The 64,273-nt window shown below is 39.6% G+C and overlaps 1 protein-coding gene and 1 non-coding gene across 4 annotated transcripts; both read right to left on the bottom strand.

Moving 5' to 3' along the window:
- Positions 1-12,359: 12,359 nt before the first annotated feature.
- On the bottom strand, positions 12,360-58,304 carry ZFR (zinc finger RNA binding protein). Of its 3 annotated transcripts, none has more exons than XM_061355665.1 (20): positions 58,142-58,304; positions 57,797-57,881; positions 40,648-40,930; positions 38,929-39,073; positions 38,402-38,620; positions 36,890-37,137; positions 35,732-35,923; positions 33,418-33,718; positions 32,238-32,431; positions 30,249-30,368; positions 29,194-29,339; positions 28,654-28,816; positions 26,864-27,069; positions 26,496-26,646; positions 24,887-25,028; positions 19,702-19,799; positions 18,791-18,886; positions 15,623-15,734; positions 15,420-15,517; positions 12,360-14,678 (listed from the first exon to the last, which is right to left on the bottom strand). In XM_061355665.1, the coding sequence occupies exons 1-20, from the start codon at positions 58,176-58,178 to the stop codon at positions 14,499-14,501; spliced, it is 3,216 nt and encodes a 1,071-aa protein (XP_061211649.1). In that variant the 5' UTR covers positions 58,179-58,304; the 3' UTR covers positions 12,360-14,498. The 3 variants fall into 3 exon arrangements, with proteins under 3 accessions (XP_061211649.1, XP_061211650.1, XP_061211651.1); XM_061355666.1 differs by having other exon boundaries at positions 33,430-33,718; XM_061355667.1 differs by lacking the exons at positions 12,360-14,678; positions 15,420-15,517; positions 15,623-15,734; positions 19,702-19,799.
- On the bottom strand, positions 44,049-44,185 carry LOC133213462 (small nucleolar RNA SNORA66). The gene has a single exon (XR_009725828.1). It is a non-coding gene; the product is annotated as a small nucleolar RNA SNORA66 (small nucleolar RNA).
- Positions 58,305-64,273: the final 5,969 nt, after the last annotated feature.

Below are 64,273 nucleotides of genomic sequence, written 5' to 3'. Positions count from 1 at the left end.
GTGTCAGGGGTTGGAACATGAGCTAGCAGTGCGCGCCCCCGTCACAGAAACCAACTGCGTGCTAGGCTGCACCAAAAGGAGTGAGCAGCAGGTCGAGGGAGGTGGTTCTACCCCTGTACTCTGCTCCGCTGAGACCCCACCTCGAGCATTGTGTGCAGTTCTGCAACACGCAGCGCAGGAAGGACATGGACCTTGGGTGAGTGCAGAGGAGGCCATGGAGATGCTGCGAGGGCTGGAGCAGCTCTGCTGTGTAGCCAGGCTGAGAGAGCTGGGCTGGTTCAGCCTGGAGAAGAGAAGGCTCCTGAAGGGGGGACCTGAGAGCAGCTCCAGTGCCTAAAGGGGCTACAGGAAACCTGGAGAGGGGCTTGGGACAAGGGCCTGTAGGAAAAGAGTAAAGGAGAATAGTTTTAAGGTGAAAGAAAGGAGATTTAATTTAAATGTTGGACATAAGTTCTTCCCTGTGAGGGTGCTGAGGCGCTGACACAGGCTGCCCAGAGAAGCTGTGGCTGCCCCATCCCCAGCAGTGTTTAAGTCCAGGTTGGACGGGGCTTGGAGGAACCTGGTCTTGTGGAAGGTGTCTGTATCCATGGCAGGAGGTTGGGACTGGATGAGCTTTAAGGTTCCTTCTAACCCAAACCACGCTATAATTCTATGATTCTTGCTTAGCTGCAAAACACCCACCTTGTACTCACACAGGTTCAGATGAAAACGCAGTGTTAAGTAAAATCCACATAAAGCACTGAGATGCTGAGTTTTACCTACATTAGGAGAGGTGTGAGAAAAACTACATATAGCGAGCTCTCCAGGGAATTATTCTCTAAAACCTGCCTGCTGATACACCCCAAGAAGTTCTCTACCTGATGTCTATTAAAGTGTTACAGACGTGACCTCCCTGGAATGTGGCTTTTGGACACTGTATAATCAGCGCTGTAAATAAACACCAGGTTTACCAGGTATCTAGGTTACTTTAGAAAGCTTAATTTTTATGTGGATACAGAACAATGCAAATATTGTAAGCTGCCTGCAGCACTGCAGCAGGACTGCCCAGCAGTTTGAATGATGAATGGTAGGCCAGGAGACAATTTGCTTACGGGGTAGACCTTACGTAAATACTTTTACAGAAATAAAACATACTTTACAAACGTCAGTAGACCACAGGAGGTGGAAATCAATGGCTCTTTCATATATTAATGATAAGCAGCACATTTCGTATTACCCTCCACCTCCGCTATTTTTTGGTGATACTTCATTTTATTAGCCTTATTCCAAACCCCAAACTGAGGAAAACTAAAGGACAAAGAAAAACGGGTACTTGGAGTCATAGGACAGCATTTATAAAAGTAGAATGGAGTGACTCCTTTGATTCAGGAATAAATCGATTTCGCTGTTTTCAGTCTCAAACTCAAGTAAAGAGATGTCCTTCGGCATGAGCCACCTTCAGCCTGAAGGAAAACTCAGAGGTTAGGTTTCATCAGTAGTTTTACAACAAAGGCAGCCCTGGTGTGGGATCCCACGCAGTAGAGCTCTCATGTTTCACCCCACAGCTGCTTCCACATCTTCCCCCTACACAGCATCTGGTCTCAGCTGCATAGGTCAAAAGTAAATCTAGGGTGAGGGGAAGATTTGGACGGCATCTCTGCGCCCTAGTGTAGTATAAATACACAAAGAAAGAGAATAGCTCTATTAAAAACCTCATCTTTCCAGGTGTCTGCATTTACAGTGACAATAGCAGGATTACCTCTAAGCGCACTCTGAAGTTTACAGCAGACTGTATTACTCACTGTATGTATTAAATATTACTTACTGGCATATATTATATTGTACTTGTTATAAGTTACTTACTGGCATAGCATGTGTCAAAGAAGAAGGGATGTTTTGACACCAAGCCAGAGTCTTGACTCCAATGGGAAGTGCAAAAGGAGCTTTCGTTCCCACATAGCACATGGGAATTCATTCCTCAACATCTCATCAAAAAAAGCTCTACATCCAAAAAAAAAAAAAGAAGGAATGAAAATGCTATTCTGCATCGGCAGAATGTCTACATAGTCCCTAATAATGAACAGGGAGTGCTCCTTCCTAGGGTTTGCTCCCCAGGCTGCCAAATGTGCCGGGCTGAACCCATTGCTGAAGGGATTTGAAGCCTTTTTCCTGGAATTTGGGGGCTGGGTTCAGATCCTCACTTTGTCAGGGTGTTCATCTTTCCTGGAAGGGACCAAATAAAGCTATCAGACATCTGAGTTACCTCAGAAAAGGACATTTGCATCTGAAAAGGGCAGCTGCAATCCAGAGGCTGTGCCCCAACACAGCACCGGGGGCTTTGGTGATATTCCCTTTCCCTGGAAGTACCCCTGTGCACCCCTTTCCCTTTCTCTTTTAACTGTGAGGAGTACTCACAAAAGCCAACTTCAGCCCAGCCACCCAACCCATATGTATCCCCCTGTGGAAATAGGGATACGATGAAGGTCAGAGGGGTACCCAAATAAACTTCTTGTTCAGAAACAGCCTCAAGAGACTGCCCAGTGCTCAGGGCACTCAGGAAACTGGCTTGGTGGGACTGGAGTTGGCCTTTCTGAGCAGCCTCCTTCCCTGCCTTGTCTTTACACTCCCCTGTAGCCATCTACTGTTAGTATATATCTATCTATATATTAACTTCTCTGTTAGTTTCACGTGCTCCCTCCCTCCAGCATATTTACTTTGTAGTGTTCTGTGAATCACCCCATCCCCATGAGAAAATAAGATGGTTCAATGCTGTATCATTCAGGATAGTTCTCTTCACTAATAAAGACTACCTAAAAAATTATTTCTGCAACAAACTGAAGTTCCTGGGATGGTGCAGTAACAGGGTTTATCTTTCCATGTTACTTCTACATGGGAAGTCTTGTTCCATGCTGCCAATGACTTTCTGTCCATTAAAAAGAAAAAAAAAAAAAAAGTGAACTTATAAAATTATGTAATTTTTTTTTTTTTTCAATTTTAGGTGTATGTCAATGACAGTCATGCAAATGTAGAAGAGTAAAGCCTTTTAAAAGTCAAGTTCTAGTTTGTCTGTGGTGGGTACAGAACATGGCGTTTCAGTGATATTTTGCCTTTTCTTCTAAAGCTGTGCTTACAGCATTTACCTTTAAAGCCATCTGCAGGAGGGGAACTCACAGAGCAGCTCTACTGTTCCCGTGAACAGGGATTGCTTTGTTTAAAAACCTACATGCCATTAATTTGAGTAATTCTTTGGGCTGAATTCTCAGCTGTGCCCAGGCTCTGTGGGAACCTGTGCAGGGGAGCCACAAAGGAGCTCCTCGCAGCTTTCCTATCAGTTGTCTTTCAGGGATCTTCTTCACTACAACAAGTTGTACCTCTTATTTTCACACTGTGGCAGTCCTATGCGCCAGGCTTGCTTTGGCTCTGGGAAGTGAGTAGCCTGGATAAGGCATTATCCCAGGCAGTATCTGCAGCACAGCTGGCAAAAATCACTAAACACAGCTTTATACCACATTTCAGCTTTTCTGACCCTGGGGCTGTGCAAACCTCAGTGCCTTGGAGAGTCCCAGGGGCGCTTGGGTGGGCACAGTTTGCAGGTCACTATGAATGCTTTGGTGTAGGTTGGGCAGGAGTAAAGAGTTAAAAGTATTAAAAGCCATTCCTGAGCAGTGAGCAAAGTTGCATGCCTACGTCTGAATTTCTCCTCCCTATTTCCTCTTTTTGAAGGAAATAAAAGGGAGTCTTTGACATGCTGAAGACCTGTGAAGGCACCAATGTGTGCAGAGCTTCCTTTCCACAGCGGTAAATCACTGGCAGGAATGTAGCTGTGCTCCCCCTTCAACCTCTCCTCATGGCTGGATCTAGGTCTGGGGGCTGCTTTTAGTAAATGCACTTCCAATGGTGAGACACGTAAAGATTTTGAAATAGCAGCTGGAAAGAGAATCCCACAAAATTACCATTTGTCAATGTTTCCTCTCTTTTTATCCAGAAAAAGCTACCTGGGTATATTCTGAAGATTACTCTTTTTGTTTAACACTTGTCTGGGCATTACCGTAACAATTGCCTTTAGGAGTAGAAATCTGAGTATTTCTGTAGCATGTGCATAATTAGTCTGGCACTTCCCAGAGCACCACAGTTGGCCATGCTTGCTCCAAAGATAGGAGGTGTCCCAAAAGTCTTGTATTTAGCCCAAATATACAGAAATTGGCCATTCCTGTGGGGTCTGATACTCCCTATTCCTATTGTTGACTTTAGGGCTTAGTATATTAAACAGTATGGGACCACCTTAAAGCAGCTGAAATCAGTATGCAAGAAATGGAGAAGATTTCAGATGAAGCTGGAAGTCAGGTTACTGAAATGTACTAAAGAACACTGGAAATTAGGAATGTACTGCAGTGTCCTTTGGGGAAGGTTTTGCAAATCAGCCTGCCTATAAACAGCCCGCAGCTATCTCTGCTTTACACAGGTTAAGGTAATTTCTTACTAAAAGTCATGTATTTGCTTTATGCAAATTAAGAGTATTCTATGAAGAAAAAAAAAAGAGAACATAAAAGAAGGGCTCTCAGATGATGCTTTTAGCACTGGATCCACATTGACATTTTCATCTGCCTGTACTTTCGGGTGTCCTTTGGGAGTCAATTTCCAAACTTGGTTTGGATTTCATCCTTTACAGTCTGGCACCTTCATAGTGAACAACAGGTAATATTTAGAGCTGTGGAACATAACCATTTGTTTTAATTCTCATTTACTAAGTATATGGTCAGAGATTGTGTAATGCCGTTCCATATGAATTCTTCCATTTTTTATCTTTGTTGCAGTATTCTTTCTTTACTGACTGTATTGTTTTCCATTTGTTTAAGCAGAGTTTTATATTCAGTATTGTGAGAACCTGGTTTCTCTGGGGAGGTTTTGTGTGAATCTACCCCAGTAAAGGAGAAGCAGCTCTATACTAGCTGTCCTCAGCTGAAACCTCCACCTTTGGCTTTTGCAGTATCCTGTTTATCAGTCCTGGACCACAATATGCCCAATTCCTCCCTGAAGGTGGATGAAGAGATGCATTTTATTTCTTAAGTAAAGCCATTTAGGAGGTCCAGTGTGGCCAGTTAGTAACTCAGATGGCAAACAGCAGTTCCTTCAGGGGTAGCAATACAGACCACTGCAATTGCATTTCTACCTTCTAACTACTAAGCGGTTTTGTTTCACAAGGGCCTCCTGAAGCTAAGGAGCAAATGGAAAGTTTAAATCTTGGTCAACTGATAATATACATAGTAAAAGGTTGTAGAAAGGTCATGGGGCACCCCACAACTTACCAAGAGGGTTGATCTGTCATTTGGGGCCTGAATGCAGAGGAGTGCAGGACTAAATTAGCAAGTACATAATGTTGAGTACGACAGAGGCATTAACTGCTGAGAACACACCCCAAAACAGGGTGTTTACTTTAGTCATAGAGATGCAGTTGGTAATTACATAGTTTAAACCTGAGGATGGGAAACAAAATATTGCTATGAGGGCTGTCAAAATTGAGGGAACAAGGCACCTCACATCTAATAGCAAATAATAGCACCTCCTTTTCTTAGCTACAAGTGGGAGAAGAGGAAGTGAGTAACTAACACTACTCACCCAAGGAAGCATAGGTGTCAGAAACAAGAACACAAGAGGTAGGGAAATTCCCCACCTTTTTTTAGCTCTCTTGAAAGCAAACACAATTACTTATTCGCAAGCACACAAAGATTTCTTTGTCGTGTGGTGAACCTCTTCCTTTTATTACCCAAAAGGCTGTGAATCCAAATTACTTCAGGCTGGAGAATTTTTTCCCTTAACAGTACCCAAAGGGTGAGCCACAGCCCATCCCTATCAGGATAAAGCTTGCACTATGGCTGGATGTGAGGCAAAATAAAACCAGGGTTTGCCTCTCAGCCCCAGTTCTTCTCAGCATGCAGCCCAAATGGAGGTGCTAAGGATCATGAGCTCTTAGGAAACAAAATAATGATGAATAGCTGTATGGTCCTCCTGATATTAAAGAGCTCAAATTGACTCCTCTGTCTTGGGATGAATCCCTGGGAAGAAAAGAGCAACATTCATCTCCCAGCTTGGATGCCAGACCCTAAGCTGATGGTGGAAAAAGCTGCTAAGGTGTCCTTGGTGGAGTTACTGGGTAGCACTGATTCTTTCTGCCCACGTAATGCCAACAAACATGGTGCAGATGGAAAGTCCATGGGCTATCCATCACCAAATGGGAATCTGGTCCATGTAGGTAAATAGCTGTTCTTTCCTACTGGGCATGAGGGCTCATGCGCTGGGAGACGTCAGGAGAACCATCCAGCATCCGAGTCACAGGGTACAGCAGGACAGGCAGCTCCCAGCATATCCACAGGGAGGAATATTCAGTATTAGGACTAAACAGTAGCCTGTTCTCTTTGTGAAGTACATATAGAGACTTGAAGGTTTTGTTAGTGTTGTGCTGTTGCTTTTATTCTTTCCTTTAGCAGTAAAAATTGTATCTAGCACATGACTGCAGTAAAAATGTGCTTGTTTTACTTTGCCTGCAAGGCCCGTGACATACTCTTGGCTTTGATTTTCTAATGAAAAATGAATGTGTGAGTCATGGATCATGGATGCTGGGTATTGAGAGAAGCCATTCAGCTTAATGCTTAAGCTGTTGTCCCCAGCTCCCATACAGCTGCTGTAACTAAAAAATCCAGCCCAGATAATTCAAGAAACAGGCACAAAGCTACCCCTTAAGGAAAGCTACGTGGTCTTTAGCAGAAATTAATAGTAAAACACAAACATGACTTCAAAAAGGCCTTTGTCTAAGCAAGGTAAACCTTCATTTGACTAAGACAAAGGAATCTTTGAAGCAGCAAACTTCATAAAAGCAGCAGATCTTGTAAAGGAAATCTCAGAAACCCACATATTCTTGCCTGTTAGCAACTGCCTTTGATTTGCTAGAACAGTTCTCTCCAGAATTGCTGTGGTTTTCAGCTCCAGGCCTTTGGAAAGTTTCTTGACCAAGCTCTCTAGAATTGAAACGTGTCCACGCTGATGTGTGCATGGGAATTTGGCATGCCTGGGTGTCGGGTGGGTATTTGGAAGCATTTGTTTCGGGGACTCCAGAACTCGCCTACACTTCCAGAACTCCAGGAGGCTTTTCCAAGGAAATAAGTTATTTTAAATCTTCTGTTCTTTTCTGGTGCGTGGGTGACATTCGTAGCAGGATTATTCCTCAGGGACAATATATAAACCAGCAGGGGGTCATGGATGTTTTTTGTGTGGACTCTTTTCCAAGCCTTTGGCTTTCAGGTCTGTTTTCTCTCATTCTACTTCACTGCTCCTTGGGAAACTCTTCAGCCCTAGCTACTCTTGTAATAGGAGCCCTGAACCAGTCACATTGTTTATAAATTGGCACATCTTATGCTTTTGGATGCACTGGAGAACATGCTGGGGACATTATTTCAAGCATCCAGCATCCTGGTTTATGATTTACCACTGCCATATGAGGAATGCTGATCCTGATTCTATTGTCCTGAAATCACCCTTGGCAGCAGCTGCGAGAAGATGCCTAAGAAATGGAAGCGAGGAAGCAAGAAAGCAAGAAGGCATATGATTTCCTCACACAAAAATCACATCTGAAATGTTCCTCTCCTCCTGTTCTCAAGAATTTCCCATATACCCTCTTTGACACACCTTATCAGGTTGCCTTCCTCAGAGGGAATCCTTACCTCAGAGAGCTTCAATAGCTCATTTCTTCTTTGCAGCACACCAGTGACTCGGGACAAATTGAATCTTCTCCCTTCTCCTGTGCCTACTCTGAACTGTTCCATTTCTTTACCCCCAGAAGTATTTACTTCTGATTTATTCATGAGATAGTCCTGATCATGTTTCTAACCACCACTCTCTTCTTATGCAGTAGCAGAGATTTTACACAGGATTTTGCTGCCATGGCAACTTTGCTGCATCTTCTGTATTTACTTGTCTCAAAATCATCTTAAAATGCATTCTTTGGCAATAGAAAGCTGAAGTGGCTGAAACATCACAATTTTCACTTCGTGCTTATCACAGCAAGGTGAAAGTGAACTCTGTCTTTCCAAATGGGAGTTGTTGCTGATGACACAGCACACTCTTCTGCTGTGAGCACACAGAGATGCAAGTATCAGCAGAGATGGGTCTGTTGATTTTCTGCATGAAACAGCATATTTTTATGGGCTGTGCAGCATTTATTTTGATTTCCAGGTGTTTGGAGAAGTGTCCTCGCACCCTGTCCAACACCCTCCTCTTCATTCACATAGAATCATAGATTAGTTAGGGTTAGAAAGGACCTTAAGATCACCCAGTGCTAACCCCATGCCATGGGCAGAGACACCTCACACTAGACCAGGCCGACCAAGACCCTGCCTTGAACACTGCTAGGCATGGAGCACATGCACGGGAGCAAGGCACAGACACTAAATGCACAGTTTTGTCTGTGAAGTAGGACAGAAGGTCAGTCTGTTCTCTTTCCCTTCACCTTTCATCCGAGCCCATTTGCAATGACATTTCACATATTTATTAACACCTTAGCCCATCTGCCTCTATAACCATTTTAGTCTCAACCCCGTCCATCAGCTGGTACTGCTTTATTTCTTGTGTTACTGTGGAGCAGTTTTGCTGCATGTGTGGCAAAGCATGTACTGGATGGGGTCTTCTCTCCACATCAAATAGAGCCTTTCTTTTAATTTTCTTGAACTATTCTTTATAGTTGACTGTATTACTTCATCATGTACCTTTTCTTCCATTATTAATTTAGCTTTAATTTTTAGATCTTTAATGCCCTTCCTCATTTATTTCTTCGGTTGGACCCATTTAATCAGTTCTGTTCTTCTGATATCATTATTCTTGGGTTTTGTAAATTATTTTTTTATTTCTTCTCCTTAAATCTTCACTCCAAATCTACTTCTTTTCCCTGGAAAAAGGCATCTGTTGAAGTGATTGACTGTCAAAGGGGGAAAGGCTGGGAAAAGCAGACGGTTTCCTGCTAAAACATGTGTGTCCTTGTTCTGCAGGAGACCACCAAAATTGTAATGGCCTTCAAACAAGATGCATTGGAAACTGCATTTGGGAATGAAAATGTTTGGTGACATTCTTGCTACCACGTAAACATAGTAGCTCAGTATGAGAAAGAAGAGGAAAGTCATGTACACATTGCTGTGTTCAATATATTCATCACCAATCTGTGTGCATGAGTTGAATGCACCATTAGCAGGTTTGCTGAAGATACCAAATGGAGAGGTGCTGTTGACTCTCTTGAGGGACAAGATGCCTTGCAGAGGGATCTAGATTGGAGCACTGGGAAATCATTAACGGGATGAAATTTAACAAGTTCAAATGCTGGGGTTTGCACCTAGGATGGAATAATGCCGGGCATAAGCAGAGATTAGAAGAGTGTCTGGAGAGCAGACCTGCAGAAAGGGATCCAGGGGCGCTGGTCAGCAGCAGGCTGTGAGTCAGCAGCGTGTGCCAAGAGAGCAAACCCCATCCTGGGGTACATCTGACACAGCATCACCAGCCGGTCAGCAGGGGTGATTCTCCCACTGTATTCAGAGTTGGTGCAGCCTCACCTGGAGCACTGTGGGCAGTGCTAGGACCCACCATTAAAAAGGATGTGAAGGTCTTGAACGTGTCCAGAGGAGGCAACAGAGCTGGTGACAGAAATGGAAGGAAATGTCCTGTAAGGAGTGGCTAAGGGCTCTGGGCTTGTCTAGTTTGGAGAGGAGGAGGCTGAGGGGTGACCTCCTTGATCTCCTACAGCTTCCTTAGGAGAAGAGAAAGGCCCTGAGCTCTGCTCCTTTGTACCCAGTGACAGGACACATGGGTATGGTTCAAAGCTGCATCAGGAGACGTTCAGACTGGACATCAGGAAGCATTTTCTTACCAAGATGGAGGTCAAACACTGGAACAGGTTTCCTGGAGAAATGGACGATGCCCTAAGCCTGTCAGTGTTTAAGAGGCATTTTAACAATGCCCTTAACAACAGGCTTTAACTTTTGGCTAGCCCTGAAGTATTTAGGCAGTTGGACTAGGTGACTGTTGTGGATCCCTTCCAATGGGAATGGTCTAGTCTATTCCCTCTCCACTTACAAAATACACTGAAGTTACCAACCCCTTTTGGAGCATTATGTACCACAGAAGCATGAAAAATAACAATAAACCCCTTCACCTCAGGCACCTTCATCTCTCCCACATTGTTCTGACTTGCGCTGTTAGCAATGCAGCTCAACTTAATGTCTCAGTAAAAAAACATGAACTTGTATAACCAGCAAATTACTGGCAAATTTAAATGTGTGCCAGAAGTTAAGTCTGTGATAAGGCTGTTTGATATATTCTGTACAGAACTTCCTAATTGTTTATGCATACAATTAATACAAACATGATGCAGCATGCAGAAAAAAGCTTCTGTAACATGCAACGTTTGTGATTCTCATGTAGAAACAAGCTTTTTGTCTCTTTAAATTCTAGAGTAACCTTTTACTGTAGAGAATGTGACCTCTGTCCGCTATTGCATTCTGCAATCTTACATTTTTAAATACAGGAAACTTCAAAAATCTGTTCTGTGTTTCTCTGGATTTAAGTTATCATCCTGAAATAGGATTGATGTAGAATATTATGTGCAAGTACTTAAGCTAGGCTGAGCCTCTAGAAGACAGGCTTTCAACTACTTTGGAATAAATGAATTGCTGGCTTCAGAATAAATACTAATGGCCATGGCTTTGCAAAATAGTTCATGAAAACACATGTAATAATTAAAGAAGACTGTTAGTGATGACTCTTGCTAACACAGATGTGTTAAGGCTATGTTAAACATTAAAATGTGCACTGTTCCCACCATGCACCCGTGACAGACAATGACCCTCACCCTACCAGGAGCTTTACACTTGCCCATTATTATTAGGGCAGCATTTCTTAAAATGCAAATAGTAAAACATCAGGAAGCAGTTCAATAAAGAATATCAAGCTTCTCTCAGTACTAGGAATATATATATGGCCCTTTTCATAATCTGTATGAGAAAGTGGAACGAAGTGTGAGAATTCAAATTAACGTATATTTACAGAATGAAACCTGATTTTCAATTGGACATAAATGAAAACCATTTTGACAACCCTGCAGATGACACTCCTGGGATTTTAATTCCCCCCAAAAAGACCAGGTATCTGTTTCATTTTAAGGAGGCTGAGAAATATCACAGTGAAGGGAAAAGGAGCTCTTGAGAAAATTTATAGGAGAATTTCTCAGGAGATATTTAAGCTGCTAGCCTTTGGGTAGAAAGCTCTTTGGCCTACAGCTGTCAAAGAAAAAAAAAACATCAAGCCACAACAAACAGAAGAAAAACATCTGTTTTTGCTGAATCTATCACTGTACTTTGTAAACCTACAATGTAAGTGGAAAAAAAACAGACTGCAAGTTGTGCCTGCTTCTTTATTTTCCCCTTCTGTTATTAATGCTATGCTATTAAAATCCATTTGGGTAGTCCAAACAAGTCTTAATTTTTTAATAAAGAAATGAACTTGGCTTAGTGTTGTTGTGGTTTAAGCTGAACTCAGGACGTGTGAATATTTAACAGACCAATGATCAGTGGATATTCAACCAGAATCAAAAATGTTGAACATGCATACAAATTGTTGCAGGAATATTTGAATTAGATTCCAGCTCTCAGAAATTTGCCAGGTATATCAATTTTAAGTACTATTAACTCACTTCTGAGTAGTGAAATTGGTCTAAAAATAGAAGCGTCAAATGAATCCCTCTCATTCTATAGCACTGTAAGATTAATAGTTCATTTAGAATTTCGTAACAGGGCAAGAAGTTGATGGACTGTGTCCAAAAACATCCAAGTTCTAGCAATGCCCCTATGCTGAAATCCATGTGAAACCAACACTGCTCACAGACAAGACATTAATAAAATAGGCAGACACGTTGATTGAAAAAGCTTCAGAACAGCTTATGTTTTCACAAACTGTGCCTCTAAGGAGAGCACTGAGAGGAAAATCCTTGATGTGCGTATTTCTCTTTTGTGTATGATAACTATGTTATCTGGGATTTTGAGATATAATAAAGAGTGTTGCTGAATGAAAAAGGCAAATACTGCTCTTACTTGTAAACTGTTAACATTACGAAGACACAGGATATTAAACTGATTATTTGTTCATAAATCAATTACTTGGTCTTGGTTTTGTCTTCCTACGTGCACAGCGTAATGTTTAAAGTCAAAACTAGCTTTTTACTTTTCAAAACCTTGTCTTTCAATTCTTGAATTAAGAAGAGGCAGAAGTTACCTAAAATATCCCATTAAAATGGGCAGGAAAACCAGAAACAAACTTTAAATACACTCTTCACCACACAGCATAAAAAATCATGGTCACAGCTTCATATTTAATGTGGAATCACTTTAAGTATACAGTATTTCAAAAGATCCACAAACTGGTTAAGAGTTAAAAGCCAGTAGAACAAAAATACAGGAAATCCAAAATACTTCTTTGACCTTTTTAATCCTAAATTTTATGGTCACTTGCCTGAATAGAAAGGTTTGATTTATAAGGAAAGAAACTTTGGTATGGAGCTGAACTAGCCACATGAATAGCACCTGTAGCTTTCGAAATAAATAGTAATAGCTAACTAGATACCACGGCAGCAAGATACCCTCTTAAGGACTAAGGAAAAGCACATGCTTTGGGCTATGCATGAAGGCTAGGCGACAGAAACTAGTAAGTTTAAAGTAACTTTAAGCATTTCTGCTTTCTAGATTTCTGATGCAGACATTATGAATATTTCCTGCAATGAGAAATCTTTCCTTTTATTTGCTAAAGACTAATAATCCCCTAAAAATTGCACTCTGATGCTTGAAGAACACTGTATTTTTTCTTTAAGTCCTTAGACTCCATTTTGCTGAAGTATTGTATTTTTATTCCACAGGCCCATGCTGTTAGCAGTTAAGTGTTGCTAACAGAAATATCCCCCCTACTCCATTTATTAAAAAGGTCAAAGATAAATTTGACCTCAAAACGGAACAAAAGAGTGTTTTTAGTAAATTGTACCAGAAATAACAAAGGATTTTGTAATGTGTGATATTTTCCTACAGCCATTGATAAAGTAGTTACCGGAATGTTAGTCTATATTAATCTGTGTTTTACGGGTTTACAACAAAGCATAATACACATTGAAGAGAATGAGTGAAACTTCAGTTTCCAGTGTATAATGAATTTTAGTAATTTAATAAATTTTAGTTTCTATTTGTGTATTCCACTATAGTGCTGTGACAACAAATCACACCTGTGTACCAGAGCATACATCAACAGTATGATGTAACTTTACTTACACCACTGCTATATTTAGCTTTTTGAAAGAGACATAAGCATACACTATGGCCACATCAAATAATTTTCTGGGGTTTTTTTTGGATAACCTTCACTTTTCAGTAATACTTCACTTTTAAAATTTGAATTATTAAAGAATCACAGAAAGGTCATACAGGAATAGCTATAAGGAATAACCTCACAGGCACTGATATGACAAACATTTATTTTAAGGGCTGAGAGGCATTAATATCAGATTGACAAAGTTGACTGAGAAGAACAACTAACTTTGTCTAAATGGGAAATGCCCACTTCTCCTTGTATGCTGAGAAAAGAAATTCATAAAGTTATTTTGGCCTTGCTATATCACAAAGTCAATCATACAAAGACCTACGCGTTTAACCTAAAATTATAGTTTGAAAAGCCCTTCTATGAGAAACATCATGCAAAACTTCGATCAATTATGCAGCTGCTTTAAAGCTGTTGAAAGACCATACTGTATATATTAGCTTTTATACTGCTAATGCACAACTAACAGCAAACTTGATTAGATTAACACAAATATGTCTTAATTACACCGTTATATCACACTAAGGAGACAAATGCCACAAGATGGGCAAAAACATTGAATTCTGAGCACTAAAATGGCAGGATAATTGTGTTGTAACCCCCTTCACATTAAAAAAAGCCATAATCCTGCAGTCTCACTTTACAAAAAAAGTTTTGTAAAATATTAACTGGGAAGGGAACAGTTTATACCATTCTAACACAAAGTAACTCATACAACTAGTGTCAAAGGCAAACAAAAAACTTCTAGAAAGTTAAAATACACATAGCAAGAAAAGCACAAATCCTGCATTAAATACAGTTGAGAAGACAATGCACTTGTTAATAAAAAAGAAAAAAAAAGAAAAATTACTAAAATTAGCAACACATTTAAAGAAAACACAGTGAGGGAAAACTATTTTTTCTATAATAATATAGTTTCCATTTGCAGTCTTTCCATCCATAATTTGTCTGGTACAGTACATCCATTAAAATATTTAGAATGTCACAGAAGAGCTAGGTTGTTCTCTTCCAGATTAACTCACAAGTTGGTTTTGGATGTTTTAAACAGACATTATTATGAATGAAGTAAAAGCAAGGCAACAAATGGACGTTTTATCACCTTCCATCCTAGCAGTGATAACAAGTTTTTCTTAAAAGTTATCATAATCTTTCTTGTCTTTTTTCCCCTCTGCTTCAAATCCATCAACCCCATCACTGTCCCTTCTCCTTTTACGATTATTATGAATGTTGAAGCGTTGATTCATCTGTGGTAATGGATCCATTCCTAAAACTTTGTGTATTTGACGGAATGCAAGGAGTCTCAGAGCAAACTACAAAAAAGGTAGAAAGAAGATATTTCTCTTAGAAACAAAGGTCAATCTTGAGAACTTTGTCAAACAATTAATGAAGAAAATTAGCGGTCTAGATATTATTCTTAGCTCTTATTATCCTCTCTTCCTTCCCACAACAAAATCAACACTATAAAATGTCTTATGTCACATTTGCTGCTTCTGTAAAAAGTACATCATCTTGGCATAAAAATACCGTGTTTTAGCTACTGGACTTGAACTGAAGCAGCCAAGGCTTGTCAAACATCCAATTACACATTAGTAATCTTTAGCAAAAGGATCAAATGTAGAAATAGGGGCAGTAACCCTGTAAGCTACAAGTGTGAGTCATCGGTACTGTAAGTAGATACAATAAATGAATATGTGTAAGTTTAATGAAAAATTAAAACTTTTATCTGTAAAATATAAAATGCCAATGTAACTTTAAATCTAATAACATACTGTTGTAGAGTGAGCATCTTTACAGATATATACATATGGGAGTGCTTCAAATTTTTCATGAAAATATGTTAATTATAGTGCAGAAATGAACATGATTATAGATCTTCTATTGTGACATGTTCATTGCCTAGCTTAACACTGGTAAGACCGAACTGTATTCCAAGAAAGTAGAATTTATGTCTACCAAATACCTCCATTTAGAAAACAAAACCGAACAACAAGTAAAAACCACCCCTAAAAACTGCCATCATATTTAGTTACTTCACACATATGTTTCCTTACCTGTGCACTTGAAGTAATATCCTCTCGTTGCTGATCTGTCATTATAGCAAGTGTGTCAAAAGGATCTTTTTCACAAGGGTCCAGAAGGCCAGGACCACCTACAATGGTTTGGCTAATTAGTAGCATATCTCTGCATTATTTCAACCATTACAGATTTTACATCAGTCAAGTGTAAGCAGAGACACTGATCAAATGCAACTTGCCTTTAAGGATGATTCCTGAAGATATACACTCAAACACTCTTCTCAGTGCATCCCCAGGACTCTGTGGCCCCGTAGCGCTGCTAATTGCTTTTTCCACAAGCAGTTCCATAGCCTAGACCAACAATAAGAAAATCCAGCCAATTCAGAAGACAGATTAAACAGAAAAAAAAGCTGCTATATTGTTCAGTAATTCTGAATCCATAATTTTGAAGAACATTACACTTCATAGAGCACTTTCAGTTAAATGGAAATAAACCCCAGACATTTTGTAAGTAGTTCACACATTTATACATAAATACGTATATAAATAATTATATAAATATTTTATAAAAATAAAGATGGTGCAATATTAACACTGAGTACTGATACTGATGCTTCTCTTCACAAGTTGTTCAAAAGTTTTACAGGAATGTATACAGCAGCAGCATACGCATGCCAGCAGACAACTTGTCTGACCATTTCTTGAGACCATAAAGCATTCTGAGTTACAGGAATCTGTCAATCACATGAATAAACAGCACACAGTGAATCTAATGAAAATCAGAAGACACTGTTCTACAACACTCTTCTGCAAGAGTACAGAAATTTAAAACATCAAAAATTCAGTGATAATTCCATGTTTAAGTGGTTACTTTCTCTTCAGTTTAGCAAAACTGAAGTTCACAGCAAGTTTTCTGCTGGATATTGGCTAACACTAACTCAAATGCTAAATAAGTGTGTGTAAAAAAAAACTTGATGATAAAAAGGTTTTCTGAAATGTATACATCGTTTGGTATTGGTTAAATGATTTAAATTATTAATTGTATTTTAAACATTTTCCCTGCCAATATTTCCATGGTTTGTTTTTATTAGACACCATTTTTTTTCCAGAAAAATCTATAGAAGATATTTGCAGAAGTAAAGAACAGCTTTCCTTGTTTCTTTTTCAGTATTAAATGGCTGTTTCAATACCACCCTTTTTGCAAGTGTAATTCTCAAACTGAGCGTCTCTCTTGTTTTTTGATAGGGTTTTATTGTTTGGAGTTGTTTGGTTGTTTTTTGGTTTTAGTCCTCCCCCTCTTCACCAAGTTACAATTGTTTAAATGTTGCCCTTTATTTTTACTTTCCAGGAGTAACTGTCTACTCTGATACATGTGAGTAAATATAGGCAGTGTTGATCATTCCCTAAAGCTGCCTCTTCCTTTTTGTTTTAGCTCCATTTAACTCACAAGTTTCAATCCTTGAGCCTGTTATTTCTATACTCCAACTGTATCACTCAGGATTTAGCAACAGTAATTTAGTTAATTTCAAGTTTGAGGCAAAATGCAGCAGGAAATTAAAAAGGCAGATCATGTTTTTGCATTTATTCAAGTCTAGCTCTTTTGGATCTTCGCAAAAGTCTATAACTTAATCCTTCGAAAATGTGAATTATGGTGCCCTGGTGTTTATGTGCATGAACAGGTGGCTGTCAAGTTCGAAAAATCAACCTTCTGACTTGTTCCTTCTAACTTGTAGGAGCTTGACAAAATTTTTCTAATTTAGTTTCTATTTTTAGGTACATAAAGAAGAGGTTACTAACATCCATATTCAGACTTGCTAACAACTTCTATTTGTACAACTACTTGGGCTCTTTTCAAACAGCTCTGGCATCTCTGGGTTGTAACAGGCTTCAAGCATACAGATGAGGAAAATTTCTGTATTCAGAAAAATCTATTTCATCAACCTATGAAATTCCACCTGTAACTGGCAGAAATTACATATATTTAAAATCACCATTTTCATTCTGCCATTGTCTTTATCAGTAAGAGTTTGCCAACGGGCGAAAAGAACAGCTGACTACACAGACTTCAATGCTCATTCCTGTCACTGACAGTACATCAGGTACCAGGAGCAAATCAGGAAACATTTTCAGAGAGAAATGAGCCTTAGCTAGACCCAGCATACTACTTCATAACTCTCTTCCCTTCTGGGCATGCCTTAGACAAGATAACGTGAGAAATAATATTGTTCTTTATCTATGTGCCTGCTATGTGCTGCAGTAGTTCTAAGGATGCTTTTCTAAAAGCATGCCAGGATTTATTCTTTGGCAACTCAGTACCACAGTGATATTAAGAGGGCACTTACATACTTCTTAGCTTCTTTTGCTATATTTGTACAGTGCACTTTTAATGAAACGCAGCACAGAAACTGGCTTTAACTTTAAATATTTAAAAAAAACCCATCAGTAACTGCTTGGCATTTTTTCCAAGTCATACATACTATCAGAAGTAATTTAATAAAACTGCCTGCAAGCTTAGTACAGTTGTAAAACATTTTTCACTGAAAAAATGCCAACTCTTCAAGTGGTCTTCACAATGTCAGCACTCTTCCTTTTGAAACTGAAAAGGAAGTAGCACAGTGCAACACAACTTGGCCTGTGAAGCACAACAGTTAGAGCTAAGTTTACTTCTACACAGTACACCCAAGTCTCAGATATTTTGGTTCACACTAACTCTGTCCGGTCCACACACTGAATATCTGTTAATGTTTGGAGCACAAGCTGCTCTCCTGAAAAGCATCATTTAAGATAGTCAATGCAAAAGGAATGCTCCAAGAATACTCAGCTGCAAGAATTAAAAGAGGTAATCCAGTACAACCTAGAGATTCAAGTGATACTGATTAAAATGCTAATGGTCACGCATCCACAGACTGTACTGAAATACTGTCGTATTTCATCTTGCAGAAGATACATATTAATGATCATAGGAATTATTATGATTTACTCTTTCAAGTAGCCTTTCTGTTATCCCACATTAAATGATTTTAAATGTTTTTCAGTAGACTCCTAGCAATTTAGAGTGGGTGGTTACAAAAAAACGGATTTCTTCATACACAGTAGAGGAAAAAATGCTGAAATCTAGAATAAGAATGCTACCCACAAAGAATACAAAAGAACTGAGAAAATTCCTTTTGGGAAAAACAACAACAACAACAAATCCAGCTCAAAATAACAAAACCTCAGAAAATTAATTTCTTAGAGGGAATATGGATTGTTTGTTGGGAAAAAACCTCCAACCAAACAAAATTCAAACAAAACCCTACGTTACTTTATGAAAAAGCCTACACTGAAAACCTGTAGTAATACTGCCCTGTCCTTTACTTGCAGTACTATGTGTAGTAAAAAGACTCATTCAAAAGAACATTACTCACCCAGCTTGGAAAATCAGACCAAGTTGGAACACGCTGACAGAGGTCACGAAGAATACGTATGATAATCACACAGGACTGCAGACCATTAGCTCTAGCCTTGAGAGCAATACAAAATCAAATTAATTAATCCCAGCACCTACAGCGAGTAGGACTTGTTGAAAGACTAAAACACCACTGTTCAATGGAAGCTCAGATACAAGATTGAAACAAATCACTCTACAACTTTATTCCATGAGCTGCCATTTACAGCAGTATTTTACACAGGGTTAGTAATTTAAGGTGGTAGCAGTCAAAGTGCACAGGTTATACAAGAATAACATTTCTTGATCCCCTGTACACTTTTGACCTATGTTCACTTGTAACAATAAATACAGTATCTTTCTATATTAGAAATAAAAAGGATAAAGTAAAGATCTAAGAAATAGGTATAGAGACTGAAAGGTCAAGGGAATCTGTTTGGTTTCTTTATTGTGCCTTTGCCAGAAGGCAAAGTCACTAAACCAAACAGTTGCTTCTCACCTTTCATTCCCTACACTTAATGCAATTAAAGAAATAGGAAAAAAAGTCTTAAGTCTGAACACAAAGCTTTAAACACATATTCCATTATTTAAAGCAAAGTTACTCTGCAGCCTTATGGAATATATAACGAATATACAACATATGATCACCCCAAGCGAGTCAAGCTTTCAACATCGCCTTCTCAATGACCAGAAAAAAAAAATCATGTCAAATGAGCAGTAACTGCATAAAGCAGTTCCTTCATACTCAACCTTCTACATTTAAATTTAGGGACCAGAAAAATATTATTAGCATGAACAACGCTGAGTGTTTTCACACAGATAAACATTTATATTGCAACTGAACTAATCTCTCATAAGGCTACAAGAAGAAAGTAAAATGATGTTCCGAACCTGGAACCACTTAGCGTGGCGTAGAGCAGCCAGAGCGTCAAGGCATTTTTGCCTGTCCAAGACGTCCGGTGGGTCTTTCACCATACCCGAGGTTACATCTAAAATGGATTGAATTGGCAAAATGCAGTGAGGAATGGGTGTTTGACCAGGTGAGCAAGACACTTCCTCAACGTAGCTTCAATGTCACACATGCCATTTAAAGTTTAAACCCTTGGACAACAAATGTAAATGCTCAACAAAAGCCATTCAATTAGGATTAGGGCATCTACCCAGTATAAAGATCAAGAGCATTATATACTTTAGCTCTGAGGTTATTTTCAAATGCACTGCAGATTATGCAATGCGTAGTACCTCTTTATTTAAGCTAACATTGGGAAAACACATATCCCCTAAAATTAAATACTGAAGGAAGGATGGTTGGACACAGTGCACCAGCACAGAGAACACAAGACAGAAGGAACACAAAAATCCACTTTAACTGAATAGAAACATTCAAACTTAGTTTCTTGTAAATTTTAATGGTCCTCTGTTATTTGGGACCTATTCTTAAAAGAAAAACTAAGAATAACAAATCTTAAAAGCACTAGATGATTAGTATCGATGCTATTTTTACCATACCTTAAACTTGAAATTATTTTGCTTTAAAAACCTGACTAAAAGAACATGAAATGTTCTTTGATATTACTGATTTCTAATACTTTGTAGGACCTTTTCCTTACTTATACAGATGAAATTCCTCAACCCATAATATATGCGCTCCAGTATCATTTAGGATGCAAGGAAAGTTCTGAAAAGGGACTGCTTTAAGATTCAGCAGAAAAAGAAAAGGATTAGTTAAAAAAATAAATAAAAAGCAGAATGTCTTAAAGAAAATACAGCAGATGTTGGATATTTAAGTATTCAGAAAAGAATTTAATTGCCAAAATTGACTGCTTTGTTACCAAAAAGGATGAGACTACAGGCCCTTTTGGAAGTGGTTTAATCAATGGAAGTGGAACCACTGAACAAAGTGAAATGGTATCCTCGGGCTACTTAAAAATTGTACAGATATAATGCAGTGATCAGCTTTCAATCTTTGATTTACTGACTGTGGAAATGGCTCATGTGACCAGTAACAAAGTATATCGGTAGTGTAACAGGTGATACACAAGATAATTTTTTTAATTTGAGGAGTTGGTTGTATTGAACAATGTAATTTACTCCAGCAAGATACAAATCTAGGCAAGTCAGAAAATAAAAAAAAAATTAAAAATACTGAATCTCATGAAACATGCCTACAATGAGATTAGGGTCGCTGCAGAAAGATAGCTCTGAAACCACCTATTTTTACACAAATGTAGACCAAGTAGTAGGACAGTTTACAGAGAGCTAAAAAGCCATGAATGAACATGGTACAACTTTGCAACACAATAATTAAACTTAATATGAAGTATTACATTCAGATTTGAGCATTTGTTTACAGATTAGTCCCACTGCTCTGCACAGGGCTAAAAGGCGGAGGATTTTAAAATATGAACAAAGCTGAGAAGAACATAGGTATCTTCTCACACAGATGTTCGAACTTATGGACTATATGTTAAAGTGGAGAGATGAAAATAGGCACTTAAGTCATTTACAGAGCAAATGAAGACATTTAAAGTGGTATTCCCTTTAAAACAAAACAAAAACTCAAACCTATACAAGGGAGGTGCCAGGTAAGATAACTGATGAAACAAGTACAATCTGGGTATAAGAGACAAGGAGTACATTTAGAGAAAACCCACAGCAGAAAAAAAGTGGCAGAGTAAGGCTGAGAAATGAAAACTAAAAATGGGCCTAGTAGCCTCATCATCATCATAATCTAATGGTTTGGGTTGGAAGGGACCTTAAAGATCATCTAGTTCCAATCCCCTGCCACGGGCAGCCAATTATTTATGTCATCATTCATAATTTTACATTCTCCTAAAACTAATATGCAAATAGGTGACACTGCAAACTTTCAGCGCAATAATTAATTACATCTTTTGAAAGTCCAATTACTTCTAGCTCTGAAAAACTTCAATTTGGAAAATAATTTTACTAAAAAGAACTAGTTTAAATGCACATAAAACAATCTTACTACATGCTGGAATTATCGATCTAAAATGTGCTACTAAATAGATACCATGAGAATACCTTTGAAACTTAAAACAGACTTTGAAAGTCAGAAGTTGCCAAGGCACCTATTGCACTGAGAATACATTGACTGAAAAAATTCATCAAGGAAACTCTTTAATATTTAATCTGTGGATTTTTGCATCTGTTTCACATTTCAGGATTAACCCCTTAAAGACTATTTAACTGAATTCAAATGCCTAACATACCACCCTGTTAAGCTAAGACAAAAAAATGAATTAAGTTTATAAAACACAAGTGTGAATTCTTACTCTGTAGAACTTAATTTATTACTAGCCTAAACATAAGGGGTTAATCTTCAGTTAGACATGCTGTGTCCACACTACCTCTTCATTAAAAGTTAACAGGTATTTCAATTTCAGTAAGTTTTATTATGTGAAATGCATTTTACCCAGTCAACTATTTCAAGACTAGTGTGAACACTGCTTAATTCTAGGAGAGAGACAAAGACAAAAAGGAGGAAAAACAAAAGAAAATAAAAACAAAACACAAAGTAACAGTAGATGCTAGGACTATGCATCCAAACCCCTCCTTTGTAAAGCATGGCAGGTGTGACACTGAGCTTTAGAAAACCTTGGTCAAAAATCCTTCCGATGTCTTGGCAGCAACCCCTGACAGGAATCAAGTCCCTCTGCTAGAAGGCTTTGGACCGGGGCTGTTAGCTAAGGATAAAAGAAGACACACGCGCACACATATATGTGTTTATAAATATGTACACTTTGCTGAAGGAAAGACTCCATCCACAGAAGGGGTTAGAGCACTTTGAAGATATCAGATTTGGCAAACTGTCAAACGCACAATACTGTAAGAAACAGCAGCTATGCGGTTAACAATTTTATTTCACTGTGTTGTTTTTAGCCTTTTCTCATGTAATGGGATTATTACACATCAAACATGATTCTACTCCATGTGCAAGTCTCAGTCTCATCTTTACTCAAACTTGTTCTTCCGGTAAAGCCTTCCTTATACCTGAACTAGCTCCCCAGGTGGGCTAAAAAAAATGAAAACTTTAAATCATTGTAAGACACAGAGCATGAGAAGCTGCAGAAAGAAAAAACACAAACACATACTGTTACTCTGCAGCAGATAAGCAGCAGTGTTCATAATAATGCCTTTCTTGCTGCAGTAATTTGCAGTTCAGTCTTCTGTTAGCTGTAGTTTCAAAGTTAACTTTTCTGTACATCCATTTTACACTGCTCAGTGTCTTGGAAGAGAAATCTAACTTGATTTTGCTTGCCTAGAGGCAGTACTGCATTCAGCAGTGAATAAACTCACAATAATCATTTTAACTCAAGTGTGGGTCAGACAAAAATAGAGATTTGTTTCCTTTAGGTGGCATAAATTGAGGGATTAATGGTAGTAATTTGAAATCTATTTTATTTTTAGTAGACATCACAGAATTTTAGGCCAGAAACTGCCTGAAATTGAGTACTGTGGCAGAAATCAGTATTGACTGCACTTTTGCACAGTACATTAGGAAATAAACATGGTGTTTAAGGTTAACTTAATTTAATGGATAATCTAATTTAATGATAAAATCCTTGAAGTTGAAGTAGTCTTTATAAACTTAAATGTGATGCTGGGTTCAGCACAGGCAAACCAAGAGTCTTGTTACACTTAAGATTGTCAAAAAAAAACAAATTCGGTTGAGCGTGACAGTACATGTACAAAGCCTTTATAGCTAGTAATAAAATGCACAGCTTAAAAATCACATACAAAACACTCTTTATGACTCTTCAGAAGTCATCCAAGTGACAGAATGTAGCTTGGAATTTTTCTGCCTCATTATGTAGGATGACTTTGTTAACACAGCTTGCTTACAATGCACTAGTCACAGCTACAGGACATTTACTAATGCAATATAAAAACCTCAAGTATTTTAGAGGACATGTAATGAGATGAAATAAAAAAACCCAACCTCTGTGACTTATAAATACGTATATACACAAGCACATGTATACATACACACATACAATTTTTTTTTAACTTGCATATAAGAAGTGTTAAGATAGTCTCAGATTTCCTATTTGTAGGTTCACTGTCAAACACCAGAACCCTGTTTGCCATGATCTCTTTCCACTATGAAAATACAGAATTAAAAGGAAACAAAAGTTAATTTTATCTGACCCGTAAACAAAAAGAACCAATGTACTGCAGACATTAATCATGCTTGTTGGCTTAAAAGCTTTTGGAGCTTTGAAAGTGTTACAGAACAGACCCTAAAGCAACACTGCTGGCACCAGAGAAACTGTGGATTTCAGAAATGTAAATTGATTTACAAGCTCCACCTTTCTGATTCAGCTCAACGACAAAGCCATTTCTTATTGTACTAGTCTGGGTTTGCCAGTTGGATAGAAGACTGATTGTAATACCAGGAGCCTAAATATACTCAAAAAGCACTCCAGACCAAAAAGCAACCTCAGAGAGCTGGAAAAAATCGCATTGTCTTTTAAAGTTAGAAGCACTGTTACGATCAAAAGTATTACAAAAGTGCATTTTAAGTGGTGCTCCTGTTTGGAACGTGTGATGGTAATACTGATCCAGTTTAAACCCCAAAACCTGTGATTTGATTTCTAAAACCGTACAATCTTTCTCTTTGGGCAAGACTGCTCTAGAAAGCCAGTTTATAGCCACTTGCTATAAAATACTTGGTTTTCCACATAATTTCAAAAGAAGGGAAAAAGCAGTTAAGTTTGTACCTTTTCCAGAAAGCTGAGGTTGGACATGAAGTTAGATATTTTAAAAATTAAATAAACTCATCATATAAGCATTTATTTTAACCAACTGTTCTCTACCAAGACTCATTGAAAAACAAGGTTTCGATCAAATACATGTGCCAGCATGTTGCCTTCCAGGACCTTAATGCCATTTTAAGCAGAATATATAAAACAAACAAAAAAAAAAAACCCAACCAAAAATGAAACAAAACAAAAAAAAAAAAAAAAACCCTCCACAAAACAAAACAAACCCCCAAAAAAACAAAGAAAAAAAAGGGGTGAGAAAGAAGTAACATCTTTAACAATTTCCCAACCTCCATCCCTCATGTTCTCTTCCCGAATGACTGGAGAGGTCAGTGTGATAGTAACTTGCATTTTGGGTTCCACACACGAATTTAAAATTATTGCTGCCTCTGGGACTGCACACTTGATATCGTATTTCTCAGGACTTATTACCTAAATATTGAGAAACAGAAATTTCTGTTAGCATGTGGCTAATAAAAACATGGGGAAGAAAATGGATTTCAACAGAGTCTTTTTAACAGAAAAACAGAAACGTAATTACATGAAGCAGATACTTCTCTATTCAAAGAAACCACAGTGTATGTAATTAGACATACATGTGGACTTCCATACTGTTTCCAAATCATTAATAAAAATACAGAGCAGTCATCAGCACACAAGAGGAAAAAAACCAAGAAACTACCCAGAAAGGAAATTCACAGACAAGTTAAGTTACACAACAAGAATCTTGATAGTTTTTGAGATGAAGAAAAACCTCAGTGCCACTTAAAATGTCAGCTGGGTATGTTTCTCATTGGAACATAGGAGCCTTTTAAAAGCACAAAGATGCAGTGGTTGTTCTTCAAGCTTGCAGTTACAGCATGGGTACTGCTAGGTACATTCTATATTTGGCTGTCACAACATGCTAAGAACAAAGGACAAGACAAACGTGAGGGAGAAATATGTAAGACTAACTAACAAGGTAGTGATCCTGAATTGCTCCTTGCAACTAGATTTAATCATTCTAAATACCCCCCAAAGGAAACTGTAGACACATTTGTCACATTCTTCCACAAACTAGAAGGACAAGTGGCTTCTCCGCAAAGCCAGACCAAAATGTGCATTTCTTAAATTTTCTTCTGTTCTTAACAAAAATTAAGCCAAGCTTATTTTCTAATTAACCTGATCCTGCTAAAGCTTCTACCACGCCACCGATACTGATGAACAATTTACCAGGAGATACTGAAATACTAATGCTATGACAAGCATTCTATAACAATGGTCAGCAGGTTTTGTTCAGCAGAGACAGAGACTTTATTCTGTACTTCCACACTGGCAGAAATTCAGCAGATGGTTTATATTACTTCCCATGAATTGTCTACGTACTTTAAGTACTTTCTTTTTTATTTTTTTTTCAAATAGCCAAATTAAAACAAAAACAAAAAACCAAACTACAAACAAACCACACAAGACTTAGGTAACTAATTGTGGACCCACAAGCCGCTGACATCAATTGGGAACAAGATGTGAGTACAAACAGACTGGCATTAATGGACAACTTTGACTTTCAGGCAACAAGCTTCCTGTAATGCTGCACATATTACCTTTATTGCTGCTTCTAAATAGGTAACAGTCTTTCTTCTGTTAATTTTTATTTCCCAATTACATGAAATCTATTAAATGACAACTGATACTACACCACTAGCATACACACCTAGATACTTGTATGAACACAATATACAGAAAGCCAAACATGCAGCTTAGTCCCTGAATTCATATAGAAACACCCAGAAAATGGAAAGAAACTAAACCTGAGCTATGAAATGTGGCACAGTGAGCCCTGAAGACTTTTGAATAGAGGATAGGTTTTTACAGTACCTTTACAAAAATTCCAAATCCAAAAATTTGAATTCTACTTACTGCAAGTTGTTTGGGAAGGCTTTCAGCAATACGACTGAGTAATGTCTTTGAAGGCTTCTCAGCACACAACAAAACAAGATTGACATTTCGGTCTCCACGGAGTAGCAAACCTTTAGCCAAAACGCCTACTCGTAAAACTCCTTTCAAAGCTCTGTGAATTACAGTTAAGTTTCATTTAAAATAATATGAAAACCTTAAAACTAATCCTGAAAGTAGAAAAGTGAAATAAAATCAGAGTATTCCACACACTTCTGAAGTCACAGTGACGTATTACCATATCAAAATGCAAACAGAAGCACTGGTAACAGTGTAAGGAAAAACTTTAGAAACAAATGATGGGTTTCTTAAGAAGTAAAACCCAAAAATACCTGTCTTTACTGCCATCCTTTTTGTCATCTCCCTCTTTGTTCTTGCTTTTTTCATGATCAGTCATGTTGTCAGAAACAAGTTTCAAAGCACGCTCAGTAATGGAAACAATTTTCTGGACTGCCTGAAGTTCCTCCTCTGTCGGATATATAGCAGCATGTTTGGTCATCACATAGCGGTCATCAGAGGAGTCAGGGCGGCGAAGAGGCTAAAGAGATGAAAAAGCTTGTTTCTGAAATCTGGGTATACTTCTAAGTTCACAACCAATAAATGACCAAAAAGCAATTGTGGCTAAACAACAGACTACTCAAACCTTAAATCACTGACATGTAACAAAACATGAACTGGTGTCCTTAGCATTTTTCACTGGTCACGATCAATCACTGCTGAAAAAACTTGAAATGTAATAGATTTAACAACCCCAGGATCAAAAGTATCTCCCCAACACAAATAACTATTACTTGCTTATCAACTGAATAAAGTATCCATGATAGCATAATTCAAACAGGAAGGGACCTCAGGAGGTCCTCACCTCCTCTGCAACCAGGGCTAGCTATAAAACCACATCATGTTGCTCAGGGCTTCATCAAGTTGGTTCTTGAAAACTGCCAGAGATAGAGGCTGCACAATGTTCATGTGGACAAAAAAATATGTGTTCAGTTTGAGCCTCTTTTGTGTCATCTTAAGCTAGTTGCATCTCACCCTCTCATGACTGTAAAGAGCCTGGCTCCACTGTCTTTGTAAGGCACAGATATTAGAAGGCTATTACATCCCTGCAAAACTCTCTTCTCCAGGCTGAAAAAGTAGAAGCCCAGATCCTTCAGTCTCTTCTGACAGGGCACACACTCCAGACCCTAACCATCCTGGTAGTCCCACACTTTTTTGTACTGGAAAGCCCCAAACTGAAGGTAGTGTTGCAGACTGGGTCTAACAAAAGCTGACTTCCCTTCATCTACTGATTATGCTCCTGTTAATAAATTCCAGGATGCTGTTGGCCTTCATTGCCGCCAGGGCACACTGTTGATCCACGTTCAGCTTGCTACCTGCCAAGATCCTCAGACCTCTTTCAGCATGGCTGTCACTCCCCAGCCTGTCATTCCCCAGCCTGTTGTAACTCCCAAGCCTGTTAATAGCACATGGGGTTATTCCTTCCCAAGTGCAGCATTAGACATTTGTCCTTTCAGAACTCTGCAAAGCTCCTGTTAGTCTATTCCTTCAGTCTGCCCCGGTCCTTCTGAGTTGGCAGCTCTTCCCTCAAAGGTACGAACTATTCTCTCCACCCAAAAATGATTCAGTTTCATGACAGCTCCAAACATTATAAGCATGCACTCCATCACCTTTCAATCACTGATAAAGTGCTAATGAGACAAAACCCAGGATAAAACCCATGTACTACTGCACTTGCTACTGACCTCCAGGTCAGTAGCACACCACTAGCCGTTATCCTCCGAGACTGAGAATCCAACTGCTTTTTACCCATACATTTGTCCACAATTAGATTAATATTGTATAATACAATTAAATAAAAGGAGTACACAAATTCAGAGTGACTTGTTATTTCAGAAGAAACAGTATTTGTCATGAAGGCATCCTTTTGTCATTTCAGTGGACTTATTTTGGAAGACAAGTCCACCTACACAATTTCATTAGCATGTAATTTTTTCTTCACTTTTCCAAATCCTCTATTAAGAAACAATGGAGACAACAGAAGTAGCACTGAATAATTTATAGCTCCTAACTATGCTTCCTGGTAAGTATGATTTTGGGTTTTTCTTCAAGTTAAGAAACTCACAGCTGGTCCTTGGGGCTGCGGAGGCATTCCTGGCCTAACTCCCAGCAGGCCTAGAGGTCCCGGAGGACCATGAGGGTATCCTCCATCTGGTATTCTGCGACGGTCATCCCAGTGGTGCTGCTCTTCCTCCATTCTCCTCCAGTACATGTCCTCTTCATATCTCCTGAAGTACATCAATCAAAGTATTCTCTTTACGCAGCAGTTATTACTTGCGGCCATTCTAAATAAATTCTTGTAGGTCCTCACTAACTCATTTCTAGTGGTCATAAGTACATACCACAGAAATCTAGAGGCTTAACTAAAATGAATGGTTATTTTGAAAGGGAGTCTGAATTTACAGCAAAATAATTCTCGTAAGTCTGCATTCCTCTTGAGAGGCTGAACGCTAAAACAAAAACACCAGAGGTATAATAGAAACTTAAGGCAGTACAGAGTTCCCAAAACAAGTATTTAAGAAAACATTAACTACAGAAGCAGGATTAGTTTTAGATAATCTGACTGCAGCTTTGTCTTATTCATTGATAAAAGAGAATGCATTACCTCATTTCCATCCTCCAGCGCTCCTCCTCTTCTCGTCTTCTCCAGTATTCTTCTTTCTGCATCTGTTTCCTCATTTTCTCTTCTTGAATTTTTCTTGCTCGAATACTGGGCTTTACTTCTACTTGCAAGTCTGGGTTTACTTTTTTCTAGTTCAGAAAAAAACAATGAATTAAATGTTGCTTTTTCTCTTTTCAAGGTTACAGACTTCTTCTGACATATTTAGCATGCACTACTGGTCTACAGTAAAATCAAGTGGAGTAAAATGCAGTTATGGAACTTGCTTCCAGTAATTTAAAGGAAGGAAATACCAACATATTACAAACAGCACAAATTACCTCTTCATTTATGTGAGAACAAAGCAATTTAAGACTTAAATGTTGTGAAATACTAAATAATTTGCTGTTCATTCTGTAGCAAGATGAAAAAGCATTTCATCTTAACTCAGGTATGTTTCCTGATGCCCTGTTCCTCAAGGGTTCCTCATACAGGGACATAACCATGAGTTACTGAGTAAAATTTTCTGGCAGTTCTTTTTCTTCTTTCATCTCTTTCACGATTATGCAGGTCCACCGGATCTCCTCTGATCACAGTAGAATCTTCCAATATAATCTTACAATAATCAGCATGCATACCACGTATCAGTACAGAGGTATCATTCATGACTAAAAAATCTGCAACACTTACGACTTCACAAAAGGTTTACATAGTTTATCCTGCCAAAAACACTGAGCACTACTATTTTACACTATTTGATATTCATGGTAAATAACAAAGGACCTACTGTTGCTTGCACAGGTTGTACTGTAGTTTAGTGTTGCAAAGGTTACCTTAAAGCAATGTTCAAAATATTAAAAAAAAAAAAATCCACAAAAATACAGCTTCAGAGTCTGCATTACTTCTTTAAAGGCTATATTTGCTAAGAAATATCTTTCTGAATCTTTTTTTTATATGCTGATTACTCAAGAGTACCTAATTTGGTCAATTCTTTACATGTAAAAAGTTGCAGTCAGTCAGCTGTGACAAACTGCAACAGAAGCATCAGCATTTCTACTAACCTTGTATTGAAGTCTGTGCCGCCGCCCTTTTAAGTGCATCTCCTTGGCATTAGGATCATTAAAACTGCACTCACAAAGTTTACAGTGAAAGCGTATTACCTTTCCTTCATCATTTCTTACCTGGAAAATAAAGTGATAACACATTTGGGATGTGTTATTTGGGATATTTGCTTAAAAAAACAAACAAAGCCACACCAAAAAAATCCACCAAAACAAAGCTGATGTAAAAATTAATCTAATTCACTTCACGAGATTCAGACTACGTGCTAAAAGTTCACACAGTAACTGAAAGAAGGCAAACTAGAACTTTCAATGTACAGACACACTATTTTGCTTGGTAATGAAGAACAAAGTTCTTCCATCCCAAAGAGTACATATCTTTAAGCTGAAGCCTGAACATGCTCAGTTGAATAATTACAAACCTGCAAATCATGAAAAATTTATATCAGACTTCACTTGCCTTCCTCATGTCACTCACGTGAACAATGTCCCACTGAGCATAAAAGAAGCACACACAAAACAAATATGCAAACATATGCACAAGCCTTTCCAGGTTCAATGCCTTGTCATTCTCATCCTCAAGGAGGACCCAGTGCATCACAGGTCAGTCAGCCTCACCTAGATCCCTGGGAAGGTGACGGAGCAGCTAATGCTGGAAACCATTTCCAGGCATAATAAGGGCAAAAAAAATCATCAGGAATAGTCTGCATGGCTTCACCACAGGGAAGTTATGCTTGACCAATCTGATAAACTTCTGTGATGAAATGACAGTCTGGTAGATAAGGGGAGAGCAGTTGATGTTGCCCACCTGAACTTAATTAAGGCCTTCAACACAGACTCATCATAATATTCTCATACAAAAACAGTTGACCTATGGGCTGGATAAGCATATAGAGAGGTGGACTGAAAACTGGCTCAATGGTGATCAGTAGAATGAAGCCTATTTGAAGGCTAAAAACTAGCAGTACACCCCAGGGATCACCATTACATCCAGTGCTGTTTAACATCTTGATTAGTGATCTGGATGATGGGGCAGTGTGTACCCCCTGCAAGTTTGCCCACGACACAAATCTGGGACGACTGGCCATATACCAAAGGGTTGCACTGTCATCCAGAAAACGGAGATCTTGATGGTCTGGAGCAATGAGCTGACAGGAATCTCATGAAGTTCAACAAGGGGGAGTGCAAAGTTCTGTACCCAGGGAAGAACAACTGCACCACTTTATGCTGGAGACCATCCTGCTGAAAAACAGCTTGGCTGAAAACCCTGGGGGTCCTGGTGGACACCCAAGTTAAATGTGAGCCAAGCTGAATGCATCCTTGCAGCAAAGAAGGTGAATGTCATCCTGGGCTGCAGCAGGCACGGTATTGCCAGCAGCTGGAAGGAGGTGATCCTTCCCCCCTAACTCAGTCCTGGTGAGGCCACTCCTGGAGCCCTGTGTCCAGCTCTGGGCTCCCAGTACAAGAGAGACATGGACATACTGGAGAGAGTCCAACAAAGGGCCCACAAAGATGATGGAAGGGACTGCAGCACCTCTGTTGTGAGGAAAGGCTGGGAGAGCTGGGACTGTCTAGCCTACAGAAGAGCATGTTGAGGCAGGATCTTAATGTTTAGAAATGGCTAAAGGAAAGGTGCAAAGAGGACAGAGCAAGGCTCTTTGTAGTGGCTCCCAGGACAGGACCAGAGGCTGTGAGCACAAACTGAAACACAGAGCATTTCCTCCAAAACACTTTTTTACTATGAGGGTAACTAACCCCTGGCACAGGTTGTCTGGGGAAGCTGTGGAATCTCCACCCATGGAGATACTCAAAAGCTGCCTGGACTTGGTTCTGGACAAATGGCTCAAGGTGGCCCCATTTGAGCAGAAAGACTGAGTAAGATGACATCCAGAGGTTCCTTCCAGCCTCAACCACTCTGTGATTCTGGCTAATGTTGAACAAATTTTCACTAATATAGTTAAAAAATAATATGCATTTTCATATCAATACCTCCTCCACATAGTCATGGCCAACTGGCTGGACATCACTTTGCAAAGCAGCAAGACTTGTGGGAGTCACTGGTTCAGCTGATGTCTCTGGTTTTGCTTCCTGTGTTTGTACTGTAGCAGGAGGAGTTGTTTTAACAGTTTCGGCTGATTTCATCTCTTCCAGTTTGCTTCCTGTTGTCTGAAGCTTATTGCCACCTACAAATAAAAAAAGTTAAATCGTTAACTTTCATAAAACGAGAATATAATTACACATAATGTGCAAACTGAAGACTTTATCTGCAAATATCAATGTAACGACCAAAGCATTATCAGTCATTTAAAATTAATTAAAACTTAAACATATTTCAAATACAATTAAACATTTAAAAAAATAAGTTTAACAACATTCAAGTTACTCAGACACTTCACTTTTCATTTTAGCAAGAAAAACTTCTGCTTTACATAATTGACATTTTCATTATATAATTATACATATTTTATATATTATATACATTATATATATATGTACTATACATAATAATTTCCATGCTGAATGGGCTAAATGGGAATAACTCAGCAAATATATTTTAATAATACCCCTTTTGTCATCATATTTTTTTATCCATTTCCAAAAAACCTAAAAGGCACTTTAAAATCTTAAAACGTCTGTACTAACAAATGTAATATACTCTCAGTGTTGCAGTTGCATAGGTCTTTCCTTGAAGAGCAGGATAGCTTACTGTGGAATTGCTGGTTCTCAACTCTTACTATCTGTCATGCTCATTTCAAAATGAAACTTCAAAAAAGTTTCCACTGTTAAGTTTCCACAGTTACAAGGATGTTTCAGTTGTCCAATTATCAACTGTCAGCCTCCCCCAGGGTGCCTTAACAGCCTAGGCTGTAAACTGAAACCAAGAGCAACTGGACTATGAACCAGCAGCAGCTACAATATAAGAAACCAAAGGTGGAAGGTTTCTTATGAAGGTGGGAAAAGCCTCTGAGAGATGTCCAGTGGAGACAACTGGGCATAAAACACCATAAATTTTAAAGCACACAATCTTTATATAAATTCTTATATTCACCAGTAATTCTCTTAAACACAGAGCTACTCAAGTATAAAGTTAACTAAATATGTTTGTATTTACTGCATTAAGTCTTATAAACAAATATAGAATAGGTTAGGTTTCAAAATAAAGACTGACTTCTGTACTTGCCAACAAAGTTTATTTTCGGTGTAGATATTTTCTTTACAGGTATATTAGCAGGAGTTGAAGATGTTTTGTTGCTGGATGCAGTATTAAGTGGTGTGTTTGTCGTGGGAGTAAGAATTTTCACTGCAGAGGATGCAACAGAGGAGTTCACAGTACTGCTGCTAGTTGCTATATTTGAAGCAGAGGCAGTTGGTTTAGAAGCAGATGTAGATGTTGAAGAAGTAGCTTGAGTAACCACATTTGGTTCAGTTGAAGGAATGGGCTTGCCAAGTTTTGTGTGCAACTTCACTACCTGTAAAAATGAAGAAAAAATCTTAATATGAGCCCCCTGGAATAACTATAAAAAGTTATGTAACACAAACATCAATGTAACTAAAAAAAATCAATTAACTAAAAGTTAGCTATTGCTTCTTTACAAAAAGTGATCTTGGCAATCATACAAACACAACAAAATCCCCATACATGTAAAAGCTCCTGTCATCTGTAACAAGAAAGCAGTTAACAGTTACCTCACATTGCTCATTTCCATTAGAAATTCAGACATTTACTCCTAAAGCTGTGCAGATGAGAACAGAATGCCAATAAACTCAGAAGCCAGTGCAACTCCAGGAAACATTTTGCTCCAACTGTTTCAATGTGATTGTTTTGTTGCCTGGTTGCTTTTACTCTCCCTTCAACAGTGTAGAGCCTAGAAATACCTCATTTTCAAGTAATATTTGTAAATAAAGAGATATTTAATACAGATTCAACAACACTGTCTCCCTTGATTGCTGTATTTCAAGACTATTCATATTCAAAGAATTTCCAGGTTGCCTAGCAAAACCAAACAGATTCTCTAGGCAATGGTTTTCTTTAAAAAAAAAAACACAACAAAAAAAGGCACATCTGCAGAGATAGTTAAGGAGTATGCAAGAAGTGTACTTCAAAGCTCTTTAGTATCTCATAGAAAGTAAAGAGGTATATACGCTTATTCTTAGAAGCAACAAGCAGAGGCCTTTCCACAACATCCTTGAAATAGAGTAATACTGTTTTTTGGTGACAGCTTATCACCTGAAAAAGCCAAGTATGTAGTCCATAAGAACAAACCATGCAAAATCAAAATTAAAGACCTGGGTTTGAAAATAGCAGTTAAAAAAAAAAAAAAAAGAACTCATTCAAACACGCCTTTAAAGCAAACACATGTACACAATCATGATACGCATATAACTGTATACATAAACTTTTGGGGGGGGTTTACCACAGAAATAAAGTCCTTTGAGATTTTATTTTTACACTGATGACCACCTAAATTAGCAGTACTTAGCAACTATCTATGAGGCAATGAAAGCCATATCCAAATATGTAATATATATAATATACTCCATATATCTATCGAGTTGTTGGGACACAACCCAAAAATATAATGGCTCAACTTACTAGGGAAAGAAACACTAAGCAAGTCTATTTAAATACAATCTTCGCTCTTGTGGGAAATGTGTTTTAAATCTACAGTGAGATTTATGTATTTTTATATGTATAATTAGTGATGCCACTTTGTACAGTGTTATAAGGTGCAAAACATTCAGCTACAAAACCTGAATATTAATACTGTATTTATTACTAACATTAATCTCTCCAAAGTTATGCTGACACTGCATTTACTATTGTATAGCTAAATTTAAAACACAGGTCACAGGGATGTGCAGAGCAGCCCACAGTCTTTATTCCACAATACCCACCCAACTGCACCCAAACAATAGGGAAAACATGATTATCAAAACTCTTCAAATTTCCTTATAAGATCTACTACAGGACATTGTTCTTCACTCCCAAATGCGAATTTTCTTTTAAAGAAAATACCACGAAGTGATACATAATATTCCTGTCCCTTAGCACTGACTCAGTTTACAGTGTTTCAAAGTGCACTGAAAGCTTCACAGCACCAGAGGATTAAGACAAATACCAAGAAAAGTCTTGAAAAGAATGAGACACAAATATGCAACTGCATGGCCTCATTGATCCTTTTCCCCATCTTAATCTACACTTTCTTCCTACAATTTACATACCCTAAGACACCCTCTTCTCATTGATGCCCCCAATACACCCTCTTGCCACTGATGATACATGGTAGCATTTGTCCCCCTTTCTTCTGACAAGGCCCTTCCAACAGTAAGCTTAAAGATCAGTTTGAAATAAAACGCAGAACTAAATGTCTTTATAAACAAAATTATTATATGGGTTTTGCATATTTTCCCTTCTCTGAGAAAAAATTATGTGAAGAAATACACAAATGACTTGTATAATAAGAACAAGAGAAATCTCTTACTTTCTGATGCTTGGCTCCACGGATATGGGCAGCATAAGCATCTGCCCCTGTACAAGACACATCACAAAGCTCGCAGCGCAACTGATTCTGAGTTCCACGAGCAGAAGTGCTGCTATTACTGGTGTTCTGGGAAGCTTTTAATGCTGCTTCTTTCTTTTTGTGTTTCTGGCCTTCCAAGTGTTCTTTGTAAGTCTGTTTAAACAATACACACACAATGAGCTGTCTTCATACTGCTTGTTCATCATTCATGTGAATACATGTAATACAGAACATGGCATAAAACACATGCTTTGTATAACAAATATTTCCCACACTGAGCATTTCTTCCATATGACATGCTCTAAGGCATTAGCAGGACACTTCTAAGACCAATATATTGTCTTCTTCACTGCCAGGATACCATTAGGTAATACAATATGGGCTTTTCTCCTCTGATGTCTCACTTCCTCAATCAAATACTGGTCAACACACACTACTGTTGAAAACCTGATATGATCAGAGAACTGCAGTTTCCTGCACTGCATTCAACTTCCTTGATTTGAATTTTCCTTGAACAAGAGAGCGCAGTGATCAAGAGAGGTAAAAAAATCAATTAAAAAAAAGGCAGTGCATAATAAAGCTGTGCTGAAAATGAAATGCAGAAGCTGGTATTCGTTCATACGTAACAGTTGTTCCGGACTGCTCTCTGGCAATGTAGAGAGCAGGCAGGGTGGGAAGTATTGACAAGTTTACTGAAAGACTAAGAACTGTTCAGCCAGGCACAAACATAAACATGCTGCATGAAGTGGTATCTACTTCCTACGCACCTGAATAAAATTGCAGGCTTACCATTCACAAAAATAGTTTAATTCCATAGTTTAAAAAAAGATATTCTCTAACAAGTTTGCTATGCTAAAAAAAGCAAATCAAATTTGACGTTTAGAATACTTCTGAAGTCCAAAGCACAGCTGAATCTTCTCTGTAGAAGCTCAGGGGACGTATCTTTATGTCTTCTCATAGGAACTCTTTCTACAGTAGCTCACATTTTCATTTAATTATTCCTTTGACAGAAGTATAGAATCAGGTCTTTAAAAGTTAACACATTCTTAAAAGGGTCAGTTTTTTAGCTGAAGAAATTATGACTAAACTTTATAGCAGAATATTACATAATAAATGTACCTGTGGTCCAGCACAGCTGATTTTACAAACATCACAGTAGTGGATCTGGGGTGGTTTGGGAGGTTGTTTTGGTTTCATTTGCTTATTTTGGAATGGTGTCTTTTTAGTAAAGGTGGTCCCTGTCCAAGCAGCTGTTGCAGCTGCAGCAGCAGCGGCTGCTGCTGCTTGTTTCTGTTGCTGCTGCTGTTGCTGGTAATACGACGATGCAGCTGAATACACTGCGGCTTCGTAGCCAGAATAAGAGGTACCTCAAAGATCAAAATAAAATAATGTTACATCACTGTACACCATGTATCAATTACATAATATACTAATATCAAAACATGTTGCCTAACAGAGTTGGAAGATAGGGGACAGGACACAGATGACTTTTTGAGATCTTCTTAGGCAGTCTGAATTTTTCTTGATGTTTCAAATTACACAAATATATAGCTAGCAGTTGTATCAGCAATGTACTTGATTCTAGACACATCTTTGCAGACACACAGTTATGTTGCATACGTCAAAGCATCCCTAAGGAATACGTGAAATTTCTGGTATGTCTGGTAAGACCAAGTACGCTGTAGAAGATTTATCAAAAGCCAACTGAAATAAGCAGTCTTCCAGAAACAGATTTGCTGTTCAAGTTTCCAAATGTCAAGGAGAAACACTATGTACAGGAAGGGTTAAAAAAAAAAAAAAAAGAAAAAATAAGATAAAAGACAGAATGGATAAGTGCTATTCCATTCTATTTCACTGATTTAAGCTGATTTTGTGCGGAAAAGCTGTTTGCCTGCTAAAACCTGGTTGTACAGTCCTTGATTTGTAGTACCAAAGTTGATTAAATCAAGGAAACTGGGCTTCCATACCTGTAAGCCAGTTTCCCCATAAACTTTCTACACCTACTGGTTGAACTATTTTAATCCTCTGATCAGGCTCTGCCTCAAGGAAGTCTTAAAATCCCTTTTTAAACAGAAAACATAGAAAGTTCGAGACAGCTGTTAAGATGCCAACTGATTTAACATCTGCTTTAAATTTAACATCTTTTAATCTTTAACTACTTTTTGGATTTCTCATGTTTGAAGCAAGTGGGTTTTTCAGCACTTATTCTCTTCCCATTTTGTGTCAAGACAACCCAAATTTACATTGGACTGCTCCTCCCGGTCTCTGTAACTGCTGTTTGATTCCAGTATGCTCCCTTCCAATTTCCTTGGGTAGTATTTGCGTGGCTGTGTTTCCTTATTTTTTCTACCCCCCAGCTTTTCTTCTAAAACCTTACAGTAAGTCACAGTACACCATGCACACAGCAATGCAAACACTTCATATATTCTCACTTTGTATATACATGTAACACAATAGGCACATAAAAACATCAAACTTCTTTTACAGCAAAATATTTTGCCATTCTAGTGATACAACTTGTTGACACTTCTCAGTAAATTATGATGCAATTGAACGTCAACTGATAACATCCTGAGTTCTCAAAAGTAGCAACTACAAAGATCACAGCAACAAAATAGGCAAAATTCTTACCAGAGTAAGTAACTGCTGTTGTACTGTATGTTGCACTTTGAGTATAGGATGGAACCACTGTAGCTGCAGCTGCTACTGGCTGCACAGTAGATGATACTGGATATATAGAAAACGTAGTTGTTGCTGGACTTGGGGTTGCAGGTTTTATAGCTGTCACTTGCCGTGTTTGCTGGGCTTGGGTATACTGAGTTGCCCCTTGGCTATATCCTGCTTTCGGAGCTAATTAGGATAGAAAATAAAAATGTACAAATATTGCCATGTTTTAATGGAATGAAATGCAAACCATAGTAAGTGATACTTAACTATATGCTAGGGAAGAAAAGTGTAACAAGTGGTTTTTGTTTTGGTGCTTTTGTTTGTCTAAGTGCACCAAATTTTTCTACTCATTGACAGCAATTACATGACAAAATAAAACAAAAATACCCCAACGTATCTGGATAATGTGAAATACTAAGAAAACTATTTTCAGCTATTTAAGTAGCACACAGACTGTGTGGAATGACAGCAGTCTGAATAATGACACCCACCTGTCTGGTAGTACGACTCAGCTACTGAAGGCTGTGGCTGGGCAGCAGCAGCCACAGCAGCCGCAGTCGCTGTTGGCTGCTGATAGTATTGCTTGCTGTCGTAAGCTACAGCTGGTGCAGTAGACCGAACGTAAGAATAGGAATCCTAAAAATTCAATAAAAGGAAAATCAGCAGATTTCACCTTGAAGTATATGCCTGGAGTACTAAAAGCCATTAGCAGAGTCAAAGAAACAACGTATTTTCTTCTTGTCCATTAGAGTTAAAAAAATGTGCAGATATAGTACATACAAATAAATACATTAAAGAAATAAGATTTATGTTTACAGATACTTCAACCCTGAAAACAACCCTGATGGTCTTTTTCAGACTTAGCACAGGAATTAATCTCATGCTATGAGGTCAATGGTTCCACTAAAAGAGTTGTGGTCTATCCCACATGGAGACAGGCAGAGACACCTAGGGTGTCTCTGCCTAGGGGAAGACTCCAGGGAGACTTTAGAGCAGCCTTCCAGTACCTAAAAGGGGCCTACAGGAAATAGGGAGAGAAACTTTTTACAAGGGCCTGTAAGGATAAAACAAGGGGGAATGACTTTAAACTCATTAGATATTAGGATGAAATTCTTCCCTGTGAGGGTGGTGAGACACTGACACAGGTTGTCCAAAGCAGCTGTGGCTGCCCTATTCCCAGCAGTGTTCAAGGTCAGGTTGGACAGAGCTTAGAGCAACCTGGTCTAGTGGAAAGTGTCCCTGTCTCTGGCACGAGGGGTTAGAACTACAGGATCTTTAAAGTCCCTTCCAACCCAAACCATTCTACAATTCTATTAAACCTCATTCCCTACCAAATTATTTGTAATTATGAGTATACATAACACTGGAAAGCCTCTTATGTTACAATTCATTGCCATATGTAACAAACCATGAAAGCTGTATGAAAGAACTGAGAACATGCAGCAACAGTATAGTCCTCTTAAACAAACCAAAATACTTATTAGAATCTAGGTAATGCCTTAAGTTTAGAACTAGAAAGCTAAGATTATTACAAGAGACATACTGTTTTAACATCCAAGATGAACACAGAAGAACAGCTCCCTTTTGCAGAAGCCTGTAGCCACAAGAGGTTAGGCAGTGGTATCACAAAAGGTACCCCAAAACTACCAAAAGTGTAGTTCCTCTTCCAGGGCAATCTTTTATTCTTGTATGTTTGGTACTAGAACTCATGTGGCACACCCAAATCTGGCAAGAGAATTACTTTTACCTGCACTAAAAATTTTTATTGGACCAGTTTTTTCATCTACATCAGCTCCATGGCATACTTTACTGCATGCCACTTGAACATTTAGAATATCTGAAACAAGACTATTGTTTCAGTTATATCGTTTTCCATAAGTGGTGGAAAACTACTCTTTTCAGCAGTAGTTTCAGAAAATCACTTGGAGGTAAACATCGGTTCATTGCTGAGTGTGTGAATGTCTAAATCTTAGCTCCTGGAGTACTATTGCTGATATTACTTTATATGAATCGTATGAGACCGCACTCATTTCACCTTCTATCAGTTTTTGCTACGAAGTAATTTGAGTCAAACTGTGATTCACAGAGTAAAAAACCCAGAAATATCATCCCATCATTACTTACATCATCATTACTTAGCCAAACAGGCCTCCTCCTTTTAATGTATCATTTAAAAATCACACAACAGAAGTAACTCTTTTGGAACCCACCTGGTAATTCTGCGTAGTGACAGGAGGTGGTGGTGGTGGAGCTTCTTGTTGCCTCTGCGTGTAACCATAATCTGTAGCTGTGTGCGCTGTAGGATAACCCCCATACGCAGCAGCTGTTGCAGCAGCTGCAACAGCTACAGGGGCAGGCCTGGCCACTGCAACTGTGGCTGCTGCTGGAGCATAGGCTGCAGTAACAGTGTGTGCAGCAACTGGTGCCTGGTGGACAGTGTAGCTAGCAACTGTAGTTGGATGAGAGTAGGCTACACCCGAAGCTGGCTGCTGGCTATATGGGAAAAAGACAGTAAGTAAATAATCAGATTAATCCAGCACACAAAACTGATGCCTACACATTTCAAGATCCAAGATTTTATTAATAGTTGTCTGTTCTAAAAACAGATCTGAGGTAGCTAGTACACATGCACTTGAATGGCTGTTACTACCTCTCTTTCACCCCCACTAAAAAGGCTGTTATCATTTGAAGTTTCTGTGGATGCATGTTATGTCATGGAGGTGAAGACTTTCTTAGCAAGGGGAGGGCATTTGTTTTTGTTTTTTTTTTCCAAGTGGTGGAATACAAGTCTCTAATTCAAAGTAACACAGAAGTCTTAAACTGGTATCTTTTCGTAACTGACAAGTTTTTAGATGTAGTTCTTCAATAAAACTGACTTGCCTGTCAAATTAAGAAAAACACTGCTTTTCTGTAAGCGCCATTACTGACCTGCACTTGCATGCTTTTCAATAAAGTAATGAGATTTTAAAGCTTCCACGAAAATTATCTCAGAACTCTTACATTAAGGCAAAGACACTATAAATACACACTTACGATAGGGAACTTCTCCTGCAAAACTTTAGCATTGTAACAGCTGGCCCCAGTTCCTCATACAGAAATCCACTGCCCCACAATACGTTGCATCAAAAGAACAGACAATGAGATGGAGCAAGACGACTGCTATCAGAGCTCTGGCAATCTTTCAGGCACATACTGAGACTAATCTGCCTCTCTAAAATTTGCAGGTAGGACATTAACATTTGGCTATTTACTAAGAATGAGTAACTATTAACAGTGGAAATAAAAAATTCTGGTCTCAAAGGTTTAGTTATTTAAACAGAAACTAGTATTATTGTCCAGTATTGAGGTGTTTTATGATTAGAAGCTTAGAATAGTTATTTTGATTTTTAAACAAGTGAAATAGGCAAAATACCACTATCTGGAACAATGATGTAAAAGTGGCAACTGTGTGATTTTCCTGAATTTTGTAGTACACTTCCTGCACTGCTCTTCACTAATACTTAAGAACCTCTATGGCTTTCACATCTCCATGGCACTATTAAAACAAGATAATTAAAAACCAGCTCCATGACTATCAAAGAGGTAGTATCCCAGGTTTTTCAGAAGAAAACAGAAGCATGAAATCTCACTTGAAGCAAACATACTAGGTGGCCCAATGGAGCTGCAGTATGGTGCCGTCGTAAAGTCAGAACCATGCAGCCGTTCACTCACTTTTCCCCTCATTTCCTTTCCCCCATTCCGTGCAGGATGGGGAGGAGAATCAAAAGAATGAAAGCCCCACTGATTGAGATAAAAACAGTCCAATAACTAATGCATAATATAAAACCACTGCTACTACTACTAAGGGAAATAACAGAGGGAGAGAATATAAAACTAAAAAGGGAAGAAAGGAAAAAAAAAACCCAGTAAACACAGGGGATACACAATACAATTGCTCACCAACTGATTCCTCATCAACCAATACTAAGTCTGACCTGAGCAGCGATCTGGGCAACCCTCCAGTTTAGATACTGCGCATGATGTGCTGTGGTATGGAATATCCCTTTGGCTAGCTTGGGTCTGGGGTCCTGTATCTGCTTCCCCCCAGCTTCTTGTGCCCCTCCTCACTGGCAGAGAATGAGAGACTGAAAAGTCCTTGATCAGGGTAAACATTACTGAGAGACAACTAAAATATCCATGTGCTATTAGCGCTGTTCTCAGACTAAAACCAAAACACATCCCTGCACCAGCTACTAGGAAGAAGAAAAATAACTGTTACAGCTGAAACCAGGACATATGGTTATGCTCAAATCCAAAAGAAACAAATTACAGTATTTTTAAGTAATGACTGCAATATTCTCTCTGACACAACTACCAGAAACAAAGTACCTTTTAACTACACATACTATTATTTTTTGCAAAAGACATTTCCATAATTCCTTATGTTTAGTAATACTATGTGTTTTTATAAAAAAGTATTTTGGCATTTTAATTAAAGAAGAACCCATTAACTTCAATATATTGAAAATAATTCTCACAGCAGAAACAGAGAAAATTTTATTGCTTCCATAGCTGGACTCCACATTCTTCCCATTACAGGCCCGTAACTGCTTAGAAGACCACTTGCATTCCACCCAAATTTAAGGCAGCTGTGAATTGTACTCACTACTCTATTTCATTTTAATTTCAATTTCTTAGCATAACAGTAGAACAAGAAGACCTAAACCACTTTTATGTAGCTCCCACTGTTTGAAACAATTCCTCCTACCTGATGTACATAGGAAGATTCTGTTTTGTCAGTTTAAGGTCAGAAATCAAGCTCCACCAGAAAATTCAGGAATATCATTTTATGATGGTAAAAGTATAAAATTAGTCTGCATTATGTACATAACTAACAGTACAGAAGTGTAAAATATTTGCTAATTCTAAGACAATTACCATTATCATATGTATCAACTAAAAATATACTGAACTGAGAAAATAGCAGACTGTCAAACTTGGACTGTAGCTGAACACCTCAACAGCCCAATACTGCCAACAAGAAAAGTTTTGCTTCCCCCTATCCCCACTCTTATTCTTCCCTTCTTATATATACCAAACCTGGCTATGCCATTCTATTCCACCCCTGGTGTTCTGCTGCTTGTCAAGCTATTCAACGCACTGATTCAACTCATTAATCTAGCAGAAAATTGTAGGGTTTTTTTATCCTGGGCTCATTTTCTAACATGGTAGAAATGTTAGAAACATTGAAGCTCACGAAATAAGTCTGCTGAGTGCCATAACCCACGTAAGTGACACATAAGGAAACAAGAAGAAAAAAAAAAGGTGATGAGGGGTTGGGGGTGGAGGGAAGAAAGAACAGGGACTTGTCCAGGAAGCTTTAAATTGGCTGTTCCGAGTTTCATGAAACTGTGTTGAATACAATAAGGTGCTGACAACATCTGTGAAGTAATACTACCAGTCAGTTTATCAAAGAAATGTTTCTGTTCTCAGAATACATATGATTAAACCTATGTGACAGTTTTCAGTATTTAATATTGTGACGAGATTATGATCATTCTCAGCAGGGCTATTAACAAGATTCTGCTATAGACAACGTAATACCTTTTGTGCTATTTTTGGTACCAAAATTCTTTATCATGGTATAGAAGTAACAGCCCAAATCATTTCATTTATTGGGCTAATACAGTTCTATTACCATGTTTATTTTAGCAAACCTGTTCCCCTTGCTTCTGCAACATCATGCAGAGCTAGTGATCGAGTTTGCATGACTACAAGAAAAATATTATAAATGGATTGCTTCTTCCTTTTTAAATGTCAGGCTGTGTTACTGAAATTTATGGTGACATCTTTTCTACATTTATGACATTCCTTTTTCTCCCCATGGTCTTACTGAAAACCTTTAGAAATAAAGATAACCAGACATTTTCATGTAACTAATTTCCATAAAAAGATTTTTGTGCCAACTTCTTTATCTTGTTTGGTTATTACTGCCTTAGCATATTTGCTGATACGAACTTACTTCCTCCTAAATTATTTTTCTGAACTCCTTATTCCACTAATCTTCCTTGCTGTTCATCTCTCCACCTATCCTAGCATTCTCTAACCTTCTCTCTCGACTAAAGACGGCAAGAACTATATGCATCATTTCAGATGAAGCTTCAGTTGTGCTACACTAAAAGTCCACTGTCCCAGTGTTTTCAAACAGTCTAGTTTCCTCAGAGCAATTTTTTGTAAAGTTACCTGTGTACTGACAGCATTTTCCTTGCAAAAAATATGACATGCCATACTAATACACTAAGTATGACTGAGAACTCCACTGGAATTGTTTCTATTTGATAATAGAAATCTCTTCTACTAACAACCTGTACCAGCTCCTTCTCCACAATTCTTTTACTAATCTCTACCTGAAGTAACAGTTTCCTGTGCTGCACCACATCAAGTATTTCAGCTTAGTCCCAATAAATAAGACTCCAAATGATTTAGGCACATAATCTAGTTATTAGAGCAACAATGAAATAGAGTATGTCAGCTGAGCTAAGGTAACAAACCACAAGCATGTTCTTCACCGCAACAAAGAAAGTAATTCAGTTTAGCTTAATCCCCTAATACAGTGGGGAAATGTTGAAACAAATTACTCTGCATGTTCTGTGGGCTACATACAAACAAACAGGTACCACAGCACAGCAAGCAGGGAAGCTAACTCATTTAGCTGGTAACTTAAGAGTTACGAAGATCTCCCTGCCCAATTCTACACCACAAAATCAATTCAGCTACAGTACCGCTTTTTAAAAAGTCTGTAATTCTAGGTAGATAGTTGGCCAGGAAAATTCCAGCCTGAACACTTGTATTTAGTCAAGCTGTATTAAAACTTTAGCAACAAACTGTCCACACCCTGAGAACAAGCTCTCAAAACATAATTTGTTAGCCACCTCTACTCCATATTAGTTATTAAACCAACTACAATAATCTAGAATCACAGAATCATAGAATAGTTAGGGTTGCAAAGGAACTTAAAATCATCCACTGCCAACCCCCCTGCCATGGGCAGGGACACCTCGCTCTAAACCATATTACCCAAGGCCTCGTCCAACCTGTCCTTGAACACTGCCAGGGATGGAGCATTCACAGCCTCCCTGGGCAACCTATTCCAGTGCCTCACCACCCTAACAGGAAAGAATTTCCTCCTTATACCCAACCTAAACTTCCCCTGTTTTAAGTTTTAACCCATTACCCCTTGTCCACTACAGTCCCTAATGAAGAGTCCATCCCCAGCATCCCTATATGCCCCCTTCAGATACTGGAAGGCTGCTATGAGGTCTCCACGCAGCCTTCTCTTCTCCAGGCTGAACAGCCCCAACTTTCTGAGCCGATCTTCATATGGGAGGTGCTCCAGTCCCCTGATCATTCTCGTGGCCCTCCTCTTTATGCCTCCAGTTTATACACTGGGCATGATGTGCTGTGGTATGGAATACCTCCTTGGCTAGTTTGGGTCAGGGGTCCTGTGTTTGCTCCCCCCCAGATTCTTGTTCCCCCCCTCACTGGCAGATGATGAGAGACTGAAAAGTCCTTGGATAGAGTAAACATTACTGAGCAACAATTAAAACATCCGTGTGTTACCAGTGGTATTCTCAAGCTAAAATCAAAACACATCCCTGCATCAGTAGCTAGGAAGAAGAAAAATAACTGCTACTGCTGAATTCAAGAGAAGAACGAACAGACAGACATTAATGCTGCTATGCCAGCCCTTTTTAGGGTGCTGAATACTAAAAACTCCCCTCCTAGAAGCTAGAGAACATCTTAATTTTTTTAGTTTTGTGAAGAGTGCTATTTTGATATAAAGATCACGACCAAAATTTTGTCCCTCTTAAAGTAGTTTTTAAACTATGAATATCTTTAACTAAATTCCCCCACTAATTAAGACTTATTTCTTGAATTTTCAAGAAATCACAGAAGTAATTTCTAAGTTTAAAGTAAAATACTAAATCTAAAATTTAAAAAACTAAACAAAAAATACTAATTGACTAAAGTAAATTCTAACTTTAAAGAACACTTAGACATTTTAGCATTAAGGAAACCATACCTGTTGAGATCTAACTGTCAAATTTCTCAAGTTTTCATAAATTATTCTATTAGTAGCACACTGGTTTAAGCACAGCTGGCAATGAAGTGCCATGTAGCCGCTTGCTCACCCCCCTGCCACCCTCCAGTTGGATGGGAAGGAGAATCTAAAAAAGGGTAAAAAACCCATGGGTTGAGATAGGAACAGCTAAATAACTGAAATAATAACAACAGTACTGGAAACAGAGAGAGAAAAGAAGAAATAAGCCCCATCCCACAAGGGGAAAAAAAAAATTGACAATATAATTGCTCACCTTTTTCTGACCGCTGCCTTGCTCACCCCTAAATAGTGTCCATCCAACTCCAGCCAATCTTCCCCAGTTTATACACTGGGCATTATGTGCTGTGCTATAAAATACCCCTTTGGATAGCTGGGGTCAGGAGTCCTGTCTCTGCACCCACTGAGCTTCTTGTGACCCTCCTCACTGGCTGAGCATGAGACTGAAACGTCCTTGATCAGGGTAAGTGCTGTTGAGCAACAACTAAAACACTGGTGTGTTATCAGCATTATTCCCAGACTAAAACCAAAACACAGCACTGCACCAGCTACTTTGAAGAATCGTAACTCCATTCCAGAAGAAACCAGGACATGGCAGAATAGCAAAAAATACAGTTTTTCTTTCAGGCATATGAAGATTGAAACAAGCATGACCTAACTCTACAAAAACTGAAAGCAGCACTAATCCACTGCTTCTCCAGACCCTAACCTAGGAAGAAGCATTACTGAGCAACTGGTCAGATGAAGTTACAGTTGTGTTAATCTAACATGGGCAGAGTAAAAACAAAATAGTAAAAATCAAAATCAAAGAACAAGATAGGTTTTCTCCTCCTAAACATACTTGACAATAAACAGCATAAAATGGTGAAAAGAAATATCATGCTACATGAAGTGGTACTTGAGAAGTTACTTCTGTTTTTCTAAAGCCTGTCACTCACTGTAGGCATTAAATTTTGATGAAAACTGAGTGTATCTTTTTAGAACTTTAATGAAAATTATTTCCTACTACTACAATTTTGTGAACAGAACACTGTAATGCAATTCACTAAGAATCCAGAGAGGCCTGACAGCATGCAAACGTGCAATCCCTTCTTGAATTCTATTACATTTCAGCAGCTCCTAGTAATGTAGCCTATGGTTTAACTATGCAAGGCCTAGAAAAGACAGTTCTTTATAACAACTCTGAGTTTTCCTTCTTCTTCCTTGTTTTTAAGAGCATCCTTGTGTTAATCCATTACAAACAAAAAATAACATTTACTACTAGACAGCTAAACCATACACTACTAATAATTCATGACAATGATGAAGATCCTCATGGTTTTCATATACTGCTACTGCTCTGTTAATCTTCATATTTAATCTCACAACCTGATTTAAATCCAATCAAATTCTGTAATCTTTTCCTTACTGTACATCATAACATACATTCTGTCTCATGTATGAGACATATATATGCTCTGTACCTAGTTCCCTTTACTCAGTTACACACAATAGACAGTTAATTGCCTATGCTGCTTTCTTCATTATCATTGATTTTATTCAAGTCTAAAACAATAGCCATGTTCACAACGGTAACATGCAAGACAAAAAGAACTGAGCTTAAGATGTTTTGTCCAAAAATGTACCAACCACCAAGATTTTCCCTGTAAAAATCACAGAATCAAATAATAGCTGAGGTTGGAAGGAACCTCTGGAGGTTGTCCTGGGGTCCAGTCCCACACAAGCAGGGCCACCTACCTGGCAGCAGCCAGTCACCCAGGACCGTGTCCAGGCAGCTTCTGAGTATCTCCATGGATGGAGATTCCACAACTTCCCCAGGCAACCTATGCTAGGGCTCAATCACCCTCATAGTAAAAAACTGTTTAGGAGGAAACGTCCTGTATTTCAACCTACTGCATCTGGTCCTGTCAGTAGGCACCACTGAAAAGAGCCTGGCTCTGTTCTCTTTGCACCCTTCCTTTACACATTTCTAAACATTAAGATCCTGCCTCAACCTGCTCTTCTGTAGGCTAGACAGTCCCAGCTCTCTTAGCCTTTCCTCAGAACAGAGGTGCTGCAGTCCCTTCATCATCTTTGTGGGCCCTTTGTTGAACTCTCTCCAACATGTCCATGGGAGCACAAAATTGGACACAGGGCTCCAGGAGCGGCCTCATCAAGAGCGGCCTCATCAGGAGCGACCTCATCAGCAGCGGCCTTATCAGGGCTGAGTTAGGGAGGAAGGATCACCTCCTTCCAGCCGCTGACAATATCATGCCTACTGCAGCCCAGGATGACATTAACCTTCTTTGCTGCAAGGACACATTACTGGCCCACATTCAAGATCCCCAGGGTGTTTCCAGCCAAGCTGCTTTCCAGCGAGGTGGCTCCCACCATAAAGTGGTGCAGGGGGGTTTCTTCCCTGGGTGCAGAACTTTGCACTTCCCCTTGTTGAACTTCTGAGATTCCTGTCAGCTCATTGCTTCAGACCATCAAGATCTCCATTTTCTGGATGACAGTGCAACCCTCTGGTATACGGCCAGTCGTCCCAGAATTGTGTCATGGGCAAACTTGCAGGGGGTACACACTGCCCTGTCCCCTAGACCATTAATGAAAATGTTAAACTGAAAAAAAAATGCTGAAATTTGCAAGGTCTCTACAAAAGTAAATAAACTTCACTAGTATAGAAAATTGTACTCAATTCTTAAAACATTCTGTATTTCCTGCCTTGAGCTACTATTTCACCTTTCTAGTACCAGTAATGCAACCACACTTTAATCTACCATTACGGCATTTATTAGCAGACAAAATTTTACATGTAATTTAATACCCCCGAGGTAAGGCCTACAACCATCAATCCATTTTGAGGCTACAACTATACAAAGAATGCAGCTATGCCATTACAGAGAAGTTTCCCCAAGTGCTGAGTTCTTAAGCCATGAACCTGCTGCAAATTTCAGCTACTTGGCTGACTTCCCTCCTAAAAACAGCAAAGGCTCCTCTAATTAGTGAAGCACCTTTCCTCCCCAGTTACCACCATGTTCTCTGACTCCCCATCATTAGTCAACTGCAATACTGGCACACAGCCCAAAGTCTGTTAACAAACCGAGAGCCCCTTATTGCCTTTCTAATTTTGGCATACCTCCTTTGAGAGTGGGACCTCAGTGATTGGAAAGTAAGTCTATAAAAATCTTTTTATAAACAGATGTAGCTTACTGGAGGCTTCCTGTGTACATTAAGTAAGCTAGAAGAGCACACAGAGGACAGCACTTAAGACTAAGATCGGTTGAACAAAAGAGAATTTGTACCATGCAGCTCCACTGTACTCAGAGAACTCTCTTACTAGAAACACATATCCATTAAGATGTGCACAACTCTAGATAGCACCGGCATCTAGAAAAAAAAGGAACTGACATTTTTATACAATTATATAGGTACCTTCATTGTATGATAAAACTGTTAAGTATTTTCATTTCCCATGTATTTTAGAGTGGGGTGCATGTAACAGTTCTGTAAGATGAAGATATGTTTTTGTTAATGTAAGTTTAAGTCTAGTAGCACACTTCAGAAGAAGTGTTGAGTCCTGCTCCATATTGCCTTTATTTTTCTGTTGTCCACCAGTACAAGTCTGAATATAATTGTTTAGTGATACTTTAAGCTTGGGCAAGTAGGCTTGTGTGAATTACACCCCTAGTGCCTCTGAAAGACTGAACACTTTTGAAACCAGTATCTAGTTGTAAGAAGAGGTAAGTGGGGCAATGAAACTGAAGCTAATCAGAAGTACTATCTAACACGAAAAGAAAGACTCCACCCCCAAACAATTCTCAATAGCCAGCTTGTCCATCCACAGTATTTCACCTTCCTTTGCTGTTCTGCACCAGCCTTGAATATCCCGTAACATCATGCACTGCTGTAACTGTGAGAGTTCACTTTCCTAAGGCTGCCTAGAAGATTGCATCTTAACCTGAACTCACAGGCACTGTGGTCTGCTCCAGACATGAACTGCTAGAACTGCCTTTATCTGAGAAGGCTTGCCACAGTTAGTAAGAGTCACGCTACCTGAAGGCAATTCAATGTTAACAAATCATTCCTAACTACCCAAGAATCTCCCATCTGTCTGTGTCCTGTCTTACTAGAGCAGGGACACAGTATGACTATTACATAGATGAAACTCAGACACTTAAAAAGATTCTTCATATTCTTCACAGAAACTAAAATCTTAACACAAGGTTATTTAAATGAGATTACCACATCTGCACACTTCTGTGTGCAAACATTTCTCAATGCCCCTATCTGTTCACCAGCATACCCACATTGCAATCAGCCAGTTTTAGAATAAAAGCATAACTATGCCTCCCTCTGCCACTGATTCAAGCCCACTAATACTTTTTACATATGAAAGACCAGTCAATATTGTCTGCTTCAAACTGAACAGACACACAGGGGTTCAGGTGACATATAGCTCATGCACACACACAGAGAAAACAGGTCTATTATCACCAAATTCCACATTTATTTCAGGCTCTAAATAGATGGATTAACACAGTTTCTTGAGTGAGTAACAGATGATTTGCATTGTATGGGAGTTTATAACCTAAGGCCCTAAAACCACCACTAGCAGAAAGCACGTATTGTAAAGGTACTGCAGTATTCAGAGAAATTCCCTGTACTGGTATTTGCATTATTTAATGCTTCTCTCATTAAGTCATCATGTTATTACCGGGTAGTGCACACAAAGAATTCTGAATGAGCAGGGCAGCAGGAAATTTTATGTGGTGACAACACTGAAAGGAACAAGAATGCTTCTAATCCATTACTTACAGGCTTAAAGAACACTTAGCTCTTCTGCTGTGTTTGATTAATGAAACAAGATTCTAAATGTTTTACAAAAAAATAGTATTTTGAACTAATAAAGACAGATATCGAATCCCTTTTTTATCTAGTCAATTCAGCGAACTATACTGCTTACACTATTACAACAGTGAGTATGCTTATCAACTCCTGCACACACTACTCATAATTTTCCCAAATCCAAGATCTAACACCTGAGCAGCTACCAATCTGGCCTTTCTAATGGGCTCAAATATTAGTATCCGATGTTAAGACTATATTCCTTGGACAAATTTTAATTTATCCTTCATATGAAAGAAAATATTTAAATGATCCACCATGGCCACACATAATCACAGGAAGACACAGTAATTTCTATGCCAGTAATAGCTTCACCGTTTCAGTTAATTTAAAGAAGCTATTTCTTTGAACCCAACAGCTGCAATACATTGTCCCTTTACTATGATTAAAGCAATTTATATTGTCATTTTGAGAAACTGGAATTCCAGCAGGGTTTATACAGGGCTCCAACAAGTCTAGAATTAAATTCAGAAAACCTTTAGCACAAGCACCTTTCAAGAACCGCTTAATATAGATTTTCTTCTTTGAGTCCTCTGAGTAGGAAAACTATGACTGTGGGAACAGTGATTTCCCATGAGTAGACACTGAAATTCTAAGGGATCAGCTGTCTCAAATGAATGCTCCCAAGTCCACAGGGTGCAACAGGATTCAACCCAGAGCACTGAAGGAACTAGTAGATGCTGTGACAGGATCCCTCTCAACCCTCTACCAAAGATTTTGGGAGTCTGCGGAGGTCCCTGCTGACTGGAAGATAGCCATTGTTATTCCAATTTATAAGACATGTGTGAAGGAAGACCCAGGAAGCTACAGACCTTCTAGTATCAGCTCAGTTCCTTGAAAAATTATGGATAAATTCGTACTGGGTGCTGTTGAAAGCCATTTAAAGAACAAGACAATCACGTTGCACAGTGATAGCTAACAACAGGAAAGCAAGTCCTGTTTAACTAATGACATACCCATTTACGATAAAGTCACCTGCCTAGTGCACGCAGTAAATGTACCCTTGAGAAGGACGTAGGGGTACTGGTTCAACAAAGCAAAGTGTTGGATCCTGCACTTGGGTCACAACCATGTAACGCTCCAGGCTGGGGGAAGAGTGGCTGGAAAGCTGCTTGGCAGAAAAGGACTTGGGGGTGCTGACTGACGGAGCTGAACAGGAGCCAGCTGGTGCCCAAGCAGCCAAGAAGGCCAACAGCATCCTGACTTGTATCAGCAATAGTGGGGCAGCAGGGCCAGGACAGTGATCATCTCCCTGCACTGGTGAGGCTGCAGCTCGAGTTCTGTGGTCGGTTCTGGGCCCCTCACTACAAGAGAGACATTGAAGTGCTGGAGCATGGCCGAAAAAGAGCACTGGAATTGGTGAAGGGCCTGGAACACAAACGTGACAAGGAGCAGCTGAGGGAACTGGGGTTGTTTAGTCTGGAGAAGGTTCAGGGGGGACCTTATCGCTCTCTGCAACTGTCAGAAAGTTGTAGGAGATTGTAGTAAGGTGGGGGTTGGTCTCTTCTCCCAAGTAGGAAGTGACAGGACAAGAGGTAACAGACCTAAGCTGCACTGAGGGAGGTTTAGACTGGGTATTAGGAAGAATTCCTTCACAGAGGGGGTGCTCAGGCACTGGAACAGGCTGCCCAGGACAGTGGTGGAATCGCCATCTCTGGAGTGTTCAAAAAACATGTAGATGCACTCAGTGCTACGGTTTAGTAGTAGACTTGGCAGTGCTGGGATAACTGTTGCACTTGATGATCTTAAAGGTCTTTCCCAACTTAGTTGATTGTATGAATTTAAGATTTTACATGAGCGGGCAACATGCGCTTGCAGCCCAGAAGGCCAATTGCATCTTCGGCTGCACCAAAGCAGCATGGCCAGGAGGTCACGGGAGGCGATTCTGCCCCTCTGCTCTGGTGAGACCCCACCTGTGTCCAGCTCTGCAGTCCTCAGTACAGGAAAGACATGGACCTGTTGGGAGAGGGTCCAGAGAAGGGCCACAGAAATGATCACAGGGCTGGAGCACCCAGGGAGGTTGTGAATGCTCCATCCCTGGCAGTGTTCAAGGCCAGGTTGGACGAGGCTTTGGGTGATATGGTTTAGTGTGAGGTGTCCCTGCCCATGGCAGGGAGGTTGGAACTTGATGATCTTAAGGTCCTTTCCAACCCTAACTGTTCTGTGATTCTATTCTGTGATTCTATCAGGAAAGGCTGAGAGAGCTGGGCTTGTTCAGCCTGGAGAAGACTCCGGGGAGACCTTATTGTGGCCCTTCAGTTCTTACAAGGGGCCTGTGTAAATACAGGGAGGCCTGTTGTCATGAGAGGTGATGGTCTGACACTAAACGAGACAAGATTCAGGACGGACAGGATGAAAAAATCAGTTATAATGAGGGTGGTAAAATCCTGGCACAGATGGGGTAGATGTGCCATCCCTGGAAACATTCCAAGTCAGGCTGGATATGGTTCTGGGCAACCGGATCTAGTTGAAGATATTCCTGCTAATTGCAGGGAGGGTTGATTAGATGAGCTTTGAAGGTCCCCCCAAACCCAAACTATTTTACGATTCTACTATGTAGTTATTTTTCATTTTGTTAAGGCTTTTGATACTGTAACTCACAGCACCCTTCTGGAAAAGTCCTGCTGTGGCCTGGACAGGTTCATGGTAAACTGAGTGAAGAACTGGCTGGACAGCAGGTCTCAAATGGGCTCTAGTGAACAGAGATACATCTGGCTACTGACAAGTGCTCCTCGGGCTTCAGTTCTAGGGACAGTTCAGTTCAATCGTGTATGCATGAGTCAAATGCACCATTAACAAATCTGATGAAGATGCTAAAACATGTGTGTCTTTGCTCTGCAGGAGACCACCAAAATTGTAATGGCCTTCAAACAAGATGCATTGGAAACAATGCATTTGGGAATGAAAATGTTTGGTGACATTCTTGCTACCACAGAAACATAGTAGCTCAGTATGAGAAAGAAGAGGAAAGTCATGTATACATTGCTGTGTTCAATATATTCATCACCAATCTGTGTGCATGAGCTGAATGCACCATTAGCAAGTTTGCTGAAGATACCAAATGGAGAGGTGCTGTTGACTCTCTTGAGGGACAAGATGCCTTGCAGAGGGATCTAGATTGGAGCACTGGGAAATCATTAACGGGATGAAATTTAACAAGTTCAAATGCTGGGTTTTGCACCTAGGATGGAATAATGCCGGGCATAAGCAGAGATTAGAAGAGTGTCTGGAAAGCAGACCTGCAGAAAGGGATCCAGGGGCGCTGGTCAGCAGCAGGCTGTGAGTCAGCAGCGTGTGCCAAGAGAGAAAACCCCATCCTGGGGTACATCTGACACAGCATCACCAGCCGGTCAGCAGGGGTGATTCTCCCACTGTATTCAGAGTTGGTGCAGCCTCACCTGGAGCACTGTGGGCAGTGCTAGGACCCACCATTAAAAAGGATGTAAAGGTCTTGAACGTGTCCAGAGGAGGCAACAGAGCTGGTGACAGAACTGGAAGGAAATGTCCTGTAAGGAGTGGCTGAGGGCTCTGGGCTTGTCTAGTTTGGAGAGAAGGAGGCTGAGGGGTGACCTCCTTGATCTCCTACAGCTTCCTTAGGAGAAGAGAAAGGCCCTGAGCTCTGCTCCCTTGTACCAGGTGACAGGACATGTGAGTATGGTTCAAAGCCGTATTAGGATACGTTCAGACTAGACATCAGGAAGCATTTTCTTACCAAGAGGGAGGTCAAACACTGGAACCTGTCAGTGTTTAAGAGGCATTTTGACAATGCCTTTAAGACCAGGCTTTAACTTCTGGTTAGCCCTGAAGTGGTCAGGCAGGTGGACTAGGTGACTGTTGTGGATCTCTTCTAATTAGAATAGTTCATTTTACTCTTTGAAAATGATCAGGAACTATTTAGATTCTCTTCTTTCTGATGTGGCATGGGTTTTTAACTTTTCCTGCATGTGTCCAGCTAAAGATTCAACCATTTCATACCTTGAGATACTCCTAGAAAGATGTATTTCCTAAAAGGAATGGCACAGATTTTTTTGCACTTAAAGTGGTGAAATCAACAGGTTTCAGTGTATAACTACTACGAACCACTGACTGAGAATCCTTTGAAGTTGCAGCCTAAAGTTCTCCGAATGCATCAGAATTGTTTAAAGACATTTTTGTCAAGAGAGAATGTAAAAAAAAAAATCTGACCAATAATGGGTTTATTATGAATATTTATGTTACTTACTGTAAAATCTATAGCATTAGGATATCTAAATGGCAAACAGCAAAGAACTAAGGTCTTCAATAGCAAGTGTCTGATGATTTATGAGGTTCACCTATGTTTAAACTATGCAGATAAACATCCATATGTTCATCTATTATCTTTGTTCCTTAGAATGTAGAATTTTTATAATAAACTGTTATTTCAAATACCAGTAACAATCTTAGAAGACTTGTTGCAATATTAAATCTTCTGCTATCCACCACTGCAACCACCATCTCTTTCTCAAATATAATCAAGTGGAATACACACTTTGTAGCATTCTGTAAACAACTTGCTACGGGCCTGCCAAGTGTGCCTTCCTGACGGTAAGCTCACTTTTTGGTATTTTAAGAGACTCCTCTGTTTTCTGCTCAAAACATTGTATTAATTCTTCTGAAAAGACTGCTTCAACACTGTTTTCAGATGTGATGAACGTACAAAACACTTTCAGAATACAGAGTCTTTTTCCAATAGCAAGTTAAATAGCACCTTGAACTTGTGATAATAAAGTAAAAAGCTTCTTTTGACCAGTTTTCCATTATCTCAAGAACACATTTAGGGTTAACTCTGAAAACAAGCTTTGAACGTGAATGCTATTCCAAATACTGTATGTTTTTACATTGCAATTCAAAAGGAAATATCAAACAAGCTTTTCAGGTTCACAAGTCTAGAGACCACCTCAGCTCTACAATAGTCAATACTTTTAAAAATCCATCCCCACTTATTCATGTAAAGTTATTTTAACAAAAATAAAAAAAAAAACAATCCTATTTAGAAACTCCTTCATACCTCATGGCAACTCCATTTCAAATTTTACTATAACTGTCACATAAAAAATAAACATACTGTGAGCACAAAACTTTAAAAGAACTAGAAGACAAACTAACTTTAAATCTCTCCTTTAACTCTTAAACACTGGAGTAAATTAATGTACTTGTTTTTCCATTTCCAGGAAAAACAACAGATATAAAGAACAGACTGGGAGTTATTCCAAGACTTCCATAAAACTGTATATTCCTGAACCTATGTCAAGTATGCGATTTTTGTTTCCTAGTTAAGAGTAGGACACATCTGCCTTTGTTTGTTACTAACCCCTCATATTCGTTCTATTTGTTTTTTTTTTTCCCATTAACCAGGAGTTATGCAATAAGGAAGATCTGTCTTTGTATATTACAGATTTATTAAAAAAGTAACACAGATTCAAACGTAGAATTTAAGTGCCTGCTCAAACACAAGCCAAAACCGTGAGAAAGCTCCTATCTGGTATCTGCCAACTGAAGTAATCTCATGTCTGAAAACATGAGATGATAGATGCTACCGATTATTTTAATACTCTGATACGCAATTTTGACTCACAAAACCTACAAAGACTCATGGCAGTGTGAGTATAAAAGTTGTACAGTTTTGGGTCCCTAAGCCTCCCTAAGAAGACCTGTTCCTGGCCTTAGATATCACACTAGAACTCTTTTTAAAAGGTGCCTGGCCCTGCAAGTATATTTTCTACTTTCTTAAATATATTAATTATAACACTGATTCAATGTAATGAAGTCCCCTGTATTTTGCAGTGCTTCAGCTCTTCCCTTAACCATCTAGTCCTCCATAGTTGGGTTCTAACCTAAATTAAATAGGATTCTGTCATCCCACACTGACCGAAGTGGGAGCAAACACACAGGCAGCAAGCCCAATCTTCAGTGAAGCAGAAGGAGGAGGGCCCGGAGGCGGCTGCCGGTAACGTGCTAGCGACGTTGCCTGCAAGTGGCCATTTTAATTTAAGGGCCTCGGGACCTGATGCTGATGCCTATTCTCCTCCTCCGTGCTCAGCTCCACCTCCCCACCCTCACACCATGGGTACACAGCGTTACCGGGAGAATAAGAAAACACACCCGCGGGAGGGGCACACAAGCAGAAGGGTCCCAGGCATAACCAACCCTCCCCCCTCCCCCCCCCCGAGGAGCAAGACGCAGAGGAGGCCCACGCACGGAGCGGGAGATCGTAGCAGGCTTGAGGCCTCCGCCCCCAGGGGCGGGGAGATGCCGCGGGGAGACGCGGGCCCAGCGGCGAGAAAGACGGCGGGGGCTGCGGGCCCGAGCAGGGGGAGGGACAGGGTGGGGCAGGGAGGGGTCGCGGCTGTTACCTATACTGAGCAGCAGCCCCGCTATGGGTGAATCCAAAGTAGTTGCCGGTGGCCATTTTGGCATCTTCTCCCAGCCGGCTGGGCACTGTGGCGGCGATAACCGACAGACGGCAGCGGCGGTCGGGGCCATGACAGGAGGCCCGGCAGGAGAAGGAGAGGGGAAGAGAAGGAGGGAAGGGGTGGGGAACGGTAGAGGAGGCAGAAGGGGACAGACAAACAGACAAGGGACAGGAAAAGCGCACCAGGTCAGACACAGCGCCTCAGGACACCCCCCCCGCGCGCGCGGGCCGCAATCCCCTCCCCCTCCGCGCGCACGGACACAAGACCCCGAGCGCCGTTACTTACCATAGGTGAACGAAACTACCGGGCATATGGGAATCATGAGTCCGGCCTTGGCAGCGGCGGCGGCGGCTGAACTCTCCAACTCTCACCACCACCCCCCCCTCCTCCTCCTCCTCCTCCTCCTCCCTCCACCGCCGCCTCCTCTTCAGGGCCGCGTTCGCTCGCTGCCTTCCCCCCCAACCCACCCACCTACAGCGACAACGGCAGAGTGCGGCCGGGCCGACGCCGTGCGCACGCGCGGGATGTACGGGTACTACTGGGAGCTGTAGTCCGGCCCGCGGCCCCGCTACCACCCCTCGCCTGCACAGTACGGGCCGTGAGACGCTGCGGGACCTCCCCGCGAGCATGCGCGGGATGTGCAAAGTCTCATAGGAGCTGTAGTCCCGGGGCCTACGCGCCGTTGCTTTCGGGCCGTTGCTGGCGGTGCCGCTAGTCCGCGCGATCTCGGCCTTACTGCATCAGCCCCGGCCTGCGGGCTCTTATGGCCAAGGGAGGGTGGGTTTCTCATTCTTGCCCACGAACGCACAGCGCAACCAGTAGGTAGCTTTCATAACAGACGTACTGGTGAAGCGCGGCACTGCCGCCCCTGCTGTGTCCGCACTCGTGGACCGCATGTGTCAGTGTCCACCGGATACCCCACACAAGTGCATGGTCTGCCCGATTATGGCACGCAGTAATTAAGTAGTGAGCACTCCTGCAAGGCCACAGAGCTAGAAGGCAGTACCTGCACTTAGTATACGTGTGCAGAGTTCACAGCAAGACCCTGGAGAAGGCTAAAAACAATGATCAGAGGGATAGAGCACCTCTCCTGTGATGAAAGGCTGAGGGAATTGGGGTTCCACCTAGAGAAGACTGGGGAGACCTTATTGCGGCCATCCAGCTCTTAAAAGGGGGCCTATAAGAAAGATGGGGAAAAACTTGGTAGGGTTTGTTGTGTTAGGACAGAGGGTGATGGTTTTAAACCAGAAGAGGGGAGGTTCAGCCTGGATGTGACGAAAAAATTATTTACAAAGAGGGTGTAACACACTGGCACAGGTGGCCCAGAGAGGTGGTGGGTGCCCCATCCCTGGAGACATTCAAGGCCAGGCTGGATGTGGTTCTGGGCAACCTGATCTAGTTAAAGATGTCTCTGCTCTTTGCAGGGGGCTTGAACAGGATGACCTTTTAAAGGCCTCTTCCAACTCAAACTATCTTATGATTCCATCATTTGTCTACAGTTTAGATTCACCTGGGCCTCCAGCTGCACCATACAACACATGAAAAGCATCACTGTCAGCCAGCTAAAGCCTCCTCCACGTTGTTTGACCTGTCCTCAAGCACCACAGCTGGCGTGTCCACAAATTAGTTCTGCCATAGTACCTACATGCTTATTGCACACGACGTAAAGCCTCACCCATACAGGGCCCATCAATCTGAAGTTTCTAGGCAGCCACATTCCATCACATTGTTCCTAAACATCGCTGGGCCAGCAGCCAGTGCAATAACTGCCCCTGGACAGTGATTGAATGTGCATTTGTGCCACCTTCAGGCAACCCTTTCCTCCGAGCAGCAGATTCTTCTTAAGCCTCTGAACAAAGCAAAACTTAAATCCCTAAATACTTGCATCTTTTTGTGTACTTTGTGCTTTGATGTTCATTTTTCATAAACTGATCAGGACTTGCAAAAGACTTCTGGATTAATAAGTGATCATTTTAGAAGTACTTACTTTCTGCAAGCCACACTTACAAAATCACTCCTGCTTGGGACCGTCCACAGTCCTCACAAAAACAGGGGTTTCCTTTATCCCACGGTATGTGTGGGCATCTTAGGCCATAAGACTTCAACAGAGAAATTATTGTTCATAAAACAAGAAGAGGAAAGTAATTTCTCATCTAAAGCTTACATTATTGCACTTGCATATGAACTGTAGCTATTAAGGTGCCAAACATCTTTGCCAATTCACTGAACATAATTTGTTGGTCATTATTACTAGTTTTGCATAGGGACTAAACAGTACTGTACCTTTTGTTCATTTTTATCCTAATCAAGCACAACATGAAAAGGAACCTGCATGGGAAAAGGAATAACTTTCTAATCTCTGTGGTGCATGTCCACTCAAAGTGCTTTACAGTGAAGAAAGCAGCTATTGGGTGAATTGGGTGAATGCTTATAAAAAAAGCCCTAATCCTGAAGTTATATATGAAAGTACTTCAGGAGAGGGCTTTATGCAAACTTTCTGTAGAAGAACTTACAGGGCATTGTGGCCCTGTAAGAAAGAGGCTATGCACACACACACACACACACACACACACACACACGCTGCTTTCACAACTAGTTCCCCTTTATTCACTCAAGCATGGTGACATATAGCATACAGATATGGGTCCGAGCCATGAAGCCAAATAGCAACTACATCATTCCTAGTGACTGTTTTCAGTCACTATGAATTCCATTCTATAAACAATCACTCCCCAGGCTGCTTCCCAGCCCGACCTTGCACCCAAACACTCCCTGCCTTACTCAAGACCTAGGTGCACTGTCAGCAATTCTTCTTCAAGTATCCACATAGTGGGGACAGGACGGCTTGCAGTTCCCTGGGCATGGCCTCTTCTGCCATGAGAACCTCAATCGACTCATGCCATTTCTCTAATATCGAGAGGTATTTATACTCTCCCATCTTTATTTTTATGAAAGATTGTTTATAAGTGGACCACTGGATCATGGTGCTTTGACAAAAAGGACATTGACGTTTTCTTTGTTCCATCGCTTTTTCAAGCTTTTTCAGTACAAACCTCCCAATATATTAATATACAGTATTCAATATAATTTCATTTAAAATATAAGCATCTATATGCATACAGACATTCACACACCTTTTAACACCGTATCACTAAAGCTATATTTGCAAGTGGGTAGGTCTGCAGTTGCCTACTTCTTTTTCACTGATGAGGTAAACTTGGAATATTTACCCTCCTTTCAACCTTTGGCTCCACAAGCTGAGTAGAAAAAGAAAAGGCTTTCTTATGCACAATACAGAATTCTGCCTTAGGTTTTTAACTTCCTTCATTCAAATAATTCTTAGTAGTTCTAATTCAGTCACTGCACCCTACATCTTGTGATTTCAGCCATGCATATGTCTGAACAGAACCTCCTGTTCGGCAGCCCAATTCAGCTGCAATTCCAGAAGTTTCCAATTACTTTTCAGGGTGAGTTTTGCATACTGAATCTTCAGTGCATGCATCACTTTAGAAAGACTACAACTACACACATATACTAAATGTGACTAAAAACCAAATTAAACTCAAGAAGCTTTCCCATTTCCTTGGAAAAAAACACCCCAGTGGTATTATACAAGCCTTTCCCTCAGCAGTTTCCTAATAAGAACCTGATGCTTCCTCGTGACTTTGTGAACCATTACATAACATCTATTTATGTTACTACTAGCTTGCAGGATCAGATTCATAGTCTACACTTAAGAAACCTCAGTGAGTTATAAAACAAGATTGCATCTCTGTGAGACGTGTATCAGATTTGCTTCAAAATGAAACAGTAATACACTCAGATTAGATCCTTCAGGGCGTTCTGAACCTCACTGATTTCTGTACCCTTAACTGAGAGGAAAATAAATAGAGTGATAAAGTGCAAATTATGTGGAAGAGGGAGAAAGGCAGGATGGTTTTAGTGAAACATTCACAGTGGTGTTTATTTTTGCTTATTTGTCTTATTTTTTTAATAGGAAAAAGAAACTTCTCCATCTCTGTTCCTATTAAGATTGCAGAAGGTCAGCCAGGAATTTCCAGAATGAAAACACACACTGGATCACAAAGCTTTAATTCAGAATTAAACAGTACAGCTACTCTGCTTGTGCAAAGTTCAGTGCATCTAAAAATATCACAGGCAAAAATGTCAAGCTAGCATTAAGAAAAACAGATTTTTTAACTTCATTTCAACTACGTGACAGGAGATCTTGAGACAAAGGGTTGGAGGGTTTCCTGGAGTTTTCTCCGAATCAATCTTCAAAATATGGTGCGAAGAAGAAAGTACCGTGTAACACGCAGTGTCATCAATCCTAATATTTTACTCAAAAGATTCATCTTTGCTTCTACTGCGCGACTGCAAAACTGTAGTTGAAAAACGATGGAAAAAATGCTAAAATTTTAAATATTTTGTACCTTCTCTTCAAACCACTGAAAGTAAGCAAACATAAACTCTCTTTCTTTTTTTTTTTCTTTTTTTTTTTTTTTTTTTGGTTCATGTAAAACCGGACTGTCAGCCCGACTTGGTGTGACCACCAGAGGGCAGGACAAGTATAACAGAAGATTGAAGCTTTAATCCTTAAGAGACCATGTTAATAAAACCTGCACTTTCATTTCCTGAAAAGGTAATTTAATACTTAGTGCTCTCTTTGTAAAAGTCCTAGATAGGAAAAGGTTAAAATCAGTATAAGGAGTCCAGTGCTGCGTTCTCACCTGGAAATCAGATCTGCTAGCTACAAAGACAGGACACTCGTTAGCTTATCAACCTTCTTATTTTAAAGTGAAATTATGTTTTTTTTTTAAGACAAAGCCCCGATTTTTTCACCAAGATTTTAAGGATTTAGACATTGAGCAGTAACCATAACAACAGATGTGTTAATAAATGTGATTTATTAAACCACAAATTGAAGTTGTCAGTGCTTAGAATACCAAATTACAACATACAAAAACCCCACCACCCAAATCCAAGTGCAAGAGAAAATTATGCAAGTGTTAATGCCAACTCAAGTTACACATTGTATGCACATGAGAAACAAACCAGTTACACTACACAATTGAAATACTGCTTAGCAGTATCCCTCACTCTTTCTTTCCTGACACTTCAATAAAATTAATGTCTGTATTATAGGTGAACCTTTCTTTTCTCAGTTGACTTCTTCATCCAGCTTTTAAACTAGTAAGTAGTGAATACTAAAACATTTAAAGAGGTGTTTCTCTTTCTGCTTGCCACTAAATGTGTTTCCTACCAGCTCTACTATTTGTAGCTAGAGGAGTAAGCCACTGCAGTTAGTAATAGCTATCTGATCAGAAGCATAAGCATGTATTTCTCAGCATTAGTGTGCAAATCTGCATGCTAAAATTTCCCTTTGAAGTAAAAGCTAATGGTTCAACATTCTTCTCAGCCAAAGACATGTGTGATATGAAATGAGGCAATCAGGCAGTAACTAGAAGAATTTAAGCCCTTTTAAGGCAGCTAAAGAAGGAAACTGTCTGATGAGGCAACAAACCTATTACAAAAATCTATTTTAAGAGCTCAGAAAATGTACTATACCCCTTGGGGGAACAGATGACTCACTGAGAAGGTAACAGAAGAAATTCTGTTTTTCTCCTGAAGAAAAACTTCAGGAAAATTAAGAAGAAAAACTTCTCCTGAAGAAAAACTTCAGGAAAATTAAGGCTTCTTTCCCGCTTTTCTGAAGCCTAGTAGCTGCTTTCTTTTCTTTAAATAGATTAACATATAGTAAGGGTGACTTATCAAAAAGCTCAACAGCAACTATACTAAATGACCAGAACAATTATCAAAGAAACCTATCATTACTGAAAAAAACAGAATGTGAAATCCCTAGTTCCAGCAAACACTCCCTTTCTCTGACCTATTATTCAGGAATTAAACTGTAAAAATAAACTCAGTGCTTGCTTTGGAGGAAATGTTGCAGGTGGGAGAAATTAACTCTTTAAGGTCCAGTGGGAAAATCTCTTCTTAGAATTTTTATTTATTTCAAGGCTGAAGAACTTGATTAAAAATGCAGAAAGAATTGTTGATTTGAATGTGATGCTCCAAAAACCATAGCATTCTTTGTGTACCAGGTCTTGCCTTGTAAGAAAGTAAGGCAGATAGGGATTACAAAGACCTGAACTGCCACTGGTGTTCTAATATGAAAGTCAGTAAAAGCCTTGAAAAGAATGGCTTTTTTTTTTTTTTCCCAAATTAGTGTTCTACATGAGGAGATTATTTTGTGTGCAACAGGTTTTTTGTTTTCCTTTTTTTGTTGGAGTTAAGCATTAAGTATTAAAGTATCTTCTGTTCATCTTCAATCATATGGCTTGACAAGCCTGGTATTTGCTCAGTGGTGATAATGAATATATTTGCATGCATGTCACTTACTGTGCTTTTTGATTA

The sequence above is a fragment of the Neopsephotus bourkii genome, unplaced genomic scaffold (assembly GCF_033783945.1).
Source record: "Neopsephotus bourkii isolate Nb327-2 ecotype Australia unplaced genomic scaffold, CSIRO-AGI_Nbou_v1 NB_822, whole genome shotgun sequence".
Classification (NCBI taxonomy): domain Eukaryota; kingdom Metazoa; phylum Chordata; class Aves; order Psittaciformes; family Psittacidae; genus Neopsephotus; species Neopsephotus bourkii.
Note: the sequence above shows the minus strand (reverse complement) of the source record. Positions and strands in the feature narration are given on the sequence as shown.

What these genes read in the sequence shown, in the direction of transcription:
- ZFR (XM_061355665.1), bottom strand. Translation starts at nt 58,178, where the DNA reads ATGATTCCCATATGCCCGGTAGTTTCGTTCACCTATG. An exon ending in AAGGATGGCAGTAAAGACAG is followed by an intron (nt 26,647 to 26,863) that starts GTATTTTTGGGT and finishes TGTAATTCACAG; the next exon opens with AGCTTTGAAAGGAGTTTTAC. An exon ending in ATATTACTTCAAGTGCACAG is followed by an intron (nt 14,679 to 15,419) that starts GTAAGGAAACAT and finishes CCTTTTTTGTAG; the next exon opens with TTTGCTCTGAGACTCCTTGC.